The sequence below is a fragment of the Phyllobates terribilis genome, unplaced genomic scaffold, assembly GCF_046119375.1.
Source record: "Phyllobates terribilis strain yellow unplaced genomic scaffold, ASM4611937v1 Scaffold_3__8_contigs__length_932513732, whole genome shotgun sequence".
In the NCBI taxonomy this organism is placed as follows: domain Eukaryota; kingdom Metazoa; phylum Chordata; class Amphibia; order Anura; family Dendrobatidae; genus Phyllobates; species Phyllobates terribilis.
In genome coordinates this window covers 702,868,455-702,940,543 of record NW_027362763.1, presented here as the reverse complement: position 1 = coordinate 702,940,543, position 72,089 = coordinate 702,868,455, and the positions used below count along the sequence as shown (strand labels likewise).

General features: G+C 46.0%; 1 protein-coding gene across 1 annotated transcript; it reads left to right on the top strand.

Moving 5' to 3' along the window:
• Positions 1-33,658: 33,658 nt before the first annotated feature.
• SMYD2 (SET and MYND domain containing 2) lies at positions 33,659-70,663 on the top strand. The gene is made up of 12 exons (XM_073671959.1): positions 33,659-33,964; positions 44,703-44,766; positions 51,072-51,182; positions 55,369-55,429; positions 58,315-58,439; positions 59,766-59,833; positions 61,333-61,435; positions 64,557-64,667; positions 66,610-66,730; positions 67,437-67,611; positions 69,449-69,557; positions 69,825-70,663. Exons 1-12 carry the CDS (start codon positions 33,798-33,800, stop codon positions 69,900-69,902), a joined length of 1,293 nt encoding a protein of 430 aa, XP_073528060.1. The 5' UTR covers positions 33,659-33,797; the 3' UTR covers positions 69,903-70,663.
• Positions 70,664-72,089: the final 1,426 nt, after the last annotated feature.

The following is a 72,089-nucleotide window of genomic DNA, read 5'->3' as shown; positions in this document are numbered from 1 at the left end:
CCTGATTTGGTCTCGCCATAATCGTACGGGCTGCAGACAAAAAAAACCAGCAAAAACGCTGCATGAGTTGTTTTCACTATGCTTCTTGCAACAATTTTTGTAATCAAGGCAGAACCAAGTCATTTTTTTTTAAAAAACCTTGTCAGTATTGCAGCAATTATGGAAATTGTTGCAAAAACTGCTGCGAAAAAATTCAAAACCAAGAGTGAATCCAAATCGAAGAAAAAGCATTCAGGACGGACTGATACTTCTCTTTTTTTTTTTTGCAATCACTTCTACATTTGCCTCAAAAAACTGTGTTAAAAACTGCACGTGTGATTCCAGCCTAAGGATATGTGCACACAATGTTTGTTAAACTCAGGCAAATCCGCAGAGTTTTTGAAGAGGAAGACCATTCAGGAAACACCAGTGTTTTTTTTCCTAAGAGTATTTTTTAGCATTTTTTTTTTATTTCCTGAGCACTTTTTTTTAACATTTTTGAGTGTTTCTAGCTTTTTTTTGTTGCATCTTTTTACTGGTATTTTCTAGTCTTTTTTTTTTTTGCTCAATTCAACAATGAATAAAAGCACTGGCAAAAACCTTACAAAGATGCCCACGTGTCACCCTGGAGTCTTTTGAGACTTCCCATTAATTTCTTTATAAAGTATTGAGCATCTTCAGAGCAGAAAGCGCCTGAAAAATGGGCCGGTCCCTTCTTTTAACCAATTGGTGTATTTGGAAACCTGAAAAGGTTAAAAGATGCTGAAAAGACTGAACGTAGGAACAGTAAGTACATTTTACATAGAAAGGCGTATGATCAGTTTTTGAGCTATTTCAGGCGGGTTTCAGAGATAAATTCTGCTCCAAAATCCACACCTAGAAAACTATGTCAAATGCTCTTTGAGGCTATGTGTGCATTGTGAGTCTTTTTGCTTAGTTTTTGAAGCAGAAATTGAGCTGAAACACAAAGTTTTTGAGATTTGGAGAGTTTCCGCTCAGCTTCTGCTCCAGAAAACTCCTCGAAAAACTTTGTGTACATCTAGCCTGAATGAGCTTCCACCTGATTGATTGAAATAGGAGATCTTATTTCCAGGTGTATTTTTTACATTGAAAAGATTTAATTTTTTTTTGCATCTGTAGCTACTATAAGAGTCAGTCATTGTTAGTTCATGCTGTGGCCACCAGATGGCGGTAGGTGATAAGAGAACAGTCACAGCTCTCTGCACTAGGAGTCATACAAATCACTATTCTCATTCTTTAGGCTATGTGCCCACGTTGCGGAAATGAAGCAGAAAATTTCTGCTTCATTTCCGCATGTCCTCTCCCGGAAAAACGCATGCGGAATTCCGCACGCGTTTATTGCGCGTTTATCGCGCGCTTATCGCGTGTTTTCGACATGCGGAATTGCCTTGCGTTTTTAATGCATTGCACAAGGCAATTCCGCTTGCGGAAACGCAAAATTAATGAACATGCTGCGGATTTTTGAACGCAGCATAAACGCTGCGGAAAAATCCGCAGCATGGGCATAGAACTTGCGGAATCCCCTTGGGGACCATGGGGAGCGGATTACCTAGCGTTTAACAAGCGTTTACGCTGCGGAAATTCCGCAGCGTAAACGCTTGAAAAACGCTACGTGGGCACCCAGCCTTAGGTACAGAGCTGCTTATTTAACCCTTCCAGCACCCGACAATTTTATGCTTCCATTTTTTTTCCTTCTGTTCTTTCAAAAGCTATAACTTTTTATTTAGTTATTTTTTTCAGTCGATATCATATTGGTTTTTATAGGAACAAGTTATAGTTATAAATAACACCCATTCATTGCACCATATAATGTAATGAAAAATTGGGAAAAAAATTCCAGATGTGGGAGAAAAAAACTCCACAATTCCGCCATTGATTTTTGTTTTTACAGCATTCATTGTGCGGTAAAAATGTCATGGTAATCTAATTCACCAGGTCAGTTTAATTATGGTGATACAAAACAGCTAAGGTTTAGTTTTTATGTTCTAGCGGTTAAAAAAAAAATTCTGAACTTTAAAAAAAAAATAAATCTATTGTTTCGATTATTTTTAACTTTTAACCCCTTCACCACCTTGGGTTTTTCCATTTTTGCGTTTTCTGCTCCCCTTCTTCCCAGAGCCATAACTTTTTCTATCTTTCAATCAATATGGCCGTGTGAGGGCTTGTTTTTTGCGGGATGAGTTGTACTTTTGAACGACACCATTGGTTTTACCATATCGTGTACTGGAAAACGTGTGGTGAAATTGCAAAAAAATTGCAGTTCCACAATAATTGTTTTTTACCATGTTCACTAAATGCTAAAACTGACCTGCCATTATGATTCTCCAGGTCATTACCAGTTTGCAGATACCAAACATGTAGAAGTTCTTTTTTATTTAAGTGGTGAAAATAAAATCCAAAGTTTGTAAAAAAAAAAAAAAATAAATAAATAAAAAAAAAATAAGTGCCATTTTCCGAGACCTGTAGCGTCTCCTTTTTTTGGGATCTGGGGCCGGGTGAGGGCTTATTTTTTGTGCGCTGAGCTGACATTTTTATTGATACCATATTGGTGTAGATCCAATGTTTTGATCGCCCGTTATTGCATTTTATTGCAATGTTGCGGTGACCCAAAAAACCCCGTAATTCTGGCGTTTTGATTTTTTTCTCATTACGCCGTTTACTGATTGGAGTAATTTTTTTTATATTGATAGAGCGGGCGATTCTGAACGTGCCGATACCAAATATGTGTATTTTTGATTTTTTTTTTTATTGTTTTATTTTGAATGGGGTGATTTCAACTTTTATTCTTTTTTTATTATTTTTAAAAACTTTTTTTTTTCATTTTTCACATGTTTCAATAGTCTCTATGTGAGACTAGAAGCTGCGATCATCTGATCGCATGTGTGTTACACATGCCAGGGCTGGACAGAGTGTGGACATGTATACATGGCTCACAGAGAAATGTCTGGAATATTGGGTGAGATCAATCCTTTTTTATAAAGTTTCGGACAGTCGTATTCTTGCGTAGTATGACATCCATCTGTGGTTCACAGCATGATGTCCATATGAATTGGGGCTGAAGCAGGATGAAACTGTGAAACCCATTTGAACAGTCAGTATTTTTTGACTAGATACCCTGGAGGATCATCAAAACCTGTTTCTGTACCCAATATTTAGAATCACTTATTTGGCTTAGGTCATACAGAGTATCACGCATATTCTCCACTAATCCGTTGTACTAAAAAAGTGGGATGAAGGTGATACTTTTGTGCATTTAGGATCAGAATGGATCCATGCAAGGTTTATGTAAGGGTACCCTAGTTGGTCACCAATTCTGCATTTATCACCCACTCCTGGTTTTGTCTCCCACTCCTGAGAAAAAATACTGACCGAATACTGATAGTGGGGCCTTGTACTTTCCTGTAGTTCTTGACCAAGTTTGCACACACTGCAGCAGGGATTTTGGCCCACTCCTCCATACAGATCTTCTCCAGATCTTTCAGGTTTCGGGGCTGTCGCTGAGCAACATTGAGTTTCAGCTTCCTCCTAAGATTTTCTCTTTGGATCAGGTCTGGAGACTGGCTGGGCCACTCCAGGAGCTTAAAATGCTTCTTACAGAGCCACTCCTTAGTTGCCCTAGCTGTGTGTTTCCAGTCATTGTCATGTTGGAAGACCCAGCCACGACCCATCTTCAATGCTCTTACTGAGGAAAGTGTGACGCTAGTCACTACTCACGGACAGGTTACGAGACAGAGAAGTCAGACATTCTGGAGTCAGTACCAAGAGAGCATGTAGTAAACTAAGGGAAAAGACAAAGGCATAAGTCGGGTCACAGTCCAGCCAGGGTCAGAATACCAGAGAGATAGTGGATCTAAGCAAAGGGGAAATAACAAACGTGAAGTCACAATACGGTCCAAAGGTCAGGCAGCAGTAGATCAGAAGTCACTGCGCAGGAAACAGGCAAACACACAGGAGTGGCTCCGTAAGAAGCATTTCAAGGTCCTGGAGTGGCTTAGCCAGTCTCCAGACCTGAACCCAATAGAAAATCTTAGGAGGAAGCTGAAACTCAATGTTGCCCAGCGACAGCCCCGAAATCTGAAAAATCTGGAAAAAATCTGTATGGAGGAGTGGGCCAAAATCCCGGCTGCAGTGTGTGCAAACTTGGTCACGAACAACAGGAAACGTCTGACCTCTGTAATTGTAAACAAAGGTTTCTGTACCAAATATTAAGTTCTGTTTTTCTATTGTATCAAATACTTATTTCATGCAATAAAATGCAAATAAATTACTGTATTTTTCAGACTATAAGATGCACTTTTTTCCTCCAAAAATTTGGAGGAAAGTGGAGGGGTGTCTTATAGTCCGAATGTGGTGTGTGTATATATATATATATGTATATGTATATATATATAATTAAGAGACCACTGCAAAATTTTCATTTTCTCTGATTTTTCTCTTTATATGTATATTTTTGAGTAAAATGTACATTGTTATTTTATTCTATAAACTACTGACAACATGTCTCCGAAATTCAAAGCTAAAGATTTTGTATTTATTTGCAGCAAATGATAAAGCGTCAAAATACTAAAAAAGAAACAGTGCTTTCAGACCTCAAATTACTCAGGTTTTAACTGTGAAATCAATATTTGGCAATTTTTGGTGGACTAACCATGATTTTTAATCACAGCTTTCATGCATCTTGGCATGCTTTCCAATAGAAAACTGTTCAGTGGTCTCTTACTTTTTGCCAGAGCTGTGTATATATACAGTATGTACAGTACAGACCAAAAGTTTGGACACACCTTCTCATTGAAAGATTTTTCTGTATTTTCTTGACTATAAAAATTGTACATTCACACTGAAGGCATCAAAACTATGAATTAACACATGTGGAATTATATACTTAACAAAAAAGTGTGAAACAACTGAAAATATGTCTTATATTCTAGGTTCTTCAAAGTGGCCACCTTTTGCATTGATGACTGCTTTGCACACTCTTGGCATTCTCTTGATGAGCTTCAAGAGGTAGTCACCGGAAATGGTCTTCCAACAATCTTGAAGGAGTTCCCAGAGATGCTTTGCACTTGTTGGCCCTTTTGCCTTCACTCTGCGGTCCAGCTCACCCCAAACCATCTCGATTGGGTTCAGGTCTGGTGACTGTGGAGGCCAGGTCATCTGGCGTAGCACCCCATCACTCTCCTTCTTGGTCAAATAGCCCTTACACAGCCTGGAGGTGTGTTTGGGGTCATTGTCCTGTTGAAAAATAAATGATGGTCCAACTAAACGCAAACCGGATGGAATAGCAAGCCGCTGCAAGATGCTGTGGTAGCCATGCTGGTTCAGTATGCCTTCAATTTTGAATAAATCCCCAACAGTATCACCAGTAAAGCACCCCCACACCATCACACTTCCTCTTCCATGCTTCCCGGTGGGAACCAGGCATGTAGAGTCCATCCGTTCACCTTTTCTGCGTTGCCCAAAGACACTGTGGTTGGAACCAAGGATCTCAAATTTGGACTCATCAGACCAAAGCAGATTTCCACTGGTCTAATGTCCATTCCTTGTGTTCTTTAGCCCAAACAAGTCTCTTCTGCTTGTTGCCTGTCCTTAGCAGTGGTTTCCTAGCAGCTATTTTTCCATGAAGGCCTGCTGCACAAGGTCTCCTCTTAACAGTTGTTGAAGAGATGTGTCTGCTGCTAGAACTCTGTGTGGCATTGACCTGGTCTCTAATCTGAGCTGCTGTTAATTTGCGATTTCTGAGGCTGGTGACTCGGATAAACTTAGCCTCAGAAGCAGAGGTGACTCTTGGTCTTCCTTTCCTGGGGCGGTCCTCATGTGAGCCAGTTTCTTTGTAGGGCTTGATGGTTTTTGCAACTTCACTTGGGGACACTTTCAAAGTTTTCCCAATTTTTCACACTGGCTGACCTTCATTTCTTAAAGTAATGATGACCACTCGTTTTTCTTTACTTAGAATTTGTATTATGGCAAGAAAAAAGCAGCTAACAGTCTATTCAGTAGGACTATCAGCTGTGTTTCCACCAGACTTCTACACAACTGATGGTCCCAACCCTATTTATAAGGTAAGAAATCCCACTTATTAAACCTGACAGGGCACACCTGTGAAGTGAAAACAATTTCCGGTGACTACCTCTTGAAGCTCAACAAGAGAATGCCAAGAGTGTGCAAAGCAGTCATCAAAGCAAAAGGTGGCTACTTTGAAGAACCTAGAATATAAGACACATTTTCAGTTGTTTCACACTTTTTTGTTAAGTATATAATTCCACATGTGTTAATTCATAGTTTTGATGCCTTCAGTGTGAATGTACAATTTTCATAGTCATGAAAATGCAGAAAAATCTTTAAATGAGAAGGTGTGTCCAAACTTTTGGTCTGTACTGTATATATATATATATATATATATATATATACACACACACACCGGGGTGTGTGTGGGGGGAGCCGCAGCGGCGGAGGAGTGGGCACAGGAGGCAGGAGCCCTGCTGCAGCCCACACTGTGCCCGCTGCTAAAGAAAATTAATATTCACTGCTCCCCATGCCCATAGGCACACAGTCCCGGGGCGGGATGCAGTGACTATTCCGGTGGCTGATCTCACCTTGTGAGGGCGCATAGCAGTGACGTCATGCACGGCTCACACAGTGAGATCAGTGCTGGCAGCAGAGGGAAGAAAAGTGAATAGAAGTGTTGTTTTTTTGTGTGCAGCGTGATGGGGATTAGGGGTGCCATGCATACCAGGAAGAGGGATGAGGGGGGCCATGCATATCAGGAAGAGGGATTTTATTTATTTATTTTATTCACTTATATAGCACCATTAATTCCACAGCGCTTTACAGACATTATAAGCACTGTCCCCATTGGGGCTCACAATCTAAATTCCCTATCAGTATGTCTTTGGAATGTGGGAGGAAACCAGAGAACCCGGATGAGGAGTGCCATGCATACCAGGAAAGGCATGAGGGTTGCCATGCATACTAGGATAAGGACGAGGGGTGCCATGGATACCAGGATGGAGATCAAGGGTGCCATGCATACCAGGATGGGGAATGGGGTCATGTATAATAGGAAGAGGGGGGCCATATATACCAGGATGGGGGATATCAACAGAATTGGGGGACATTACCCCTATACCAGTGTCAGTAGAGGACCCCCTCCCCCATAACAGGGCATCATGACCACATTTTTTGCTTAATTTTTTTTCTATTTTCCTCCTCTAAAACCTAGGTGCGTCTTATGGTCCGGTGCGTCTTATAGTCTGAAAAACAGTATGTAAAAATCATACAATGTGATTTTCTGGATTTTTTTTAGATTGTCTCTCAGAAGTGAAGTGTACCTACGATAAAAATTACAGACCTCTCCATTCTTTGTAAGGGGGAAAACTTGCAAAATCTGCAGTGTATCAAATACTTATTTTCCCCACTGCCTGCATAAAAGTTTGAATTGCTCTTTTTCCCCTTCAAAAATTAAGCAAATGAATATATTTTATTAAACACTACTGTACTACAGTATTGCAGTATATAGTATAACTAATGTTCGCCTTACGGGCTGCACTTTGCTGTAGGATTAAGATGGTAGCCATGGGGTTCTATAGCAGGCATACGCCCTGGAGGGGCTGATGTGAGCTGGGAGCAATCAGGCCATTTAAATGCTGCTGTCAGTGATTGACAGCAGCATTTAAATGGTTAATTAGCAGCGATCAGAGCTAGCTCCAGTCACAGATGTATAAGGCCACGTACACACGTTCAGTATTCGGTCAGTATTTTACATCAGTATTTGTAAGCCGAAACCAGGAGTGGGCAATAAATAGAGAAGTCGTGACATGTTTCTAATATACTTTTCCTCTGATTGTTCCAATCCTGGTTTTGGCTTACAAATACTGATGTAAAATACTGACCAAATACTGAACGTGTGAACGTGGCCTGGAGTCTGGATAGTGGAGCGGGCTTAGCTCCTGAATACACTCCAACACTGACCATGTACATTAAACATCATTATGGGGTTAAACACATTTTTTCCATATCCTTTGGTTATCCCATAAATGTGTGATTACTTCCCTGGTACCTGAGAGGATTATAATAAGATGTCAATATTATAAGAGAGTGGACTGAGAGATAAAGGAGAGAAAGTGTCCGGTACGTGATCACAAGTACTCATTACGTGATGACCGCCGTGAGTGTGAATCCGATTGGAATCCTAACAGTGTGTATGGTACACTCTGTTAAGACTCCACATGGCCCAGACAACCCCTTTAAGGTCAAAGATTGTTTTACCAGTCTCCTGGGTTACTCCAGAGGAGGGCTTCTGGTTACTACTGCAGCCAATCAGCAGCCACTGATTGCCTGCACTGGTCACTTTCCATTCAAGAAAGACCTAATAGCTCTGATCGCAGCAGTTTAACTCCCTAGATGGCGTGGTGAGCAACGACCTTGGCATCAAAGTGGTTAGAACGGGAGGTTCCTTTTGCCACCCGCGAATTTGGGAACCCAATGGATTGTTTAATGGCAACCGGGACCCATGGGAGGGTGGTCCTTCACTTTAGAGCTGCCCATATATTCCTCTTTGTAAAGGAATTATATTGACCTCTTTACACTAAAGGATCTGTCTGATGAGCGTCTTAAAGGTGGTGACAGGTGCACTTTAAAGCTTTCAAAAAAATATCAGCAAAGGAAGTCAAAAATAAACGAATCATCTAATTAAAAATAAGCTGCTGTTTGAGGAAGATTGATAACTTTCTTCTAGTGCCAGCCCGGCAGGATTTCTGGATGGCGTCTCGGAGTTGTGTTCATCTCCGCTGAGAAGTAACAGTTGTTGCACCGGTAGTCACGGACAATTAAATCTTCTCCTCTTGTAGAAATAATTCTCACCAGCTGAAGACAACAGCCACAATCTGGTGTGGAGCTGTCTCTATTAAAGTCCCACACATGCTACTTACTGTGACACCGCTCTTAACCCCCGCTATGCCGAGGCAGCTGGCACGTCCATTGGCACAATGGAAGCCGCTCTACCATCCTTATATGCCTGGCAGAGGACGCTTCTTTCCTCGATTAAGGTTCTTACCCAGGAAAAACAAAGCTCGAAATTACCAAGGACCATCGATAACGGGATGAGTAACCAATGTAAATATTTTATTGCTCAACGGGCGATAAAATTAGAATGAGGCATAAATGCATAGGGGACGTTGTGATGGGTGAGGAGGTCAGGACTTGTAAGTGACGAGTCCTGTACATCTATGGCATATATCTCATAATTAGGGCCGTGCCGATGACCGTATTTTTGGTTCGAGTGCAATCTGACAAAACATTGAACCAATGGGGCCGTGCACATGTCCGATTTTTTTCCTCGGACCCAGTCCATCCAATAAAAAAATGCAGCATACTAGATTTGCAGCCGATATTCAGATTGCACTCGGCCATGCATGTCCGATTTTCATGGACTGACAGAATGGAGAAGATGGAGACATTTTTTTTCCCATCTTCTCCACATCCGAGAAAATTGGATCAGACTCCGATCAAAGTGTGATTCGCATAATTGGCCCAATTCTCTCGTATGAAAGAAAATACGGTCGTGTGACCCCAAACTTATGGTCACTGAGTAGACTCACTATACAACTACATACTACTATGAGTCTCATCAACATTTGACGTGAGATATTAAAAGCCCCAACACCTGTTTTTGCAACCCCCTGCATTTCTTTAGTGGCCCAATTTGCAGAAACCGCTCCCAAAATCGGTATGTTTTATGAAAAGTAATGGTTACCTGGGAGAACGAGGACCAGCTTTTTCATAAGTCAGGGATAAAAAAAATAAACACCTAGAGATAGAGAGTCAGAGATAGGAAGCAAGATGTAGAGCAACATCCCTTCTTCCGTCTACAACCTGATGAGGTGGATCCATCAAGCCCTTGGCCCAGATGAGCAGTCGTTATGCAGCACGGACAGGTGATGCTGGTGCAGCAGAGAGATGAAGATGGAACAACAGAAACAATGATGGCTGAGCGGCAATGTGAGGAGCAGACAGGAGCCGCAGAAGCAGAGTTGAGAAAATGGCAACAGGCGTGAAAGAGTTGTAATCTGTAAGATTTCAAAGTACACTGTGCGATGAAAAACTGTTAGAGCAGAGTTGAGTTGCACAACTCAGCAATATAACAGAGCTGAGTTTGTCACAGAGCTGACAGCAGAGTAGACGATGTAATATAGCAGAGCTAAGTTTGACACAGAGTCTAATGCAGAACTCACTATGACTTCAGTGTCTCCACAGTGGGGGTCCGACCTCTGGTTCTCCCACTATTGACTAGAACGAAGTGGCTGCAGCACCTTTTATTTTATCCCCTATACAACACTACAACCAACCTAAGCATTTGTTAGAAAATCTAACACCAAATTCAATTAGCCCCTTCATGCATAGATGCATGTGCCAAGGATCGGACCCAATCAGACAGACACGGAGGACTTATCTATAAAATATCAATCAGCGGGATCTGGATGTTTATAGAAGTATACCCCACCACAGAATGATACAAACCATGGGCTTACCACCAATTATGGGTTGACACGAAAGCATAATTTACCTAAAAAATAGCAATACCTCCTTAGGCAGAAAGTAGATGTGTATTGGATACACTGCAGCCAAAGTGTAACGGGTCTGGGAGGCGGAACCTCTGAGCTACTATACAAGGGGGCGGTCCTTGTAAGGGAGCGGGTGGCGACCAGGGAAGACGGGCAGGCAGTCACAGCAGGTGACCGGGACAGTCTCTGGGTGAACGGGCTGGAGGTCACGGCAAGTGACCGGGGCAGTCTCTGGATGAACGGGCAGGAGGTCACGGCAAGTGACCGGGGCAGTCTCTGGATGAACGGGCAGGAGGTCACGGCAAGTGACCGGGGCAATCTCTGGATGAACGGGCAGGAGGTCACGGCAAGTGACCGGGGCAGTCTCTGGATGAGCGGGCAGGAGGTCACGGCAAGTGACCGGGGCAGTCTCTGGGTAAAGGGTAGGTACGACCTGTGATGGCTGAGCCTCCAGGTAGGCTAGCAGGCAGATGGTAGATGTGTGCTCCCAGGTGAGCAAGCGAGAGTCTCTGGATAAACGGGTGGTCACAGCATGTGACGGCGGAGCCTCCAGGTAGGCCAACAGACAGGCAGCAGATGCGCGCTCCCAGGTGAGCGGGCAGGAGTCTCTGGAATGGCAGGTGGTCACAGCACGTGACAGCGGAGCCTCCAGGTAGGCCAACAGACAGGCAGCAGATGAGCGCTCCCAGGTGAGCGGGCAGGAGTCTCTGGAATGGCAGGTGGTCACAGCACGTGACGGCGGAGCCTCCAGGTAGGCCAACAGACAGGCAGCAGATGAGCGCTCCCAGGTGAGCGGGCAGGAGTCTCTGGAATGGCAGGTGGTCACAGCACGTGACGGCGGAGCCTCCAGGTAGGCTAGCAGGCAGGTAGCAGATGTCCGCTCCCAGGTGAGCGGGCAAGCTGGTCCATAGACAGACTGACAGGAGTAGGAAGGCAGACCGTCGGACCTCAGGCTAGCAAACAGGTAGGAGGAATGTCAGGCAGGAAACAGACAGCAAACTGGCAGGTTTCTGGCAGGTAACTGGCAACGGGACCTGAGGGCTGAAGCAGAGTAGTGAACAGTGCAACAAAATTGCTCGGGCACCTCCATTTTGGAGGAGGTGCCTTATATATGGTGAAGTCCTCCGGCCATTGGCCGGGGACTCCTTAGGACGGCGCGCACGGCCCCTTTAAGAGGGAGGGAGCGCGCCGGGCTCGGACCAGAGGGGTGAGGGGAACAGCGTCCCTGCCTAGCAGAGGGCAGGGACGCCGGCGCTACAGTACCCCCCCCTTTAGGCCCCCCCTTTTTTAGGCCAGAGAGAAATTTAGCTAGGATGAGAGGGGCATGGATGTTCTCCCGGGGCTCCCACATTCTCTCTTCAGGACCAAACCCCTTCCAATCTACTAGAAAAAAGGTCTTCCCTCTTACCCTTTTGGTGGCCAGAATGTTCTCTACCTCAAATTCGTTTTCAGCGGAAACCGGAGCAGGAGGCGTACCTGTAGACTTGGAAAAAGAGTTAAGTACCACAGGTTTGAGGAGAGATACATGGAAGAAGTTAGGGATCCGCAAGTTGGCCGGGAGTTTCAATTTATAGGCCACCGGGTTGATCTGACTGATGACCTCCAGAGGACCGATGAACCGAGGCCCTAACTTATAGGAAGGAATCTTGAGCCGGACATACTTGGACGAGAGCCAGACCTTATCCCCTGGACGGAATTGAGGAGGATCCAGACGTTTTTTGTCAGCATGTCTTTTCATACGCTCGGATGACAGAAGGAGTGCGGACCGGGTACTCTCCCATATGGAGGAAAATTTGTTAACAAGAGATTCCGCAGCCGAATTGTCCACCGAGGTGGAAACGGGAAATGGGATCCGAGGATGCTGACCGAAGACAACAAAAAACGGGGATTTGGAGGAAGATTCGCTCTCGTGCTTGTTGTAAGAAAATTCGGCCCATGGCAGGAGATCCACCCAGTCTGAATGGTGGGCATTAACGAAGTGCCGGAGGTAACTGGTCAGGTTCTGATTGATCCGCTCCACTTGACCATTAGACTGTGGGTGGTAAGCGGAGAAGTCCAGGGTGACGTCTAGCAGTTTACAAGTGGCTCTCCAGAAGCGTGAGGTGAACTGTACCCCACGATCCGACACGATGTGGAGGGGCAGGCCATGAAGACGGAAGATGTGGCGGATAAAGTCTTTAGCCAGCTCGGGTGCAGACGGGAGGCCTGGCAGGGGAACGAAATGAGCCATCTTGGAAAAGCGGTCAGCGACCACCCAAATGACCGTACAACCGGCAGAGACGGGGAGATCAGTTATAAAGTCCATTGCTATATGCTGCCAGGGGGCAGCAGGTACTGGGAGCAGAAGGAGGCGACCGGCTGGCAGATGTCTCGGAACCTTGTTGCGGGCGCAGGACACACAGGCAGAAACAAAGTCTATTACGTCCTTGTGCAGGGTAGGCCACCAGTAGTGCCGGGTAATAAGCTGGAGGGTCTTTTTCTGACCGGCGTGGCCAGCTAGTTTAGACAAGTGACCCCAGTGTAGGATCTTCTCCCGATCAGGTACTGATACGAACGTCTTACCGGGAGGGAGACGATTTAGACTCACGGGAGCCACCTGCATTACTCTGGCGGGATCGATGATGTGTTTCGGTTCTTCCTCGAGATCAGACACCAGAAAGGATCGGGACAAGGCGTCCGCCTTGATGTTTTTGTCAGCCGGGCGAAAATGAAGAATAAAATCAAAGCGAGCAAAAAACAAGGACCACCGAGCTTGGCGCGGGTTAAGTCTCTGGGCATGCTGGAGATAAGCCAAGTTCTTGTGGTCAGTGTAAATTATTACCGGGTGAAGAGCCCCTTCGAGCAGGTAACGCCACTCCTCCAATGCCAGCTTGATGGCCAATAACTCTCGATCTCCTATGGAATAGTTGCACTCAGAAGAGGAGAAGAGTTTGGAGAAGAAGCCACAAGTTACCATTCTCCCGGAAGATGATTTTTGGGTAAGTACCGCTCCGGCTCCAGAGGAGGAGGCGTCAACCTCCAGGAAGAACTGCTTGTTGCCATCTAGGCGATGCAGCACCGGGGCGGAAGAGAAGGCCTGTTTTAAGGAAAGAAAGGCCTCCTCTGCTTCGGGCGGCCAGTCTCTGGGATTAGTGCCCTTACGGGTGAGCGCGGAAATTGGGGCAGTCCGGGAAGAGAAGTGCGGTATGAAGAGGCGGTAGTAGTTGGCGAAGCCCAGGAACCGCTGAATGGCCTTCAACCCCTCCGGTCGGGGCCATTTCTCGATGGCAGACAGTTTTTCTGGATCCATTCGTAGGCCGGTCTGAGAAATAATGTAGCCCAAAAACGGAAGCGAGGTCTGCTCAAAGAGGCACTTCTCATATTTAGCGAAGAGGTGATTCTGCCTGAGCAGGACCTGACGAACGTCTCTCCGGTGAGTCTGGAGATCCGGAGAGAAGACCAAGATGTCGTCCAGGTACACCACTACGCAGGAGTAGAGAAGGTCCCGGAAGATGTCATTGACCAACTCTTGAAAGACGGCAGGAGCGTTACAGAGACCAAAGGGCATTACCAGATATTCATAGTGGCCGTCCCGGGTGTTGAATGCAGTCTTCCATTCATCCCCTTGACGGATACGGACCAGGTTGTGCGCCCCACGGAGGTCCAGTTTGATGAAGATTCTAGCCCCCCTCAGACGATCAAATAATTCTGGAATGAGCGGAAGGGGGTACTTATTCTTCACCGTGATCTGGTTAAGGCCTCTATAGTCTATACAGGGACGGAGAGAGCCGTCGTCCTTTTTTACGAAAAAGAAGCCTGCTCCCGCCGGGGAGGTAGATTTCCGGATGAATCCCCTGGCCAAATTCTCCTCAATATATTCGGACATCGACCGGGTCTCAGCAGCGGACAATGGGTAAATACGCCCACGGGGAGGCGTAGTACCGGGTAACAGGTCGATAGGACAGTCGTATGGTCTATGAGGGGGTAATGTCTCTGCCTCCTTTTTATTAAAGACATCAGCAAATGACCAATAGGGAATCGGAAGTCCAGGTAGATTAGTTGGGGTAGGAGAAGGACGGGCGGGATGAACAGGAACCAAACAAGTCTTATGACAGTCCTGTCCCCAGCGAAGAACTTCTCCGGTCTGCCAGTCAAGGACGGGTGCATGTCTCTGGAGCCAAGGTAGACCTAGTAAGAGGGCGTGAGAGAGTCCAGGCAGAACATGAAAAGAGATGCTCTCAGAATGCAGCATTCCCACCTGCAGAGTTATGGATTCGGTGATGAGTTGGATGGGACGTGGTAAGAGGCCCCCATCCACAGCAGCGACAGATAATGGTATAGCCAGAGGTTTGGTGGGAATGCGGTATTTTTCTACCAGGGCCTGTGAAATAAGATTCCCGGCCGCTCCAGAGTCAAGTTGGGCTAGTTCGAAATAACGATTCTCCCCGCAGATAATTGAGACTGACAGCAGCAGAGATGGAGAGGATTTATTCTGGTCTAGGTCGACCTCTCTGAGCGAACCTAGACACAGGCGTTTCCCGACCTCTCTGAGCAGGTACGGATCCGGTGCTCCTTACTGCCACAGTAGAAGCAACTCCCCTCGGCACGGCGTAAGTCCTGACGGGTTTTGACCATCTTGGTCTGGTCGACCTGCATAGGCTCAGGAGAGTGTACCTGGGGAGAAACGGAGGGAGTGACGGGTTTCTGAAAAGTAGGAGCTAGACGTGGAAACCTCCTCTCACGGGTGACTTCTTTGGCACGCTCCTGGAACCGTAGGTCAATCCGGGTGGCAAGAGTTATTAGGTCATCGAGAGTGGTAGGAATGTCTCGACCGGCGAGTTCATCTTTAATACGGCCGGACAGACTCTCCCAGAAGACAGATACCAGAGCGTCGTTATCCCAGGCCAGCTCCGAGGCAAGGGTACGGAACCGTATGGCATATTGGCCCACGGTGAGACTTCCCTGACGGAGGCGTAGCAGAGATGATGCGGATGAGGTCTTCCGTCCAGGTTCGTCGAAGACTTTCCGGAAAGCCGTGAGAAAGGCAGGCAAGTCGGACACCAGGGGGTCTCCTCTCTCCCATAGAGGATTTAGCCAGGCCAGGGCCTCCCCGGTGAGATGGGACATGATGAAGGCAATTTTGGCCCGGTCGGAGTTACACTGGTGGGACAGGAGTTCAAAGTGCAGGGTGCACTGATTTATAAAGCCCCGAGCCTTAGCGGAGTCGCCTCCGAAGCGAGGAGGTGCAGAAAGCCGGGGTCCGGGGTAGGATACCATAGTATTGGTGGGCAGCGGAGCTGCCGGATTGCGAGTCATGGCACTGGCGGTGGTTGCTGGTGGAGCAGAGTGTCCAGGCGAGAATTGACATTCCGCAGGTGACCCAGGATGGACTCCTGTTGGGACCTCTGACGGGACAGTTCATGACACAGGTCCGAGAGTGAGGGAGCTTGGGTGCCACCGGGTTCCATGGCCCGAGCAAACTGTAACGGGTCTGGGAGGCGGAACCTCTGAGCTACTATACAAGCGAGCAAGCGAGAGTCTCTGGATAAACGGGTGGTCACAGCATGTGACGGCGGAGCCTCCAGGTAGGCCAACAGACAGGCAGCAGATGCGCGCTCCCAGGTGAGCGGGCAGGAGTCTCTGGAATGGCAGGTGGTCACAGCACGTGACGGCGGAGCCTCCAGGTAGGCCAACAGACAGGCAGCAGATGAGCGCTCCCAGGTGAGCGGGCAGGAGTCTCTGGAATAGCAGGTGGTCACAGCACGTGACGGCGGAGCCTCCAGGTAGGCCAACAGACAGGCAGCAGATGAGCGCTCCCAGGTGAGCGGGCAGGAGTCTCTGGTCCATAGACAGACTGACAGGAGTAGGAAGGCAGACCGTCGGACCTCAGGCTAGCAAGCAGGTAGGAGGAATGTCAGGCAGGAAACAGACAGCAAACTGGCAGGTTTCTGGCAGGTAACTGGCAACGGGACCTGAGGGCTGAAGCAGAGTAGTGAACAGTGCAACAACATTGCTCGGGCACCTCCATTTTGGAGGAGGTGCCTTATATATGGTGAAGTACTCCGGCCATTGGCCGGGGACTCCTTAGGATGGCGCGCACGGCCCCTTTAAGAGGGAGGGAGCGCGCGCGCGCCCTAAGCACAGTGGCCGGGAAGGAGCGCACGCTGCCAGCAGAGCGGGAGGAGGACGCCGGGCTCGGAGCAGAGGGGTGAGGGGAACAGCGTCCCTGCCTAGCAGAGGGCAGGGACGCCGGCGCTACACAAAGTGAATGGGGTAATTTTTCATTCCCTCTACACAAGAAAATTGGCTTCAAAAGGTTGTATTTTTGCTACTTTTAGCCCTTTTGCATGAAAAAGTTGGTGCGGCTTAGCAAAATGGGGTCCATGCACCTCTTAATAAATTTGAAGCATTATACAAAATGCTAATCAGGATAAATTCCCCCCAGTGTGTCTAACCTGCAGTTTTTGGTTATTTTTCCTTATCTCTTCACTGGTTTTACATTTCTCCTTCCTTCCTTAGTAGGTGGGCTCTTCCTGGTATGATGAAATTGCTATTTTGTGCGCTTTGAGCCAGTCTGCTCACAGATACACTTTTTAGAAGCTGCAGCTGCATCTCCCTCTTTTCCCTCCAGCTTAGTATTTATTGTTTTTCATTAGATTGACATTTGGTATCTGAGGAGGTTCCTGAATAATTTCTTAGATATAACTATAAGACTGGTTTCAGATGGCTGTAATAAAAAATCGAACAGTCTCATCCACGAATTGCACATGTGGTTGGTACCATGTGCAGATCTGTGTGCTAATTTGCCTTCGCGGACTGTACAGGACCCGCTTTCTATTAAATGTACTTTGTAAAATGGAGCAGAATAGTGCATGCTGCAGTTGATGGTCCACAAGGGAAAATCACTCATGTGCACTAGCACATTGGCTTCAATTGACTGATGTACTGTCTGTTTGCAGTTTGTTGAGCACATGGACCAAAAATATGCTGAACTGAATGAGTCCTAAGGGTAGCCATTTCAACCGGTTTCCAAAAACTTGGGGGTAAATGGTCCCCCCCAACTACCTATAGGAAAGGACTACCAGGACTTCCATACGGACTGCATGAAAACTTAAGAAAACAATTTTTCACTTTTTAAAAAATATCTACAGCTACAACCAGCAGCCGAATCTAATGCACCTATTGGAATAATATGTTGCACAATTCCCCATCGAAACTAAACAGAATCAGTTTCTATTCGTTTCAACAATAGTGACAGATATCATAGAATCATAGAATGGTAGAGTTGGAGGGGACCTCCTGGGTCATCTGGTCCAACCCCCTGGTCAAAGCAGGATTCACTAAATCATCTCAGACAGATATCTGTCCAGCCTCTGTTTGAAGATGTCCATTGAAGGAGAACTCACCACCTCTCGTGGCAGCCTGTTCCACTCATTAATCACCCTGTCAAAAAGTTTTTTCTAATATCTAATCTGTGTCTCCTCCCATTCAGTTTCATCCCATTGCTTCTAGTCTTTCCTTGTGCAAATGAGAATAAAGATGATCATTCTACAATGTGACAGCCCTTGAGATATTTGTAGACAGCTATTAAGTCTCCTCTCAGTCTTCTTTTTTGCAAGCTAAACAATCCCAAATCCTGCAACCGTTCCTCATAGGACATGGTTTGCAGACCGGTCACCATTCTGGTCGCTCTTCTCTGAACTTGCTCCAGTTTGTCAATGTCTTTTTTAAAATGTGGTGCCCAAAACTTCACGCAGTATTCCAGATGAGGTCTGACCAAAGAGGAGTAAAGTCCGATAATGACTTCCCGTGATCTAGACTGTATGCTTCTGTTAATACATCCCAGAATTGTATTTGCCTTTTTTGCTGCTGCATCACACTCATGTTCAGTCTATGATCTATTAGTATACCTAAGTCTTTTTCACATGTACTGTTGCTTAGCTCTATTCCTCCCATTTTGTATATGCTTTTTTCATTTTTATTGCCCAGATGTAGTACTTTGCATTTTTCCCTGTTAAAAACCATTCTGTTAGTTGCTGCCCACTGCTCCAGTTTATTTAGGTCTTTTTGAATCCTCTCTCTCTCTTCTCTAGTATTAGCTATCCCTCCTAGCTTTGTGTCATCAGCAAATTTAATCAGTTTACCCTCAATTCCTTCATCTAAATCATTGATAAAGATGTTGAACAATACAGGTCCCAGGACAGAGCCCTGTGGTACCCCACTTCAGACATTCATCCAGCTGGATGTGAAACCATTTACAACCACCCTTTGAGTCCGATCACTAAGCCAGTTATGAATCCACCTAACAGTTGCCTTGTCCATTCCATACTTGGTCATTTTTTCAATAAGGATGGTGTGAGATACTTTGTCAAATGCTTTGCTAAAGTCAAGATATACTATATCTACAGCATTTCCTTGATCCACCCAGTCAGTGATTCTGTCATAGAAGGAAATTAAGTTAGTCTGACATGACTTGTTAGTTACAAACACATGCTGACTCTGATTAATCACTTCATTCGTATCCAGGTACTTACATACATGTTGTTTAATAATTTGTTCAGAAATCTTTCCTGGTATAGAAGTCAGACTCACCGGCCTATAGTTCCCTGGGTCCACCTTCTTCCCCTTTTTGAAGATAGCAACAACATTTGCTCTTCTCCAGTCTTCTGGGACTTCTCCTGTTCTCCAAGAATTTTCAAAGATAATGGAGAGTGGTTCTAAAATTTCTTCTACGATCTCCTTCAGTACTCTGGGGTGTAATTCATGTGGACGTGGAGACTTGAGCTCATTTATGTTAGCTAAATATTCCCTCACAATCTCTCTGTTTACAGATAAAGGAATAGAAGAATCCAAGTTAATAGGACAGTGAAGATCAGTTGTTACATTTTCTTTCTGAGAGAAAACAGATGCAAAACAGGAATTAAAAAGTTCGGCCTTCTCAATATCCTTTCTTACCACTTCACCATATTCATCCTGTAAAAATCCTATAGCATCTTTGACTTTTCTTTTACTTTTGACATACCCTCAAAATCCTTTTTTATTGCTTTTGACATCTCTTGCAAGCCTTAATTCATTGTCAGCTTTAGCTAACCTGATACGTGTCCTACAGGATCTGCAGACTGCATTATAATCTTCTTTAGATATGCCTCCCTCTTTCCATTTGATGAACATTTCTTTCTTTCTTTTTAGCATGTGTTTAAGTTCTGTGTTCATCCATCCTGGTTTCCTTAAATGCTTCCCATTCTTCCTACTTTTCGGGATTGTTAACGATTGCGGTTTGAGAATCTCATTTTTAAAAATTTCCCATCCTTCCTGGACATTTTTGTCCTTAAGGACATCCAGCCATTGGATCCCTCCTATTCTCTTTCTGAGTCGCTTAAAATCAGCCTTTCTGAAATCTAGTCCCAGCCACTTTTACCTCAACCATTTCATCCCTGTTTATAAGGATTAGATCCAAAGTAGCAGATCCCCTTGTTTTCTCCCCTACCTTTTGGAAGATAAAGTTGCCAGCAAGAGAGGATAAGAATTTGCTTGACCTGTTAGTTTTACTTGAGAGAGATTCCCAACAAATGTCTGGATAGTTGAAATCTCCCATGACCACTACGTCATATTTTTTGGAGAACTTGGTCATTTGATACATAAAGAGTTCATCCATATCTTCAGCTTGCCCAGGTGGCCTGTAGTAAATGCCTACTATGGTGTCCTTTCCGTTGTTCTCTCCTTGTATTCTCACCCAAACAGTTTCCACAGAACTCCCAGTCTCTAAAGCTTCAATCTTTGTGCAGATATACGCTTTTCTAACATACAATGCGACACCTCCTCCTCGTTTATCAAGTCTGTTTCTTGCAAATAAGTGTATCCCTTTAGCCTTGTATTCCAATCATATGTATCGTCCCACCAAGTTTCAGTGATTCCAATGACATCATATTCCTTTTCCTGCATTAGTAGTTCCAATTCTCCTTGTTTGCTGCCCATGCTTTGTGCATTTGTATAAAAACATTTTAGTTTGTGATTGGTTTCTCTTCCTCCCATATTTTTATTATTTAAATTTTTTTGCCTTTGTTCTTCCTTTCCACTTCCAGTAGCAGAGATCTCAATAGTATTTGTCAGCTGTATAGCTTTTTCTGGCCTTTTGCTTCCCTTCCCACATTGTTCTAGTTTAAAGCTCTCCTGATGAGTGTAGCAAGGCGACTTCCAAATACACGTTTTCCAGTCTTCGTAAGGTGCACCCCATCTCTGGCAAGTAGTCCATCATATAGGTAATTCATTCCGTGATCCAGAAATCCAAATCCTTGTTGACGGCACCATCGACGTAGCCAGTTGTTCACCTGTAGAATCTTATTCCACCTCATTGTTCCATGGCCATCCACTGGGAGGATGGATGAGAAGACCACCTGCGCGATATGTTTGAGTAAGTTCTGAGTTTTTCTTCTTCATGTCCCAGTGGAGCTTACAATCTCATTTTTCAACCCTAGAGGTGGAGAGGAGCAGAAACATTTCAGAGGAAGACAGAGCTGGAGACATCTGGAGCTCTTCGAGGAAGCATGTGTACAAGAGGTGACACGTGAACTCCATGGCCAGAATCAATCCAATGTGTCCCATGTACCATCCACATTACCATGACAAGTGGTTTATGTACTGCGATCACTTTCCTTAATAGACCAACTCATCCAATGACTGTACTGGATCCAGGCTTTACATAAAGAGAAAATAAGGAATGACCAAAATCTGGGAGATAAGAAGTGATGTATTAAATGGAATTTCTCCAACCTAAGGTATTGGAATGACAAGTAGTGCATATGTCCCCTTTAACCACACATCACAATTAATATAGTCCACAGATCTCTCTAAGCAATTGCAGACCCTAAAACACATACAGACCAACACAATCTGAAGAAATAAGAACCCCAGTCCTGCTAAGCAAATACCAGGACTGTGGAGTCGGTAAAGCCAAACCATCGACTAGGCAGAATCAGAACTCCATACTGTGGATTATATGACAGTGCCATAACAAAGCGTCTTTCAAGATATCTTCCTGTTTGTCTCCTAGAGAGTAGGAAAACAAGGAGCCGAGCGACGTCAATCATCGCGACCACCAAACGGATTTGCTTATATTTTTGATAACATTCCAATCAGCATTTATCACGGGTCACTGTGAATCACCTCTATCTCCTTCCTTCCACCGTTCCGTCATCTTGCTGGACCCATTTCACTTCACCTTTCCTCTCACGCAGAAAAAAATATATATTTTTTTAAAAAAGTAAAAACCCTCCATTGTCTTTGTCTCCTTTATCCGCTTCGATGTCTCATTTTCCAAAAATACCTGGCACTCTTATTCCCACAACATTGTTCCTTTTGTTTCAGGAAAGAGAATGTCAGGAGGCAGCAGAAAAGCTGCTGAAGAGGCCAGGAGGTGACTTCCTTGCTCACCTGATCTCCATTCATTTCGGGTGTTAATTGCATTTTATTTTATTTTTTTCAATTCCTCAAGCAACATGTTCCTCCCTTCCTCCAGCACAGGAAGGAGGATTTTATTGCCCTTGCTAAATCTTTTCCAGTGAACTTATTGTTCTTCAGATATCAGAGGATTTTATTTGCTGTCCTTTCCTTCCAGTCTATTCCTTATTTTGGGCTTTTCTAAAAAGTAACACGTCCCACAGATCCATAGATGAATCTAATGTCTATAAAAACAAACCTGCATGTTGCTCTATCCTTCCCCATGAGATTTCAACATGAGTGATCGTAAAGTTATGAGCCCCCATTAATTGTGTATCCCCTTGATCTCCAGATCTAGTTGGACAGCGTATAGAGTATGTAATAAGAGGCACCAAGAGCAGTGGCAGAGACTCAGCGCCAGACCTGGGGAGGTTGAGCAAAACCCAGTTTTTTAAAACAAATTATGTCTTGCGAAAGTCTTCTTTTCCTAAACCGGAAAACCCCTTTATTGGAAGGACTGGACATCCTTCTATAGTCTAAGGCCTCATTCAGACAAATGCTGGTGCATCTTAGTGTCTATATTGTGACGGACATACCCCATCCAACCGTAAGACCCAACTACCACCATCTATCACTATGTTAGCACAGATCATGAGACTCAAGGATATATGGCCATAGATATCAGTGTAACATCCCTAGCGGCGTGCTTGCATGGTGCACCACCTCCCACCATGCAAGACCGCAATCTTGTCAGTCTATGCTGCACTCTTTGCTCCAGTACCTGCTGTGTCCATGTCTCTTGTCTGATTGCTTAGGGCATCGGCCGGCTTTCTGCTTGTTTCTTATAGCTACTGTGTGCACAGTCCTAATGCGTCCCCAGCCTATTGCTGTGAGTCACTGGATACTTAAACCCCCTCCACCCAGTAGGAGGTGCCTGAGCAACACTTACCCTCAGTTTGTCTTTTGAAACTGAGTTGCCAGGTCCTGTCCTGTATCTAGTCTGTTCCCGCCACCCTGGGGGCTAAGTACCCAGGGCCGCTACTTGTACCTCTGACTTTTAGTCTGTTTCCGCCACCCTGAGGGCTGAGTTCCCAGGCTCGTTCCTGTATCTTGTTCCCGGTTAAGTTCCTGTCTGAACAGTGTACTAGCCCGTTACTTGTTTCTCTCTATGTCCTTACCTTCCCTTTTCCTGCTGTGTCTGAACCTACACCTAACTCCAACTCGTTGTCTCTGTACTTCTGTTTGTGAGATTTGTGTCCACTCGCTACTTCATTGTAAGTACCTTGTGTGTATCTGGTTCTGCTTGTCCCCTTTCCCTGCCTCCGCATCTACCTCCTGTGTTCTAACCATCTTCCTGTATTTTCCAGTCTGTTCCATGTGAACAGAGCCCTGTCCTGTCTGCCTTCACCTTCTGCTCTGTTCTGCTTGTTCACCACTCCGGCGGTTCTGCTCTTCCCGCTTGTTCACCGCACCTGCGGTTTTGCTCCGCTCTGCTTGTTCACCGCACATGCGGTTTTGCTCCGCTCTGCTTGTTCACCGCACCTGCGGATTTGCTCCGCTCTGCTTGTTCACCACACCTACGGTTTTGCTCCGCTCTGCTTGTTCACCGCACCTGCGGTTTTGCTCCGCTCTGCTTGTTCACCGCTCCTGCGGTTTTGCTCTGCTAGTCCATCGCACCTGCGGCTCTGTTCCTGTATCCCAGTCTGTACTGGTCCCTATCCAGCCTGCGTTCATACCTGCCAGTATCTGCCTGTCTTCATTCCAACCATGCCTGTCAGCACCCGCCTGTCTGCATACCAGCCGTGCCTGCCAGTAACCACCTGCCTTCATACCAGCCGTGCCTGCTACGTACCCACCTGCCGTCATACCAGCAGTGCCTGCCAGTACCCACCTGTCTGCATACCAGCTAACCTGCCTGTTCCTGCATTCCCCGGTGTGGGTCAACAGCTGTGACCGGGGTCTGACATGGAGTAGCACCTGGTCCCTCTGCTCAGTTCCTCCCTGGTTCACGGAGTCGACTGAGCCGCCATGCGACCTTGGTCGGACCGGGTTGATACTTAGTTACGCCCCTCCAGGCACTCCTCGGTTCATGGTCCAGTGGGATCACCAATCACGCTCATGCCAGTCAGTCCAGGCGTGTGCCTAACACTCAGATAGATGGATGGACAACTGGTAAGCGATTGAAATGCAGCCATATAAACCATAGTCCATATTGACCATTAGAGTCGCCGGGGCGAAGGAAAAACATTATTTTTGGTAACGTTCTTTTAATGGAAAAATCTTTCCTGGACCTTTGGAAGATAATTTTAAGCACACCAAACTTATTTCCAGATGACGTTCTCTCACCGGTCAGCTAAAATGATTGTTCCTCACTTCATCCAATGAATGATCGTCTTTTTTGACCAACCTAAGGCTAATGTGTAGGGTCACCTTAAAATGTTGCAGAGGAGTACAGAATTGTCACTTATCTCCAAAAAAAGACTGGAATAGTGAACTTCTAATCTTCTGAATTCCTTGAGCTCCTTGACAATGAGGACTGTCCACCAGTCCCTTAGACACTAAATTGTTAAAACTGTTAGGATCCAACACAAAAATTTAATATGTCTATGGCCAACTACAGTACAGACCAAAAGTTTGGACACCTTCTCATTTAAAGATTTTTCTGTATTTTCATGACTATGAAAATTGTACATTCACACTGAAGGCATCAAAACTATGAATTAACACATGTTGTAATATATACCTAACAAAAAAGTGTGAAACAACTGAAAATATGTCTTATATTCTAGGTTCTTCAAAGTAGCCACCTATTGCTTTGATGACCTCTTTGCACACTCTTGGCATTCTCTTGATGAGCTTCAAGAGGTAGTCACCGGAAATGGTTTTCACTTCACAGGTGTGCCCTGTCAAGTATAATAAGTGGGATTTCTTGCCTTATAGTGTGAATGTACAATTTTCATAGTAATGAAAATACAGAAAAATCTTTAAACGAGAAGGTGTGTCCAAACTTTTGGTCTGTACTGTATGTTCAGTAAATGCACTCAATACTTGGTAGGGGCTCCATTTTGCATCAATTACTGCATCAATGCGGCGTGGCATGGAGGCGATCAGCCTGTGGCCCTGCTGAGGTGTTTTGGAAGCCCAGGTTGCTTTGATAGCAGCCTTCAGCTCATCTGCATTGTTGGGTCTGGTGTCTCTCATCTTCCTCTTGACAATACCCCATAGATTCTCTATAATAGATTCTCTATGGGGTTAAGGTCAGGCGAGTTTGCTGGCCAATCAAGCACAGTGATACTGTTGTTTTTACACCAGGTATTGGTACTTTTGGCAGTGTGGACAGGGGCCAAGTCCTGCTGGAGAATGACATTTTCCAAAAAGCTTGTCAGCAGAGGGAAGCATGAAGTGCACTAAAATTACCTGGTAGACGGCTGTGCTGACTTTGGTCTTGATAAAACACAGTGGACCTACACCAGCAGATGACATGGCTGCCCAAACCATCGCTGATTGTGGAAACTTCACACTAGACCTCAAGCAGCTTGGATTGTGACCTCTCCACTCTTCCTCCATACTCTGGGACCTTGATTTTCAAATGAAAATTGGAACTCTGGGACCTTGTGGAGTGTGTCAATGACTGCCTTCTGGACATCTGTCAAGTCAGCAGTCTTCCCCATGATTGTGGAGCCTACTGAAACAGACTAAAGGATCTTTTTAAACACTTAGGAAGCCTTTGCAGGTGTTTTTGTTAATTATTTTCATTTACTGAGATAATGACTTTTGTGTTGTCATTGGCTGTAATTCATAATCATCAACATTAACAGAAATAAACATTTGAAATAGATCACTCTGTAATGACTCTATATAATATATAAGTTTCACTTTTTGTATTGAAGAACTGAAATAAATTAACTTTTTGATGATATTCTAATTTAGTGAGATGCACCTGTACATGGTTCCTGGATGACTTTTCAAAACATGTAATACTTCAGTGCTTCAGAGTAAAACATACACAACTGCAATAATGCAGCCAGTGTCTGATTCATGCCGCCTGCATGACATGAATCATATGACAGGTTTCCTTTAGTAGTAGTTGTGCTCGTGTCATCTGTAGTCAAAGATGGATATAATTTATAGTTGAGCTCCCTATGTAATTGTGGCGCCCCTGAGGGTTCGGTCGCCACAAGGGGGATACTGCAGCCTGTCAGCAGGTGTAGTGTCTCCTCACCCAGGTAAGGAAGGTGCACTGGTCAGGACCCTAATCTACATTCAACACTACACACTCCTGACCTATGGGAGGCAAGTATGCACCATAGTGCTGCCTCAGCAGGATCAGAAGTGAGGGGACCCAAAAGTAGGGGGGAACCATGTAGTGGGTGAAGCGTAGAACACAGTTTTAGTTTGCACACATAATTTGCTATATAATAGCCAGCCATCTTGAGCACTAGGTTCTTGGCTCCTGTTCTTGATTCGGAGTCCTATTGATGGAGTGTGATCTTCACAGCTGGCAGCGGCCATGTGTTAGAGCCTGCAGCATGTTGTAGATGCACGGTCCTCGTGCCCTGACCTTGACACGAGGAGCGGGTACGAGTTAACGAGTCTCTACCCCGGTCAAGTTCCCTTGCTCAAGAAGGTCGGGAGCTATAGTAAAACAGCTCCGCAAGCAAAAGGATCCCAGGGAGTACGGACGGAGCGGCGTATGCCACCTGTACTCTCCACTCTGGCCCAGCCAGAGGGATTCCCGCTGCAAGAGGGGTACCAGCCCCCGACATCTGACTTTGCCACTTCACGTCTGTCAGAGAAGCCCGGAAGGCTACAGTGGATCCCGTCGCGGGACGGACGGAACAGTAATTGCCGCCGTGCCCCAAATCTGTGCATAGTCCAGATGGGGACCCAGCCTTTGCACGCACGTGGACAGGAGAGGTCAAAAGGGACAGTTTAGGAACACTCATAGGGTCCTGATCGAAGTGCCTGAATATCCTGGGTGCGCAGAGCCCTCGTCTCTGGTGACCGCAGTAATCTGTGAGGAGCGGGCAGAAGCCTTGCTGCTGCTTACAATAACGTGAGTAAATGACCTGGAAGATTACCCCTAAGGCCTCCGGACTCTTTATTCTGCACCGCACCACACAGCACCAGAGTATTCCTATAACTACTCCTTCCATCCTCCTGCTCCCCCCTGCCCTGAGGCCCTGCTCCGCCTGTGGGGAGTCATAACATCTAAAGCTGCCTTAACATCCCGCCTCAGAGGACTGCTAGCAGCGCTGGTGGCGCATCACCAGACAGGTGGCGTAGTCTCAATTCCACCACTCGTCCTCACCAACACCGACAAGGCCCTTTATTTTTAATGTGACGGCCCTGGGCACGGAAAGGGTCCAGGCCACGGCTACATCCCCCTCATCATCTGACCCAGCTCCGAGTACCCCCCATCATCTTCCCAGGGCAGGGCTGCGAGCGTCACATAATTGCTGTGACTGGAACCAGGTGCCATCCAAAGACTTTTACTCCCTAGGGTATGTGCACACAACAGTCTAAAGGGGGCTACAACTTTGCAAGAAGTATAAGAATTGGACTGAAGGGGGTAAAGTTATTTTTTTCTGATGAAGCCCCTCATACAGGTTGGGACATCTGATTCTCCGGAGAAGAAAAGGTGAGCACTACCTTGAGTCCTGTGTCTGCCAACAGTAAAGCCTCCTGAGACCACTCACATGTGGGGGCTTTTTAGAAATGGAGGGGTCTCACCACAATTTTGCCTAAGTACACATCCATGAACAAAGAATGGGATCTAAACCTCCTCCAAGAGCAACTTCTCCTAGCGATCCAGGAGTAATTCCATGGTGAACAATGGTTTTTCCAGCATGAAGGAAGTGTCACAGTGAACAAAACATTGACATTTTGGATCCATGACCAGGAAACTCTACAGACCTCAATCCCATTGAGAACTAGAGTCAATCCTCAAAAATGCGGAGGACAAACAAGAACATTGTGATAAACTCCAAGCTTTCATTAGACTAGAATGGGTCATCAGTCAGGATTTGGACAGAAGCTGATATCCAGTTGCCAGGGTGAAGGGCAGCAGTCTGGAGAAATGAGGGTCAATGCTGTAAATATTGAGTCTTTACATAAACTTGATGTATTTGTCAATAAAAGTTTTAAAACTTCAGAAATGCTGAGAACTGTACGTCAGAATCCACAGATACATCCAACTGAAAGATCTAAAAACACTGAGGCAACAAACTGTGAAAACCAAAATTTGTGTTAGTCTCAAAACTTTTCGACACAACTGTAGACATGAGCAAATCGATTCACAGGACCCCAGTCCAGCAGCTAGGTCAGTATTCTGTGGTCGCTGCACAGGGGCCCTGCAGGGCACCTTCTATCTGTTGCCATCAGTGTCCTCTTTTGATTAGGTGACCTGGCACGATGCCATCATTGCGACGTGATACAGGACATTGCACCAGGCTAATCAAAAAAGGAGCCATGGATGGCGTCAGGTAAAAAGGTAGCTTGCAGAACTCTCGTCATGCGACCACAAAATACTGTCCTGTCCGCTGGACTGGGGTTCTGCAAATGTATTCACTAATCTTTAGTAAAAAGTTAAAAGTTCCCTCAAAACGATGTCAAAACTGATCCCGAAAACAAAAAGCTGTCATGTGGCAAAGTAAACTAAAAAGTTATGGCTCCTGTGACAAAACAATAAACAAGTGAATAAAAACAGGTTTGTTGTAAAGGCCAAAACTGGCTGCAACATCAATGTCCACCACAAAGCAACAAAAACTAAGGTATAGGCTGTTCATATTATGATGGGGGAAGGATCAGTGATGAGGAGTGCATATGTAGTGAACCCACAGAATTCCTTGTGTGGCTCTAACCTAAAAATAAAAGCTTGGGAATTTCAGAAATGTTTCTTTATCACTCTTGTAGTAGGCTGTGTCATGTAAGACGTAGGACATGATGGAAGGAATCTACAACTGGTGGTACATGGAAGTCTACAGAGGTCCTGGATGTACAGTACAGACCAAAAGTTTGGACACACCTTCTCATTTAAAGATTTTTCTGTATTTTCATGACTATGAAAATTGTACATTCACACTGAAGGCATCAAAACTATGAATTAACACATGTGGAATTATATACTTAACAAAAAAGTGTGAAACAACTGAAAATATGTCTTATATTCTAGGTTCTTCAAAGTAGCCACCTTTTGCTTTGATGACTGCTTTGCACACTCTTGGCATTCTCTTGATGAGCTTCAAGAGGTAGTCACCGGAGATGGTTTTCACTTCACAGGTGTCCCCTGTCAGGTTTAATAAGTGGGATTTCTTGCCTTATAAATTGGGTTGGGACCATCAGTTGTGTTGAGTCCAAATTTGAGATCTTTGGTGTTACATCCCTGGCGGCGTGCTTGCATAGTGCACCACCTCCCACTATGCAAGACCGCAATCTTACCTTTCAGTCCAGTCTGCAATCCCTGCTCCAGTTCATGCTATGTGCATTTCTCTTGACTGACTGCTTAGGGCGGCGGCCCGGTTACTTCCTGATTCTTATAGCTGCTGTGGGCGCACCCCTAATGCGTCTCCAGCCTATTGCTGTGAGTCACTGGATATTTAAACCCCCTCCACCTAGTAGGAGGTGCCTGAGCAACACCTTCACTCAGTTTGTCTTTGCAACTGTATTGCCAGGTCCTGCCCTGTTATCTCTGACTTCTATTCTGTTTCTGCCACTCTGGGGGCAGTATTCCCAGGCTCGTTCTTGTATCACATTGCAGTAGCAGTTCCTGTCTGAACTGTATCCTAGTCTGTTTTTATCTATGTCCGTACCTTCCCTTTTTCCTGCAGTATCTGAACCTGCACCTAACTCCAACTCGTTGTCTCTGTACTTCTGTTTGTGAGTTTTGTGTCCACTCGCTACTTCATTGTAAGTACCTTGTGTGTATCTGGTTCTGCTTGTCCCTTTGCCCTTCCTCCGTATCTTCCTGTATTTTCCAGTCTGTTCCATGTGAACAGAGCCCTGTCCTCTCTGCCTTGCCCACCGCTCCGGCGGTTTCTCTCTGCTCTGACTTGCCCACCGCTCCGGCGGTTTCTCTCTGCTCTGACTTGCCCACCGCTCCGGCGGTTTCTCTCTGCTCTGACTTGCCCACCGCTCCGGCGGTTTCTCTCTGCTCTGACTTGCCCACCACTCCGGCGGTTTCTCTCTGCTCTGCCTTGCCCACCACACCAGCAGTTCCTCTCTGCTCCGCTTTGTCCTCCACTCTGCTTGTCTACCGCATCTGTGGCTCTGTACCTGTCTCCCAGTCTGTACTGGACCCTATCCAGCCTGCGCTCCAACCTGCTAGTACCTCCCGGTCTGCACTCCAGCTGTGCTTGCCAGTGCCCACCTGACTGCATACCAGCCGTGCTTGCCAGTGCCCATCTGTCTGCATACCAGCCGTGCCCACCTGTCTGCATACCAGCTGTACTTGCCAATACCCACCTGCCTGTATGCCAGTCTAACCTGCCTGTTCCTGCATTCCCCGGTGTGGGTCAACAACTGTGACCGGGGTCTGACCTGGAGTCGCACCTGGTCCCTCTGCTTGGTTCCTCCTTGGTCCACGGAGTCGACTAAGCCACCATGCGACCTTGGTCGGATTGGGTTGATACTTAGTTACGCCCCTCCAGGCACTCCTCGGTTCATGGTACAGTGGGATCACTAATCACGCTCACGCCAGTCAGTCCGGGCGCGAGCGTAACATTTGGTTCCAACCACCGTGTCTTTGTGGACGCAGAAAAGGTGAACGGATGGACTCTACATGCCTGGTTCCCACCGTGAAGCATGGAGGAGGAGGTGTGATGGTGTGGGGGTGCTTTGCTGGTGACACTGTTGGGGATTTATTCAAAATTGAAGGCATACTGAACCAGCATGGCTACCACAGCATCTTGCAGCGGCATGCCATTCCATCCGGTTTGCGTTTAGTTGGACCATCGTTTATTTTTCAACAGGACAATGACCCCAAACACACCTCCAGGCTGTGTAAGGGCTATTTGACCAAGAGGGAGAGTGATGGGGGGCTACGCCAGATGACCTGGCCTCCACAGTCACCAGACCTGAACCCAATCGAGATGGTTTGGGGTGAGCTGGACCGCAGAGTGAAGGCAAAAGGGCCAACAAGTGCTAAGCATCTCTGGGAACTCCTTCAAGATTGTTGGAAGACCATTTCTGGTGACTACCTCTTGAAGCTCATCAAGAGAATGCCAAGAGTGTGCAAAGCAGTCATCAAAGCAAAAGGTGGCTACTTTGAAGAACCTAGAATAGACATATTTTCAGTTTCACTTTTTTGTTAAGTATATAATTCCACATGTGTTAATTCATAGTTTTGATGCCTTCAGTGTGAATGTATAATTTTCATAGTCATGAAAATACAGAAAAATCTTTAAATGAGGTGTGTCCAAACTTTTGGTCTGTACTGTACATCACAGACGTCATTGAGGCTGCTGTACACATCACATAAGAGACACAGACTGCTGTTTATATGTCACATAGGAGACAAGGAGACTGCTGTATACACATCACATAGGAAACACTGCGACTGCTGAAGACATCACATTAGAGACACTGAGACTATTGTATACATAACATAAAAAACACTGCAACTGCTGCAGATATCCCATAGGAGACACTGAGACTGCTATATATACATCGCATAGGAGACACTGAAATTGCTGTATACACATCACATAGGAGACAACGCGAGTGATCTATACATTCCAGAGGAGACAACATGACTGCATTACACAGCACATAGGTCTGAGCACACGGTGCGCTAACTCCACCCATAGAATGTCCTGGGAGTGGCCAGTGTCAAGATGTAATCCAGTATTCATTAGTGAATACTGCCTGCACTTACTCTGCGGAAAAATTAAAAGGTCGGCAGCCCAAGCACTGCAACCCACCGGGAATCTGCCCTAACTTAACCCATCAGGTGTCTGGCACTTGTAACAGTGATATAGATGTACTGTGCACCGTAGCAGGCGGGTGACTGCTCCGCACCGTGCACCGCAGCAGGCGGGTGACTGCTCCGCACCGTGCACCCCAGCAGGCGGGTGACTGCTCCGCACCGTGCACCCCAGCAGGCGGGAGACTGCTCCGCACCGTGCACCCCAGCAGGCGGGAGACTGCTCCGCACCGTGCACCCCAGCAGGCGGGAGACTGCTCCGCACCGTGCACCGCAGCAGGCGGGAGACTGCTCCGCACCGTGCACCGCAGCAGGCGGGAGACTGCTCCGCACCGTGCACCGCAGCAGGCGGGAGACTGCTCCGCAGCAGGCGGGAGACTGCTCCGCACCGTGCACCGCAGCAGGCGGGAGACTGCTCCGTACACCGCAGCAGGCGGGAGACTGCTCCGTACACCGCAGCAGGCGGGAGACTGCTCCGTACACCGCAGCAGGCGGGAGACTGCTCCGTACACCGCAGCAGGCGGGAGACTGCTCCGTACACCGCAGCAGGCGGGAGACTGCTCCGTACACCGCAGCAGGCGGGAGACTGCTCCGTACACCGCAGCAGGCGGAGACTGCTCCGTACACCGCAGCAGGCGGAGACTGCTCTGTACACTGCAGCAGGGGGTGACTGCTCTGTACACTGCAGCAGGGGGTGACTGCTCTGTACACTGCAGCAGGGGGTGACTGCTCTGTACACTGCAGCAGGGGGTGACTGCTCTGTACACTGCAGCAGGGGGTGACTGCTCTGTACACTGCAGCAGGGGGTGACTGCTCTGTACACTGCAGCAGGGGGAGACTGCTCTGTACACTGCAGCAGGGGGAGACTGCTCTGTACACTGCAGCAGGGGGAGACTGCTCTGTACACTGCAGCAGGGGGAGACTGCTCTGTACACTGCAGCAGGGGGAGACTGCTCTGTACACTGCAGCAGGGGGTGACTGCTCTGTACACTGCAGCAGGGGGAGACTGCTCTGTACACTGCAGCAGGGGGAGACTGCTCTGTACACTGCAGCAGGGGGAGACTGCTCTGTACACTGCAGCAGGGGGTGACTGCTCTGTACACTGCAGCAGGGGGTGACTGCTCTGTACACTGCAGCAGGGGGTGACTGCTCTGTATACACTGCAGCAGGGGGTGACTGCTCTGTACACTGCAGCAGGGGGTGACTGCTCTGTACACTGCAGCAGGGGGTGACTGCTCTGTACACTGCAGCAGGGGGTGACTGCTCTGTACACTGCAGCAGGGGGTGACTGCTCTGTACACTGCAGCAGGGGGTGACTGCTCTGTACACTGCAGCAGGGGGTGACTGCTCTGTACACTGCAGCAGGGGGTGACTGCTCTGTACACTGCAGCAGGGGGTGACTGCTCTGTACACTGCAGCAGGGGGAGACTGCTCTGTACACTGCAGCAGGGGGTGACTGCTCTGTACACTGCAGCAGGGGGTGACTGCTCTGTACACTGCAGCAGGGGGAGACTGCTCTGTACACTGCAGCAGGGGGAGACTGCTCTGTACACTGCAGCAGGGGGTGACTGCTCTGTACACTGCAGCAGGGGGAGACTGCTCTGTACACTGCAGCAGGGGGTGACTGCTCTGTACACTGCAGCAGGGGGTGACTGCTCTGTACACTGCAGCAGGGGGTGACTGCTCTGTACACTGCAGCAGGGGGTGACTGCTCTGTACACTGCAGCAGGGGGTGAACGCTCTCTCTTCTCTGCAGCAGGTGACGAGCCGGCACTAGGACCCGGCGGCTCCCGCAGCTGCACAGCTGTCCTCCCCTGTCTGCCTGTCCCGGGGAGACATTAATAGCTGCTCCCAGGCACGGCGGCCTCTCTCTCTCTGTCGAGCATCCCTGTGCGGACACCATGGGACCCCCTGATGCCATCGAGCGCTTCATAAGCCCTGGGAAGGGCAGAGGGATGAGGGCGTTACGTGACTTCAGGCTGGGCGAGCTGCTCTTCACCTGCCCGGCCTATACCTGGGTCCTGACTACCAATGAGCGGGGCAACCAGTGCGACCATTGCTTCTCCAGGTACCTCCGTCCTCTGCTGCCCGGACACAGGCTGCCGTGCACCCCGCCGCCCCCTGCCTGTGTCCCCAGGGGCGGAATAATTACCGCTGCGCTTGTATTACATGGAGTACGGTGGCGGCAGTCCAGCTGCACGTGGGCGGAAGCTCTCATTCCTGCAGGACTGCGCGGTCCTAGCGCCTCCGGATAGCTGTATTAATAATATGACATTTCTCTGCTATAATCCCGTATGTGAGGAGTCAGGAGTGTGCAGAGCAGGACTCTGCTGCTGCTGCAGTGTCTGCAGGGAAGATGCCGGAAAACACCGAGCTTTAGTGCACAGAGAGTTCTGCTTTAAATGCTTCATTCACTCCCAGCCTAAACCAGTAACAAGAAGCAGATCCCAGTCTGACAACTTCACTTGGTGTAAGAGAAAAATTATATAAGGCTGTTGTCCTGTTGTGGAATCGCACAACTGTTGTAGTCAGCAGCGAATGTCCTCCATGTGGCGTAGGCTCGATGGTAGAACGGAAAGTGTGGTGGTGACTCTGGCGATTGATCACCGGAGGGGTCAGGACTGTGCGGCTCGTCACCTGGTTATTACATATGTCACTATTCAAGTCATGGTCGCGTTATATGACTATGCCGGGTAGTCCAAGGGTTAAAGGAAATAACTGGCAAATTCTAGCGGCGCCCCCCCTGCTCTTCGTAAGGTCCCCGGCGGTGCCCCCCTGCTCTTCGTAAGGTCCCCGGCGGTGCCCCCCTGCTCTTCGTAAGGTCCCCGGCGGCGCCCCCCTGCTCTTCGTAAGGTCCCCGGCGGCGCCCCCCTGCTCTTCGTAAGGTCCCCGGCGGCGCCCCCCTGCTCTTCGTAAGGTCCCCGGCGGCGCCCCCCTTTTTTTTTTTTTGTCCCAGGGGCTCCCCTTTAAGGAAGCTGGCCTCTTGCTCAGACGATCATTAATAACTAGTGATGAGCGAGCATGCTCATTACTCGAGATTTACGAGCATGCTCGGGTGTTTTCAGAGTATCTTCAGCTGCTCGGTGTTTTGTTTTAGTCGCTCCGTGTGCATGATTTGCGACTGACAGCTTTAATACATGTGAGGAATGCTTGTTTCTTAGGCATTCCTCACATGTATTAAAGCTGTCAAACCGTGACAAATCATGAGCACGAAGTGACTAAAACATAACACCCGAGCATGCTCGCCGAAAGTGTTAACAAAACATACTCGCTCATCACTATTAATAACCTCCAAGGTTCCGCACGGTCCCACCCTGACCCCGTTCTCAGAGTTACAGCTGGCAGATCCCCTACAGTCAGTGCGTTCTCCCCTATCTTATGGGCAGGGAAAAATGTAATATTTTTTCAAATAACCCTTATAAACAAAAGTAGTGTGTAGGCCACTATGACAGTTCTGCCTGGCATTAAAGGGGTAGTCATGTCTCGGAAAATAAGCAAATTTCTTGCATTGAGACCTGTCGGGAATCTGCCTCCTGTGACCTCCACAACCCCCCCCCCCCCAAAAAAAAAAATGATTCAGGGCTGTGGCCCCTTCACGGTGTTCCCTGCACTACGGTGCGCCTCGTCCGGCTGCTATAAAGGGGCGGCTCTGTGGCCCCTGCATGCTCCTGATTTTTGGGGATACCCCAACGTTCCCGAGTGATGGAAGCAATTCCTGTATGAGATCAGATCTCCTGTAAGTGTCTCCAGCCGCACGCAGCTTCCCTCCAGGAGGATGTGTGACGTCTCGGCAGCCGCTATATTTAGGATGTGATTTTCCATGGGGCTTCGGAGCCTTGAAGTCTGATCACTCGGGTGGGGTAAGACGGTTCACATCTGCTCTGCGGTTCCCATGCAGCGCTGGGTTCTTGTGCCAGTGGGGCCCAATGGCTCCTGGAGGGGAAAAAATTGTGTTATGTACAGCACTAAAGAAGAATCCTACACATATGTGATGAAAGCTTAAAGGGGATGTCCAGCTGCAAAAATGGGTCTTTAAAAGGAGCTCATGCTGGATAAACCTAATACATGAAATGATCCCCTCCCTCACTGATTCCCGCCCCTCCTCCCCAGCTCCTATTCCAGTGCTGACCCGATCCCCGCCAGTCTGTGCTTCCTGGTTCTGTCATCATGTACCAGATATACTCAAGTGGCCAATCACAGGCCACATTGGTGACACGCCTTAGTCAGTGATTGGCTGAGCCAAGGATGGGACTAGGAGGCACAGATCGGCGGGGATCAGTAAGGCGTGATTATTAGTGTGCAGACCTCAGTGTCTGCTTGTTCGGGTTCGTCGTGTAGATCAGGAGAGAAGACTGTCAGTCATTACATGTCTCACACTGGTAACGCCTCCTTTCATGTTAAATAAGCTTTGGAGGCGGATTCTCAGGGAGATCTATGTCCGGCCCATAGATCTTAACAGCTCATTTACATATTAAGAAAAAATGTTGATTTTCTCTGGAATAAGACGTCGGATCGCAGATATCAAGGTGTCATTTTATTCAGCTTCCTATGACCTACATGCCCATATAGACTGCTTAGGAGGGCTGGTCCTACTGACAGTCCCTTTAAGACTAAGGTCGTGATCTTTGGGGCAGAACTATGGAAAAACTTAGGCCGATTTCACACATCCACTATTTACAGTTTTATGTGATATTCCGCTCCATTCACGAGTCTCCGCACATGAACTCGCAGCCTCGCGAGACCGCTGAGTTTGGTTCTGGAGGCCCCCAGCCAGTCCGGACTGACACCTTGAAAGTTGTACATGGAAAACCGGCCTTAGGATGTATTTTGACATTTTTCAAATTATATTTTTGATTTTGTGCAGATTCTTTCTTTCTTTCTTTCTTTCTTTCTTTCTTTCTTTCTTTCTTTCTTTCTTTCTTTCTTTCTTTCTTTCTTTCTTTCTTTCCTTCCTTCCTTCCTTCCTTCCTTCCTTCCTTCCTTCCTTCCTTCCATATTTGCATCAAATTCCATGGAGGGGAAAACACAAATCACCATTAAGGCTCGAAAAACGATAAAGGCTGGACTCACGGGAGTACGCCTGGAGAAATATACGTCAGTTGTAGAATTTAAAAAAAAAAAAGTGGCATACGTTGCAATACGTCTGTCTGAATTTGGAGGAAAATAAAATAACTAAAAAAAATTCTGGACTCTTACTGGTACAGGAAAGAAATAATGTCCAGAGAATGCTCCGTATAAGTGTGAACCTAGCCCGACTTTGCACCTGTAGAAGTCTTAAGGTTTTTTTGGATATTTTTTTTTTGTTTGTTTCTATCTTAATTTTATTTCTATGTATCTTTTGTTTATTCGTTCAAGTTTAGACACTTTTTTTTTTTTTATTCCTCTCCCCGGCCAAGTATGTTGTTGGCCATTAGTCCACCTGTCTTGACACGCTCGGTGTCGTACAATTAATAGATATTGCGTTCCTGCCATGTAAAGCACTTTAAGACCTCGGAGCAGTCAAGGTTCTCGGCTGGGGGTCACAACAGATGTTCACGTGAAATCCTCTTACATGTCTGAGATCTGTCGTGGGCAGGAGGGATGGAAAACGGCCAATAATAATCTGTGCCAGGGCCGCTGGGTGTCAGGAGGGGGACGGGTCACAGAAGACACGCTGGTGACAGGTACAATGGGCCGGGATTCCCGTGCTCTGTGAGATCGCGTTCTCCCCATATCCAGACTTTTTTCAGCTGTTGTTCCTTTTGACATTGTCACCTGTCGTCACTTACTTGTGTAATTACACTTCTCATGTCGGGGATTCTTTTTATAAACCGGCCCCTCAGCGTTAAGCCCTCCAGCTATTAGCAGCGTGCCTTTTAGGACTTGTCTTGACCCCCATAATTAATTGGCCTTATCCATCGTCACGGGGCGCATTATTCTAAAATGAGCTGTGTTCATTTGTGCCTTCATTACACGCCGGCCAACGAGTGCCGATCATAGCTCGGTCTATGACCCTCATGGGGATTTTCCTCTTTTTAGTCATCCAAAATTAAACATTTTTCCCATTGAGATAGGCTATTTTTGAGAATTTTTGGGTGACCTCTAATGCCCTCCATCCCAAGGGTTGGCGCTAAGCTTTTCCAGACTCCAGAATGGCAACTTTGCCTATGGGTGTCTGCACCTTCTCCTCTGGAAACTTGAAATGTTATCAGTCAAGGGGAAGGTGTAATGACGGCCAGATAGGTAAACTTTTTGGCAAGCTGGGTCAGGAGAAGAGAATAGGGTGCAAACGGGTGTGATCCCCAAAAAAGAAAAAAATACTGCTCTAGCCAAACCCTTTTTTAAGACAATGGCCTTTCTGTGCCCCCACGATACCTCTATTCTGCCCCTTCTGTGAAAGAATCCTTCCAGAAGCTTTGAAGGCATTTTCGGCATGTGCCTAGGAGATTTTTCCAAGTCCTTCAAGAGTTTTGGAAAGTCTCGACATTTTTTTTTTTTTCCTTCCAGGTAAGTACGAGCTATACCTGGGACTAGAGATGAACAATTTTTTTTTTAAATTAGTTTTGGGTTTGATTTATCTAAATTGACTGGAAAATTCAATTTGTGCCAAATCAAAGGTGGCCTGAAATTAAGTTTTTGTGCTCTGAAATTTCTCCAGACACCAAAGCCTAATAAATGGAGTAGAGGGAGGGGGTAGAAAAAAAGGTGCTCCTCCCTGTCTGATCCTCTAGTCTTCTTTGGAACTTTAAGGCTACGTTCCCACGATGAGTTTTTGGTGAGTTTTCTTTATTTTTTTTATTTTACGTTGCCTATTTCGAAAAAATACAAGTAACCTACAGTGGGGAAAATGAGGATTTTATACGCTGCCAATTTTTGCACGTTTTCCCACCTACAAAGAATGGAGAAGTCTGTATTTTTTTATTGTTGGTACACTTCACCTGTAAGAGACAGAATCTAACAATAAAACCAGAAAATAATTTTTACATATCTCTATTTTCTAGAGCAGTATTGCTATTCAAATTTCATATATTTCATGTTTGCATACTTCGCGTTACAGAGTGCTACTTTATTTGTTAGTTATGTATGGAGATGGCTACTCTTAGTAAGCACATGTACACACCTGTTTTCTGTTTGGAAGTGACTGTCAGGCTGCGTGCCCACGTTGCGTATTACAAGCGTATATGCTGCGGAATTTCCGCAGCGTAAACGCTTGTAAAAAGCATGTATATCCGCACCCCATGGTCCCCAATGGCATTCCGCAATGTCAATGCCCATGCTGCGGATTTTTCCGCAGCGTATATGACGCGCCCCCTGGGCCAGTGCTGTTTGGGGATACCCGGAACCGGATCAGATGGGGGTTGTAGTCTCCGAGTGGCGGCGACCCGGTCCGTGCCCAGGGTGTCAAACTCAGTGTGTGGCAGTCTTTACAGATGTTGGTAAAGGTCCTTAGTGTCGACTACGCCACCCGTTGATTTGCGGTCAAAAGGCCGCCGCTGCAGAAGGGTCCGCTGAGGCTGGTGGTATGTGTGCAGCTCGGGTAGTATAACCCCCAACGGGAGGGGTATAGCCTCAGGGGGTCAGATGTAGAGGATGGTGGTTGTGAAGGTGCAGGATGATCCAGCAAGAAGACTCAGAGTCAGGCTGTGCAGTTCAGGGGTTTTTACTTACGGGTGTTCTTATGGTCACTCTGGCCTGAAGCGACCACCCGAGCCGTGCTGCGTCCACCAGGTCCTGGACTCGGCCAACCCCCAAGTAATTCTGGAGCGTGGTCCTGAGCTCCTGTCTGACTTTCCCTCTCTTCTGGCCGTTCTCACCAGGGATCCACCTATGTCCGGCTCCCTCGGGTCTCTTGGTGGGTACACCTCTTCTGGGTTCCCTGACCCTATACCTGGTATGCCTTCCTAGTGGATTTAGTAAGGGTCGTGGCAGATCCTGCCCACGACCTCCGGTCTCTGGCTGAGGATTAGTGGCCTCCACCAGCTTGGGATCCGGTACCCTGGGTGCCAACCCTTCACCCTGTTGTTTGTATTCTGGGGTCTTGGGGTTCCTTCTCCTTCTCTCTGGGTCCTTCTGACTCCTCTCTCTCTCTCAGACTTGGCCTTGGAGCTGAGCCCAGCCGGAACCACAACTCCCTGTCAGCCCTTCTGGCTGAGCTTCTCTGCTCTGCTCTTCAGGCTAAAGACTCACTCTACAAAAGACTCTGTCCTAAGATGGTGCCCACCTTATATACTCCCTCTATGTGTGAGCTCAGGTGACCAGCACCCAATGAGCTCCTAGCTTTACCCAGACTGCTCCCCCTATCTGCCCCTACACTACTGGGATGTTCCACCCCCCTCCCACTCCAGCCAGGGACAGACACAGTCGTACCTGCACATAAACTGGTGGGAGTACCGTCGATCTGTCCCCCGGAAATGGGATGTATGTAGTGCATGCAGCCTACTAGCTCAGTTCCACACTCCATCCTTACCCGGGAGTGGAATACCACACCTCTGGCTTGAGGTGCAATACCCCTGTAGCAGCCGAATCCTCAGGGTGCTACATATATGCTGCGGTCAAAAATCCGCAGCATGTTCTTTAATTTTGCGTTTCCGCATGCGGATGGTACCAAAGTCTGGAAGAGAGGAGACTCTCATCCAGACCTGGGTACCAAAGAACCTGTAAAAAAAAAGAATAAAATAAAGTTTATACTTATCTTCTGATGTCTTCCCGGTGTTTTCCCGCCGTCGCGAGGTGTGTGAAGGACCTGCCACGTCATTGAGTCATGTGACCCATGACATGACTCAATGACGTCACCGAAGGTCCTGCACACAACAGCGTGAGCCGCTCAAGACTCCGGACGGGGCACAGAATGCATCGGTAGGTGAGTATAAACTTTATTTTTTTATTTTTTACCATTCTGAGTCTTTTTTTTTTTTTTAACTATTACTTGGTCACACTATATAAATCCATGCCGGTTGCATGGATTTATATAGTGTGAACAAGTTGTCAAGCACTTTTCCAAGTGATGCTTGAATCACTTGGAGAAGTGCTTGATAACCCGCATGCGGAAATGCATGCAATGACGCTGCAAAGACGCCTCACATATGCTTCTACCTGGCGGGAAAACCGCATGTAAAATCCGCATGCGATTTTCCCGCCAGGTAGAAGCGTAAAAAATATGCTTCAGTTCCGCAACGTGGGCACATAGCCTTAGTCTTTTGATATTTGTATACATAGGCTCTCTGACCAAGCACTCCACCCCTAAGCCCCAGGCGGTTTTAAAGAAGATGTCCACTACTTTTTATTATCCCCCCCAATGTATTCCCCCAAGGCCCATAAGTATTTTTGTAATTGCTTGCTGTTGTCCTTCTTGCCTGTGAGCGGCGCTATAGCTGGCCGCTCACAGGCATCACGTGACCTGCTACTAATGTCAAGTGAGGCGTGACATCAGTGACTTAGCATCCACCACGCGCTTTCCCAATGAATGAGGAGAGGGAGAGCGCGCGGTGGATGCAGGGTGTGACGCGCCCACAACCCATCACTCACAGTGGAACGCAGAAGTGAGTCACCCCCGGCTGCAGCCGGAACTTGATGTGACATCAGCGGATGTCAGAGCCGGCGGCAGCCGGGAGTCACGTGATGCCTGTGAGCGGCCAGTGATAGCGCCGCTCACAGGCAGTAACTGCAACGCACAGGTCTGTGGAGTCGGTAAGCCAAACCTCCGACTCTTTTTCCATGCCACCGACTCCCTCATACATGGCTCATGTTTAAGTGATAAATTTACTGTAGCACATATTCATCTCAGCTAAAAGTCTAAACCCTTAGATCAGGAATAGGACAGACATTTATAGGACATTTCATAACTTTCCCAAATTCTTATGAAGAAATATTCCCCACAAACTGCATTGAACTACTGTACCCAATTTATTATATATTTTAGGAGTCGGAGTTGGTCCATTTTATACCGGCTCCGACTCCTCAGCCCTGGCAACACAAGGTATTTACAAAAACCCTTATGGGCCCTGGGGGAATACATTAGGGGGATAATAAAAAGTAGTGGACAACTCTTTTAATTACAGCAGGATCCTACCTTCCCATATACATGTAGGCTTCAGTCTAAGAGAGGATTCACACTAGGTAGGTTCCCAACAATAAGAATCGCCTTACCGTGGCTACCGGGTACACATGAATTGGCCAATTTATATAAGTATTCTCAATTATTCCTAATTTCTAGAGCAGTAATGCAATTCTAATTTCATATATTTCATGTTTGCATGCTATAGCGTTAGAGTGCTACTTTATTTGTTAGCTACTCCCTTTAGTTTGGTTGCACATTTCCGTTACATTTCAAACCAAATAAAAGCCTGAGACTGCACTACTGAGAGGTGCTAATGACATCCACAACTAGGAGTCCAAAAACTGACAAATAACACAATCATTTTTATTTATTAATTTTTTTTTTGTGATTTAGATCCACAGTGGGTATTATCAATATTTAGGGTTTGTCCACTTTTTTTGAGCACTTTTCTTTTATTTTTGCTCTTGGATGCGTGTATTTAGGAATTAAAAAAAAATAAATCATTTTTCAGTAGTTGGGTTTCATTAAAAATGTTGCACTGTTTGTGCAACACAGAGGCTGTAGAAGGCTATCTATTATCTATTGCTGGCTGGAGAATGAGTTAACTATGAATCCGTCAGTGAGATGGTTGTGATAGTCTTATGAGAGTTCTTGTAGTTCTTTTCTGTTTTTTTTTTCTAAGCTGATTTATGACCCGACAAGCTTAAATTTGAATGTGTAAGGAAAGAAAGAGCCTGTAAAAGCCAAACAACGCTATCTTTTTAATAGAGCTCAATTGCAAAAAAAAAAAAAGGCTCCAAATAAAATTCATGATAATATAACTGTCACGCAAGGTGTAGGAAAGGCTAAGTGCAACACAAAGTGAAAGGGGGAAGAGATCCCATACTCTACGGAAAGGGGGGAGTGGAGACCTCCTAGGCTGATCTGATATCACCTTCTCTCCACTAACATCCCTATATTGGTTCCTCACCAATCACAGCACGCGAACCTAAACCCTGTATTTCCCTAGCGCTTGGCCCTGGATAGGGAAGGGTGGGATGAGAACTAGTCGATCCCCACTAACAACTAAAGACAACAAGGGAGACACACATGAGGGAAAATAGCTTAGCTTTAGCCGACTTCAGAGAGATAGCTCCAAGCATCCTCCTAGCACCACAGAGGAAGATAGAAGTCTGAGAGCTCTAAGCATTCACAAGGAAACATGTGAGTATCACCGGCACCTTCCTGCTGCAAAGTGAAACTATTTAAACACCCAGGCCAAGGTGTCAATTAGCAGGAAGGAGGTAGCCGCTGGGTCCTAGAGTGAAACCGCTAAGAAGTCTCTAATGCCAAACGAAGAGATCTTCTGCAACCAACTGCAGGGCGACTGTCACATCTGACACACCCATGACAATAACGTAGCTACATTGGATGGCAATACTGATTAAATACGTATATTGTGTGGGGACTACAGAAAGGTTCCTCTTGTTCTAGGGAGCTACTCAAAAAAGTTATTTGCTTGTTGTTGGCTGTTTTGGGTTGGTGTTGGGTTGTTGGCTGTTTTGAGTTGTTTTGGGTTGGTGTTTTTGTGTTGGGTTGTTGGTGGTGTTGGGCTGTTTTTTTTTTTTTTTTTTTTCTAAATTCTTGCTCCTAGAAGGAAGGTTTTTGAATGGGCTGTAGTCAACCTATGATTGTCTACTGTATGAGCGATGCTTCTCACCACCCCTCCCCCTTCTCTACCACAACAGTATTTTCACCTGTTTAAGAAATTTTCAGCCCAGGCATGTATGCAGAAACTTTAATAAAAAGTTGGCTATTTTTTATGCGTGCAATTTTTGTTCAGATTTGGTCCCATAATGCGGTTCAATACGTAGATTCTTCTGGACAAGGGCCATTGGGCACTGCCTCCGCTTCTCCATTACCATCCCATATATTTATTTTTTTCATATTTATCTTGGATCTAATGATCAAACCGAGCAGATTTTCCTTTTCCGGCCAAGTGTTTATAATCTTCAAGCCAACTTAAGATAGCCGGTGTTATTTGCTGCGGAGAGGCGTCCGACACTAACCAGATCCCTCTTGCTGTGTCTCAGATGCCTTCTTTGGATGCAGAACAATGACTGATAATGATATGTGGATAGGAACATTGGAAGCCCTTGGTGTGGGAACGTTTCTGTGTCGTAGTAAACCTTTTAGTTATTTTTCTTTTTTTTTTAATTTGTTTTTAGATTTATTTTTTTAACTTATTTATACACTGGAAAATTCCTTTTATATTAAAGGAGCTTAATTATATCGACTTGTTTATAATTGTATGATTTTTTAAAAGTAATTAAAACTTCTAAACTTACAATAACAACACATGAATAAATCTAGCCTCTTTGCATTATTAGAAGTATCCTCATCCCCTTAAAGGGGTTTTCCGTCGCTGCCTTTTTTTTTTCTGCATTTATTTGAAGCTAAAAATATTTTTTGCAATTGGGCTTCATTAAACATTTTGTACCATTTGCTTTCTACTGCTTCTGTGGTGCACTGTCCATTGCAGGCTGCAGAGTGAGTAAACTGAGAATCCATCAGTGAGCTTGTTCTGGCAGAGTTTATAAACTCTTATCTTTTTCTGAGCTCTTCTTAGCTGATTTATGACCACAGACCACATCAAAGTTGAATGTTGAGGAACAGAAAGAGCCTGTAAAAGCCAAATGGTGTGAAATTTTTTTTTGCAAAAGCTCCCCTCCGAAATAAAAATTTCTAATAAACATTAGTCTCTAATTGCTGTTTTTTTTTCCTTTTTAAGGAAAGAAGGGCTTTCAAAATGTGGCAAATGCAAGCAGGCCTTTTATTGCAATGTAGATTGTCAGGTAAGACATTTTTTTTTCTTTATTTTCATGTATTGAAAGAGCATCCCGTCTCCTTAAGAATTCCAGTAAAAATCATGTTCATAATTGGGAATCTCTCCCCTTAATCCCTATTCTGCATTCTAAAAATTGACACAAAACGGTCTTACTAAAGTCCTATGTCCTATGGTATCTCTGTTGCTGCCTATGCAGAGTGCAAAAGTACAGATGACTTTGTCATCCTGCTGCACTCTGCACAAGCAGTGATAGACTAAGATGACAAACCATTCAGTTTAATCCTCATACTGTTCACTTTGTCATCTCTGTCACTGCTTATGCAGAGCGCAGCTATATGACAAAGACATCTCTACTGTTGTGCTCTGTATAGGTACTGCAGTTGGTAGCCAGTGTGCCGTTTTACTCTGAATGAAGTTTCTGCTTGCTGGGCCATCACTGATCACGTGCGCTGCTAGTAGAAGTGGTGCTTGCCGGCCACTTAGTGAAGATTTCCAAGGGGTTTGGTCCTGGATCTTATGGACCATACAGGGAACCTGAAATTTTGCACCTTTATAGAATTTTGTATCTGGGGCAACCACCTCTGTAACCACTGGATAACAGAAACTCCTCCAACCCCTTTGATTTTAATGGGAGTTGTGTAGACGACACTTCTGCTGCAGTGCTGGACCTCTGTGATCAGCTCCTCGGGGGTGGTGCCGGCTGTAAGAGGGGGTTGTCTCTAGATGCTGTCTAATTTGCATAATGTGGGCACCGCTTATAAATATGATGGATGTCTGATAAAATACACCTTTTATTTCAGATAAACTGAGAAGACCACTGATTTCGAGTGTTGGAAATTTTTTTTCCTATTGCTTTAGAAGCCCACTTTTCAGTAGTTTTGGATGGTCTATTAATCATCCGAAATTTAAAATGCCGGTCACTTTTTCTTCAACTCTGTGTGATCCTGCCTGAGGATAGATTTTAATTAGAAATGGCTACAGGGGAAAAACCTAATTCAGTAATAAATTCATTTTAGATTTTTTTTTTTTTTTTTTTTTTTTTACCTTTTCGAAAAGTGAGATACAAAAGGAAGTGAATTTAAGTTCTGTCCGAAGCATTAGTTGATTTATTTTTACCTGACATTTTATTGTGTATTAATCAGTGGGACTCCGACCTATGGAGCCCAAAAACGATCAGCAGAACGACAGCTTTTGTCCACTTTAGATTGGAGGGGCATTCATTCCTTATAAGGCTGCCAAGCGCTGCACTCGCCTCTTTCCAGCCGCCCCATAGTCAATGAAAGGAGCGGCGGACAGCCTCTCACGTCTTGTAAAACAGTTAAAACTTCCCCTATCTGAGATTTCAAAAAATCTCTCCATGTTTGGCCGCAGTTGTGGCAGATAACCAGGCAGCGAGTAGCAAACCATAGAATTTTTTAAAAGTCTTTGTTTTCTTAAGAACAGATTATTTTTAACTTTAAATTGTAAAGTTCTTTTTACAAGAAATTTGTAATTTTACCCATTTCAGATCATGAGAATAACACTTTAATTTCAATTGATATTGTGCAATGCTTAATTTTTCCTGTGGAGGCGCTGCCAGGAAAACTTTTAATTTTGCTGCCAGGTTCCCCCACAGATTAAACAATGGAAGCCCTAATATTTCATTTTATTAGGACCATTCTTTTGAAAAAGAATTGTTCAAAGCGGAAAATGCTTTTCTTGTCAAGAAATCAAGATTGTCCTCCACAAAATATTAATGCATTGCTTATAAGCAGAGGCATAGCTAGGAGTTCATCTCACAGTGGGCCCCTAACCGATAACCCTGATTACAACTATGGTGGCACACTAATATTACCGCCATATGGCGACATATAGTGGTAGATACCAGTCCTGCAGATCATATAGCAGATTACAGTACAGTTACAGATAGTGACTTACAGCTGACGCTCTTTCTGATGGAGTCGTCGTCTTTTCCATCTGGCCCAGACCGACATGACAACTTCTCCAGCCAGGACTCGTCTGCAAAGATTACAACAAAGACACATTAGACCTCTTACATTTCCAGCCCCGTCCCCATCTATCCCCAACCTACACAAACTCCCCATTCTGCTGATGATACCTCAGTGCTGTGCCGCTGCTGCCATATGTATCCCTATTACTGCACCTGCTGTGTGGCACAATAACACATAATACTGCCCCACATAATAATGCCACCACTGTGCCCCTTGCATAATCATAATCCCTCCTTTGTGCCCTCTAGATGGTAAAATTGCCCCCTAGAAAATATTAATGCCCTAGAAAAGTGTCCACGTTTTGCCCCTTTGACGGGCACAGTACTCTGAGTGCCCCTATAACAATAATGCTTCTTAAGTGCCCAATTAACATTTAATAATATCAACGGAGTCCCCCAATGTACAGCTCCTCTATACATAGTATGATGCCCTCGCTGCTCCCCTAAAACAGGACATTGTATAATGCTGGGCCGGCTCCAGGTTTTTCTGGGCCCCGGGCAAAAGAGTCTCAGTGGGCCCCTTTAACACATACAACGATTCATGATGCAGAGATACGGCGGAGAAATATATATATATATATATATACATATATATATATATATATATATATATATATATATATATATATATATATATATATATATATATATATATATATATATATATATATATATATATTACATATACAGGGTGGTCCAAAAGTAGATGGACAGAAAGTGTAATAAGGTTATGAAGGGGGAGATTTATCAAACAAAATCCAGTAATTTTAGATAACATTATGTGGAGTGATGAAGCTTCTTTCACATTATCCGGCCATATTAACAGACATAATTGTATTTACTGGTATAATGAGAACATGCATTTAACATTAGAGCAACAACTAAATGAGCCTGGTGTCAATGTTTGGGGTGGTATTTCAAGTTTTGGTGTTTTAGGACCAATATATTTTGATGGAACAGTCACAGGAGATAAGTATCTCGAAATTCTAATGAATCAAGTTGTTCCCCAGTTACAGCAACAGCCTAATTCACATGACCTTTATTTCCAACAAGATGGGACCCCTCCACATTATTCAAGAGTGGCCCGCGAGTATCTTGATGAAACATTTCCTAATAAATGGATTGGCCGAAGAGGCCCACTTGATTTGCCGGCACATTCACCAGACTTGACCCCAATGGATTTTTTCTTTTGGGGGAGAGTACTCAAGGACAAAGTTTGTAGTCGAAAACCAAATCAAAATAAATGTTATTATTTTCTGTCCACCTACTTTTGGACCACCCTGTGTATGTATGTATGTATGTGTGTATGTGTGTGTGTATATATATATAAGGCTCCATACGGAATACTGGCCCCCATATAAGGCTCCATACGGAATACTGGCCCCCATATAACGCTTCATACGGAATACTGGCCCCCCATATAAGGCTCCATACGGAATACTGGCCCCCATATAACGCTTCATACGGAATACTGGCCCCCATATAAGGCCCCATACGGAATACTGGCCCCCATATAAGGCTCCATACGGAATACTGGCCCCCATATAACGCTTCATACGGAATACTGGCCCCCATATAAGGCTCCATACGGAATACTGGCCCCCATATAACGCTTCATACGGAATACTGGCCCCCATATAAGGCCCCATACGGAATACTGGCCCCCATATAAGGCTCCATACGGAATACTGGCCCCCATATAAGGCTCCATACGGAATACTGGCCCCCATATAACGCTCCATACAGGATACTGGTCCCCTTATAAAGCTCCATACAGGATACTGGTCCCCTTATAAAACTCCATACAGGATACTGGCCCCCATATAATGCTGCATGCAGGCTGTTACCCCCCACATAATGCCCCATACAGGCTGTCCCCCCCCCCCCCTTATAATGCTCCATGCAGGCTGTTACCCCCCACATAATGCCCCATACAGGCTGTCCCCCCCCCCCCTTATAATGCTCCATGCAGGCTGTTACCCCCCACATAATGCCCCATACAGGCTGTCCCCCCCCCTTTTAATGCTCCATGCAGGCTGTTACCCCCCACATAATGCCCCATACAGGCTGTCCCCCCCCTTTTAATGCTCCATGCAGGCTGTTACCCCCCACATAATGCCCCATACAGGCTGCCCCCCCCCTTATAATGCTCCATGCAGGCTGCTCCCCCCACATAATGCACCATGCAGGCTGTCACCCCCTCTCTCTATAATGCCCCATGCAGGATGTCACCCACTCTCTCTATAATGCCCCATGCAGGATGTCACCCACTCTCTCTATAATGCCCCATGCAGGATGTCACCCCCTCTCTTTATAATGCTCCATGCAGGCTGTTCCCCCCACATAATGCACTATGCAGGCTGTCCCCCCCCCCCCCCCTTTATAATGCCCCATGCAGGATGTCACCCCCTCTCTTTATAGTGCCCCGTGCAGGATGTCACCCCCCCCTTTATAATGCCCCATGCAGGATGTCACCCCCTCTCTTTATAATGCTCCATGCAGGCTGTTCCCCCCACATAATGCACTATGCAGGCTGTCCCCCCCCCCCCTTTATAATGCCCCATGCATGCTGTTCCCCACCTTATAATGCCCAATGCAGGATGCCACCCCCCCTCTTTATAATGCCCCATGCAGGATGCCACCCCCCCCCCCCCTCTTTATAATGCCCCATGCCTCCATACATTAAAAAAAAAAATCAAATATTCACCTCCCTCCTCCTCACCTGCTGCCCGCTGCTCGGCTCCGAACTCCAGCGTTGTCGGCGTCTTCCCGCTCAGCGCTCCCTATGACGGCTCAGGGGAGGGCGCGGTGTAAAGACGTCACCGCACCCTCTGACCTGAGACGTCACAGGGAGCGCGCACCAGGAAGACAGCGGATCTGCGGAGGCACGGGGAGAGGTAAGTATCCGGCTGCCGGGGCCCTGAGCAAGCGGCGGAGAAGGGCGGGCGCTGACACCGCTCTCCTCCGCCCATAGCCCAGCGGGGTGCGCGACCGCCAGTGGGCCCCTCTGCCTGCTCAGGGCCCCAGCACTTGCCCGGGTGCGCCGGGTGCTGACGCCGGCCCTGGTATAATGGCCACTACATTGGCTCCCACACTGTATAATAGCCCCCAAGCTCTGTAATTGCTCCCACGCTGTATAATGGGCCCCACATTAGCTCCCACGCTGTATAATGGGCCCCACATTAGCTCCCATGCTGTATAATGGGCCCCACATTGGCTCCTATACTGTAAAATGGGCCCCGCATTAGCTCCTACACTGTACAATGGACCTCACACTTTATAAGGGCGCCCACGGTAGTCCCTATGATGTATGAGGGCCCCCCTCACTGTTTCAGGGTCCACCATTGTTTATAATGGCCCCACATCACCACCACCACCACTGAGGCTCTGGCAGACCAACGCGCTTTCATAGCGCCGATGCGTGCACAGGATGTCAGAGACCTAGTGTGACACGATGACGTCACCGCACCGGGACTTTGATGTTTTTCACGTGCGTCAGCGCCTCGCCCGTTCTATAGACTGCAGGCTTAAAGCGACCTGCGATCTACAGAACAGAGAGCAGTGGTGCAGGCCTACTCTACGGTGGGGACTAACTGTATTGATGCGTGCAGCACAGTTAAGGTTAGCGTAGCTCCGGGTGGGGACCTCTGAGCGCGAGGCCTGGGGTGACCGCACCCTCTCCCTCCCAGTATCTACACTCCTGCTTATAAGGGTTGTTTGCTTTGGACAATCCCTACATGTTAGAAGAGTTCATTCACAGTGAAATGATCAGTGTCCCCCTTGCTGAGACCCCTAGTGATCCACTGTAACCTGAGGGAAAATTTTGTAGTAAGTGTTTCATTTTCCTGCAGCGCCCCTACTGGGGAAATAGATCATTACACATTCACATCAACGGGTTATCTGTATAATATAGGACTGGTCCTCCTGATGGTCAGAGATTCTGACCTAGAGATGAGGATCCTAAACAGAGGACAAGTCAAAATTTGTAGGGTACAGTGAACTGCGTGATACACCCATGTGGTTTAAATAGTCATTTTTTTTCTTAAAATTTTTTTTGTAAGTGTTACCCTCTGAGTTTTACTATGGGACCCCATGTTGGGGGGATATAAGGTCACTGGCGTCCGACACTTCGCATCCATTCTCCTAAATAAAGCCGTGTTTGTCGTTTTATGGATGATCTGAAGATTTTTCCCTCCTGGTTATTTGAGATTTTTTTTGTTTTGTAGAATCTCATCCTTTATTTGTAAAGGAAACATATTTCCCTTAACCTTTTGTCTATGGAGGGGATAACTATATCCTTGTTTTGTTTTCTTCTGATGTAGAAAGGCGACTGGCCCATGCACAAGCTGGAATGCTCCTCCATGTGCACGTACGGACAGAACTGGAACCCCTCGGAAACCGTAAGACTTACTGCAAGGATACTGGCCAAACAGGTGAGGCCGCCGAGAAAGTCCCCGCGTGTCCTGCTTTGGAAAGATTTACCGCGTATCTGTCGTGGGGCGGGGAGACTCGTACAGCTTAGATCCAGAATCATAGCGGACTTTTTGGGCATACGCCTTGCCTGTATATCTTTAGACTGAACCCCCCCCCCCCCAGAAAAGCAAAATGAAAAGGCTGTGATGGCCTCTTGGATCTGGGCTTCCTTGTACGACCGACTTCATAGATCAGATTAAAGGGGTATTCCCATCTGCAGGATCCTATATGTAGTAGGTGTAATAATAATATTAGCAAATACCTTCAATTAGAAATATAGTATAGTTCTTCTGATTCTCTGTCACTTACCCTATGTGCAGGGCATTGCAGTAGCTTAGGTATCAATTGTTATGACCACTAACTGTCACTAGATGAGTGGTTGTGACCATGGATACCTAAGCTACTTCAATGCCCTGCACATGGGGTAAGTGACATAGTGAATTAGAAGAACTATACTACATTTCTAATTGGAGGTATTTGCTAAAATTATTACACCTACTACATCTTAGAGATGGGAATACCCCTTTAAGGTATTGGTGATATTCATAGAGAATAACTAATCTCTAGTTACTAAAACAGACCGGATGGGTGATGGATCCTTAGGAGAGGCAATTAAAGTGTATTCCCTTTTTAAAATCTCATGTACATTGCAATTCCATACAGCCAAAGCCTTTTTTTTTTTTAAATAAAAATTGTTGCACCATTTGACTGTTTCCTTGCATATTGTTAGGTGCAGAGTGCATTAACTGAGAACCTGTCAGTGTGTTGGTTCTGATGAGGAGTTTGGGAGTTTTATCGGAGTTAATGAATCTGCTGTAAGAAAAAAAAAATTGTCTTTTGTTTTTCTTAACTTCTATGTGTTCATAAATCAGATGAATGGAGCTCAGAGACACATAACAGAGTTACTAACTCCTCATCAGCGCACGCGCTCCCTGACAGATTCTCAGCTGATTTATTCTGCAGCTAACAGTGGCCAATGTGACACAGAGCCTATTGAAGACAAACTCTGCGAAAATATTTAATGAAAATGACAAAAACGTATTTTTAGTCTAAAATGCATGCATTTAAGCTGCGGCCACTTTGGGTTCGACTCCAGTCATGCAATGAAAGTCCTCCAGGTGCTGCAAAATACAAGGGAGTCTGTAATCGCAACAAGCAAGTTGCAAGAAATCTAACTTTTGGATTTTTTGACTTGCTTGTTGCGGTACCCTAATGGTCACGATGCCCTCCCCCCATTTACTTGTATGGCGCTGCAATGTAGCAGCGACACCTAGCAAACTTTGGACTGATGACACATGTCACTGTGTGAACCTAGTCTTAACATACCTAAAAATAAAAAGAAACATTGAATCTACCTCCAATTTATAGTTTATTTTTATATATTTTTCTTTTTAAAATTCTATAAAAATCTATATAAATGTGGCGCCCCTGAGGGTTCAGTCGCCACAGGGGTACTGCACCTCAGAAGAGGTGTGGTATCTCCTCTTCCAGGTAAGGATGGAGCACTTCTCAGGACCCCACTTCACACTCAACACTACACCACTCCTGTCCTGTAGGGGGCCTAGATGCACCAGGGTGCTGCCCCGGCCCGGGATAGAGGAGATGGGAGGAACCAAAGATAGGGGGGACCATGTAGTGGGTGAGGGTGGAGGACACACTTTTAGGATGCACTAATAGCATCATATTTAATCTTCAGCCATCTTAAGTTCAAGGTCTTTGATTGTGATCTTCATCACTGAACGTGGCTTTCTGTTAGAACCTGCAGCTGATTGGAGATACACGGTCCTCGTGCTCTGGCCTTGAGACGAGGAGCGGGCAAGAGTTAACGGCTGTCTCTACCCGGTCAAGGTCCCTACTTAAGAAGGCCTGGAGGGGAGCGGAGGAGTAAAGCTCCACAGGCAAAAGGATCCCAGGGGATACGGACGGAGCGGCATACGCCACCTGTATTCTTCACTCTGGCCAAGCCAGAGGGACTCCTGCTGCAAGAGGGGTGACCGGCCCCCGGTATCTGACTGTGTACTTCACGTCACTGTTGGAAAAGCCCGGCAGCTTAGTGGATCCCGGAGGGGGACACAAGCGGGAGGAGGAGAAAGTGAGGGAGAAGGAGAGGAACACACCAACGGGGTCTTGACAGGTGCTCCTGATCTATCTGGAAAGTGCTGGACCCCCTTCCTGGTGGCCGCAGCACGCCTCGAGGAGCAGAGGGAAGCTTTGCGGCTAAAGTTCAACTTAACGTGAGTAAAAACCCTGGATGACTTCACACCCCGCTTCAGCCTGTTATTTTCTGCGCGGCACTGCACCCACCATTCCTCCTCACACTGCCCTGAGGCCTGCTCCGCCTGCGGGGAGCTGTCCCATCTTAGCTGTCAGCAAGACCGGCCTCAGTGGACTGAGACAGTGCTGGTGCCCATCACCGGAAACCGTAGGTGGCGTAGTCGAAATACCACTCAACCCTGAAAGCCCATTACATCTTTTATGTGACCGCCCTGGGCACGGAACCGGTCTAGGCCACGACTGCATCCCCTCAACATCCGCAAGACCCGGCTCCGAATAACCCCACTTCCCAGGGTGAGGGCTGTGAGCGTCACATATAGATAGATGGATAGATAGATAGATACAGGGTGGTCCAAAAGTAGGTGAACAGAAAGTGTAATAAGGTTATGAAGGGGGAAATTTATCAAACATGGTGTAAAGTGAAACTGGCTCAGTTGCCCTTAGCAACCAATCAGATTCCACTTTTCATTCCTCACAGACTCTTTGGAAAATGAAAGGTGGAATCTGATTGGTTGCTAATGGCAACTGCTCCAGTTTCACAGATCTAGTTTTCACAGATAGATCTCCCCCCAAATCTGTTTTCTTTTCAGATAATTCAGATAACACATAATGGAAAATAATTTAAACACAGATCAAAGAAAATGGATTTTAACAGAGTATTGGAAATCTCAAAATGCTGAGACCGTTAGAGCAAATTGGGTTGAAACATTTGGTACTCAAGCCCCAAAGAGACAAACCATTTACCGCATTCGTGACAAATTCAATGCCACCGGCTCAATCCTTAATGCTCCAAAAACTGGTCGACCCCAAAACCGTCTGTACAGAAGATAATAAACAACCTGTTGCTGAAACATTTGTTCAGAGTCCAGAAAAGTCACCAGAAGAGCCTCTGTGGAATTGGGAATTTCACGAGCTTCTATCATGCGAATCCTGAAATCTATTGGGTGGAAAGCTTATCGTCCACGTCTAATTCATGGTTTATTGGAGGATGATCCAGACAGGCGGCTGCAATTTAGTGTTTGATAAATCTCCCCCTTCATAACCTTATTACACTTTCTGTCCACTTACTTTTGGACCACCCTGTATATATATATATTTTTTAGATTTAATTTTCGCTTATTATTTCCAAGGTTACAGTAAAAGACAAAGTTGGCGTGCCGCAGCCGCTATGTGCAGGGACATTTTAATATCCGTTTCTAAAGCGCTGCTGGAGAGTGTCGGAGCCGTAAAGATTTTTTTTATTTTAATATCATTTAAAGTCTTTCTACAAAAGAAAACTGATGTGGCAAGAGTGGTGTCTCTGCCCGGAGCGCTGTGTCATGAAGGGAAAGTCTTACGGTGCACAAACAAATGATCTTTTCTAGGGTAAAACTGACGGGCAGGACTCTGTGACGGCGAGTTTGTAGGGATAGAAAAACACCGTAGACTTTGTCAAAGCGGAATATGCAAAATCCCGTCCTCTTAACCTCCGCTGCCGAGCCACCTGCAAACCTATATTTAATGGGCAAGATTACAAAGTAGTGGCCTTAGGCCAACAGCTGAACGGCGCGTTTCAACTCTGTCAACAGCGAGCGGATTCACTTACCTCAAAGTCCAACCTGCCGGTCGCACTTATTTGGATGCATCGGAAACAAAGGGAAATTACATATTTAAATAAACCCTGCTACTTTTCAGATCGTCATCCATGCAGATGGAAGAAGATCATAATACGGCCTCGTGGCAATATAGTCTAGAAAAAATATAGAGAGAGAATGCAGGAACTTGGGGTGGGAGGGAAGATCTTCAAACTATGATCGATTCCTCTTTACCACCCCCTCCCCCCCAAAAAAAGTACAAGTATTTAAAAAAAAATTATTTTTCTTTAAATCGTAGAAATTGCATCCAGAAAGAACATCATCGGAGAGTTACCTGTCGGTCAAGGAGTTTGAATCACGTAAGAATCGTTTTCAAATTTGAAAATATAATTAAGACTCTCCTGAGGATGGGACGGACACCCCAAGATTTAAATAAGTGAAAGTCACCCTCGCCAGCTCTAGGAGGGGAGGGATGATACGGGGGTGGGTGAGCGGTGCACCCACTGGCTCTAGGGGGAGGAGGGGGGAGAGCGGCACCCTCATCGGCCCTAGGGGGAAGGGGGGAGAGCGCCGTCCTCGTCGGCACTAGGAGGGATGGGAGAGAGCGACGCCCTTGCCGGCTCTAGGATGGATGGGAGAGGGGGAGTGGTGCCCTCACCGGCTATAGGGGGGAAGGGGGGCGGTGCCCTTGCTCGCTATAGGGGGAAGGGGAGCGGCGCCCTTGCCGGCTATAGGAGGGTGGGGGAAGGGAAGCGGCGCCCTTGCCAGCTATAGGAGGGTGTGGGAGGCGGGAGCTGTGCCCTTGCCGGCTATAGGAGGGTGTGGGAGGGGGGAGCTGCGCCCTTGCCGGCTATAGGAGGGTGGGGGAGGGAGAGCGGCGCCCTTGCCGGCTGAAGGAGTGGGGGGAGGGAGAGTGGCGCCCTTGCCGGCTATAGGAGGGGGGGGAGGGGGAGCGACGCCCTTGCCGGCTATAGGAGGGTGGGGGAGGGGGAGCGGCACCCTTGCCGGCTATAGGAGGGTGGGGGAGGGGGAGCGGCGCCCTTGCCGGCTATAGGAGGGTGGGGGAGGGAGAGCGTTGCCCTTGCCGGCTATAGGAGGGTGGGAGAGGGGGAGCGACGCCCTTGCCGGCTATAGGAGGGTGGGAGAGGGGGAGCGACGCCCTTGCCGGCTATAGGAGGGTGGAGGAGGGGGAGCGACGCCCTTGCCGGCTATAGGAGGGTGGGGGAGGGGGAGCGACGCCCTTGCCGGCTATAGGAGGGTGGGGGAGGGGGAGCGGCACCCTTGCTCGCTATAGGGGGAAGGGGAGCGGTGCCCTTGCCGGCTATAGGAGGGTGGGGGAAGGGAAGCGGCGCCCTTGCCAGCTATAGGAGGGTGTGGGAGGCGGGAGCTGTGCCCTTGCCGGCTATAGGAGGGTGTGGGAGGGGGGAGCTGCGCCCTTGCCGGCTATAGGAGGGTGGGGGGGGGAGCGACGCCCTTGCCGGCTATAGGAGGGTGGGGGAGGGAGAGCGGCGCCCTTGCCGGCTATAGGAGGGTGGGGGAGGGAGAGCGGCGCCCTTGCCGGCTATAGGAGGGTGGGGGAGGGAAAGCGGCGCCCTTGCCGGCTATAGGAGGGTGGGAGAGGGGGAGCGACGCCCTTGCCGGCTATAGGAGGGTGGGAGAGGGGGAGCGGCACCCTTGCCGGCTATAGGAGGGTGGGGGAGGGAGAGCGGCGCCCTTGCCGGCTATAGGAGGGTGGGGGAGGGAAAGCGGCGCCCTTGCCGGCTGTATGCTCTGGCTGCTCAGGGTCTGTACTAACGAGATTTAGAACAGCCCAAACACCAAGCTGTCAGCAGTTGTGCACAGAGGGAGATGTCATCAGAACATGACTAACACCATTGACGGTTGCATAACTGATCTGCACTCTGACCCTTCGCTGTGTAACCTTGCAGCCTGTCTGCTCCATGTGATGACAGCTCTGCGCTCTGACCGGTCCGGGCTGATGACACAGTATCACCATTGTGCTATTGATCCGGCCCGGACTCTCCTCAATGCCGACCTAGTCCCGGTGACGGCACAGAGCGCGGGGCAGCTGGAGGAAGCATTTATGAAGAGCGTAATGATCGGACCAAGTATTTCTTGACCAGTTCCCTTGAACATTCTGGTCGCTTGTTAATGTCACAAAATGCTATTATCCTACAGATACGGGGTTAATCTGCAGGTTAGGACTACATTAACACGAAGAGTATTTAGTGCGTTTTTGCTGTTGCAGATTTTCTGCTCCTATTATATAAATTGGGTTAATTTTTTTTTTTATTGCATTTTAATGTGTTACTTGTGTTTTTGGCGCTGCAGTTTATCTTTTTGGTATTTGATATTTTAAATAAAGCTGTTTTTGATACTTCTATGTATTTGGCTTGGACAAAACTTCACGTATGGACTAAATGCATTTTTTTTTTTACCTGCGGATTTTCCATTTCTAATGCAATTCTATGTGGAAAACCCACTCCTAACACAGCGTATTTGCAAGAGAAATTAACAGGTTGCGGATTTGAAACCCGTACCGCAGGTCAGCTTACCCGGTGTTTTTTTTTAAATAATCATTTGCACGAGAGTTCTATAAATCCCATCCACTTTGTTGGAACTGTAAGACGCTGCATTTTTGACACAGTGAGAATATACAGTGTTAAAAACTCATCTAAAACTCATTATGGGCAAAAATCCTAATCCAAAGTCGTGTGGCCGCTGGACTGAGAGCCCCACCGCCGGCTTTCAGTCATGGAGGCGAAGCCGCAGAAAACTGCCAGCTTTCAGTCATGGAGGCATGACTTAAGTCACCGCTCAGTACATAGTGAGCGGCAGCTTTCACCACATCCCGGCACTGACTGACAGCTCGTAGTGTATTTGTACAGAGCTGGCTGTCAGTCAGTGCCGGGGTGCTGTTTAAGCCGCTGCTCGCTATGTACTGAGCAGTGACTGAAGCTGCGCCGGTCGCCCCCCCCTATGACTGAAAGCCTGAGGATTAAAGTTTATTTCCTCCCGGTAGTCGGGCTGTTGGTTCTCACAGCTTACCTGCTAACCTGCAGATTAACCCTATGTCTGTAGGTTAATACTTAAAGGGAACCGATCATGTCCCCAAACGCTAAGTGGTGATTGCTGGGATCCCCTGTCTACGTACTAGAACACCAAGGCTCTTTTTAGCAAGATATTTTTTTAGGAGATTTTATATTTAATATTAATCTCATACAATATTTATTTATTTTTTTAGACCTGGACAAGCTAGACAATGAAAAGAAAGAACTTATTGAGACGGATATAGCTGCCTTGCATCATTTCTACTCCAAGAATCTGCCCTATGCTGACAATGCCGCACTTGAGGTCCTCTTTGCACAGGTAATTGCTCCCTATTCACTTTGCTCCTACTGTTTGCAAATACTTCTCTTATACAGACACTCTAGTCACTTCCAGAGCTGCAGTCCAAATTTCCAGTTGCTTTCTGCAAAATTTTAAAACTGAATGAGCTCTCGTTTCTGTGCCACCTCCTGCTGGTTCAGTGTCTGTACTGAGAATGTCCTGTTGTATTGCATTTTTTTTTTTTTTTTTTTTTAGAAAATGTACTAATTGTAGCATAAAAAAAACAAAAACTTCAATACATTGTATTGTGGAGATGTGGCCAAATTATTAGGAGTGCTTCTCTTGGCATCATACAGAAAAAAAGTGTGTACGCAGCTTTGGATATGACTGGAGGGGAGGACGTTAACAATAAGATGCTCAGTCAGATAATGGGCATAGATTTTCTGAAATAACACACAGATTATGGGTTCACATACTTTTGTATACTAGGCGGGCAATAGGATATGTTTCCTAAGGGGACATTCACATGGTCAGTTTGCCACATAATGATGATGGCGGTGACAGCCGTCCCTACCTGTCGGCATCGGCTGCTTCTCCTGTTCTGGCCCTTTAATTTGTAGTGAGGGGGTTGGCTGTCACCTGACTGGTGGTGTGCAGAAGCTGCGGCTTCCCGGATGACTGAGGAGCGGCTTCATGATCTACATGGACTGGCAGGGCTATTGCCCTGTGATGGTGCTGCCCCTTTGTGGCACTGACCGGTGGCGGCTTTTTGGTTGGTTGGATACCTGCCGATTTTGCCTAAGGATGGGCCTGTAATCTAGTATCCAGAAAAGTTTTGCTAGATATTTTCTACACATCAGAACTTGGATTATTAGGAAAATTTTCTGACCGGATTGGATTTATCAAAAGGGTCACAATCATGGAGGAACTAAGTCTTGGTGTTGGGGAATTGAATAACTACGTGGACATCTCTCCGTTAAAATCAATGGGACGAATAGAAACTTACACGTTTTCTCCAGTACTATGAGTGCTGGGACTTCCTGTACATCACCAATGTCCCTTTATATAAACCTTCTTGTAAGGGATTAGGGAAAAAAAAAGCGCCTGTCCTGTATTTGGTCCTGCAACTCTGTCCCATTAAAGTGAATGAGACTAGACTGCAATACCATATATGACCTGTGGACAGGTGTGGTGCAGTTTTGGAGGACAGAGCAGCCATGTTTTAAAAATGAAAAAGAAAAAAACTTTATTTGTAGAGGGAGGTGATTTCTAAGGAGATCGGTGTAAAGATGTTTTAGGAAATATTAAGATAACGAGCATTATGGAGAGCATGGATCCCTTCTAATTCCTTTCTTCTTCTTGTAGGTTAACTGCAATGGCTTCACCATTGAAGACGAGGAGCTGTCTCACCTAGGATCAGCGATATTCCCTGAGTATGAGATTCTCATGTCAATTATACAGCACATGGAAATGACCACCTTGCATGTAAAAGTTTGGGCACCCCTGGTCAAACATGTGCAGCCCCATAGGATTATAATGTGTGTGTGTGTGTGTGTGTGTGTGTACGTGAAAACTGACGTCATACATACCGGAAATGCGTAAAGGGGGCCTTGGGCTGGTGTCACGGTCCTAGGACTGGCTGGGGGTTTATTTTCTGAATTCTGCAGCCTCATAGGCCTCTCCCACATGAACTAGTCTCATAGATTGTAGCTTGCGAGCAGCAGGGTCCTCGCTCCTCCTGGTATCTGTTGATTTATGTGATTATTGTTATAGGTCTTTTATGGTCTGTACAAGTCCCCTCTAAAATGTAAAGTGCTGTGGAATATGTTGGCGCTATAGAAATAAAAAATTATTAACTAGCCCCTTAAGTAGATTGTCACCATTGTATTAGGGAACTCTGATTTAAAGGACTTGGCTCTTAGGCTCATGCACAAAAATATAACTACCGCCTGTTCTGCACGGGGTCGATTTCTGCTGCTTCAATTCATCACTTGTCAACAGATCAGCGCCCTTCCTTCTCTGTTGACTGGACGTCATGCTGATTGACGACCACCTCCCCGCGGGGAGCAGGCGGTCTATCAACCTGACATCGGCAAAGACCCCCTATCAGCAGAAGAGAAGACTCTGCTCTATCTACGGGAGGTCCATAGAGATCGGCACCGGGCAGATCAGGCAGGTAGTTAGCGACTTTGTTACGTGGAGAACTAATAAGTCCAGGATAACCCCCTTTTAATAGACGGGGGTCATCTGTTTGGGATCCTCCCCTCTTGGCTAAAGTAGTGACTGGTTATGAAGAGCGTCTCTCTACTGGAGGACCTGTCCTGTCCTGTATTATTACACATTGATATAAATAGGCACTGTGTAATACTTTGTTTCTCCTGTGGTCGCGCTGCAGGGAACTAGAATACATTACTATTGGTGATGAGTGAGCATGCTTCATGTGCATGATTTGCGACTGTTTGACAGCTTTAATACATGTGAGGAATGCTTGTTTCTTAGGCATTCCTCACATGTATTAAAGCTGTCAAACAGTTGCAAATCATGGACACAGAGAGACTGAAACAGAACAACCGAGCACGCTGAAGATACTCGGTGTTCGCCCGAGCATGCTCGTGGAAAGGGTTAACAGAACATACTCGCTCATCACTAGTTACTAGAACATTGCATTGGTATAGGAATGAGTTCACACAGACAGATGCCATTCAAGGTTAAAGGCAAGAAATGTCTGGTGGGGGGGAAATGCCGAGGTGGACGGATGAGCTCTCAACTGCTGGAATAATTCTTGGATGTCGGCATATTTATTTTCCTGATTCTGGGTTGTATCAGGTCTCTGCTTCATTCACAGCGAAAATAAGAAAAATCTAGGCTTTAATATTGTAATTTAACCCTTCTTCTAATACAACATTTTCTTCTTTTTTTTTTTTTTTTGCAGCGTTGCATTAATGAATCACAGCTGCTGCCCCAACGTGATCGTGACCTACAAGGGCACCGTGGCCGAGATCCGGGCCGTGCAGGAGATTAGTGCTGGAGACGAGGTGAGACGCTTTATTATTTCTCATCCGTTTAGTAGACGCTTCATTACCAAACCACCGCCACCCTTATAGGCAATGGTGCAATTCTAATAATCCGATACAAAAAAAAAGTAAAATCCTACTATGATTAATGTCTGATGATCTGGTAGCTGTCAGGTCCCATTGATCTGGATTAAAGAAATTTAACATTAATTTGAAGATGCTGATGTGTTAGAATCCGGTAAAATGGGGAAGTGATGGGTTCTTGAAGATCGACAAGGGCCAAATTATAATTTCTGGACAACTGGGTCAGAGCATCCCCAAACCTTTAGGTCTTGTGGGTGTTTCCAGGGAGGTGGTCCCAGCAGGAAGTGGATCTTGTGGCGGGAAGGGGGTTCCAGCATGCGATGGATCATGTTGTTGATAGGGGGTTCTCAGCATGTGGCCAATCTAGTAGGGTGTTCACCGCTCTACTGTAGGGTTTTTTAGGGGGTTAACTGCATACATTGGGTCTTATGGGGGGTTCCGGCATGTGATTGATCATGTTGTGAATGAGGGAGGGGTCCCAGCATGTGGCTGGTCTAGTAGGGTCTTCGGCATTATACAATAGTTTTTTTAGGGGCTAAACTGCATGCATTATGAGGGGTTCCGGCATGCGATCGGTCATATGGGGAGGGGGTCCCAGCATGTGGCTGGTCTAGTAGGGTCTTCGGCATTATACAATATTTTTTTTTAGGGGGTAAACTGCATGCATTATGAGGGGTTCCGGCATGCAATCGGTCATATGGGGAGGGGGTCCCAGCATGTGGCTGGTTTTGTGCAATGCTCCCAATATATAAGGTGGGTATTGTGGAGTGTTCCTGGTATATGGTGGCTCTTGTGCGGTGGTTCACAGCATAAGGTAGGTCTTGTATTGAGGGGTCACAGCATGTGGTGGGTTTTTAAGGGAGGGGTCCCCATCATATGTCAAAGTGGTCCAAGGAAGGACAGCAGGTGAACTTGTGATGGGGGTCATAGATGCCCAAGGCTCAGTGATTCATGTAGGCAGTGATGTTGGACCCATCTGGTCCCACAGAAGAGCTATGATACAAAGGTGTCGGAGCATCGAGGCATGCTATGTATCTGGAAACAAGGTGACCATTGCCAGAAGTGGGTTCATGAGCATCAGACCTGGACCATAGACAAGTGGGAGAAGGTGGTCTGGTCTGAGGAATTACGTTTTCCATATGGACGTGCGGGTGCATCACTTTCTTGGGGAAGTGGCTGCCCCAGAATGAAAACAATCTGGTGGAGGTAGTGTGATGGGGCAATGACCTGCGGGGAAACCCTGGGTCCTGGCATCATGGATGTGATGCCGACCACCTACTTAAACATTGTACAGACCAAATATCCCCTTTATAGCAGCGGTAATCTCTAATGGCCGTACCTATCCAAAAAACAAAATGTAGACACCATGTGAATCACTGCATGTGAATGACGTGTAGCAGTCGCCCTCCTCCCCAAACTGTAGTGTATATTGCCGGGCCGGGGCAGGGTTTATCTTTCCATAGCCGAAATATATCCTGACGTTATGCCGGAGGTATTTGTAGGGAGCCCTGGGAAATTCTTTAAGTTTGAGGACACTTGAGTACCAGCTGCTATATAAAGCCTTGACCTATATGGGGCAGAGTTCTACCTCGTGGTATAGCCTCCTGGAGAGTAGCCATTCTGTGTAAGAGGGTAGCGGAGGGTCCGGCTATGAGGACGTGGTAGCAGCAGGCTTATCCGGATAAACATGGCGGCATGGGACGGCTATACTTTGGCAGCCGCCTGATCCTGTCTTCCTGGAAGTCCAGTTAATGTTTGGAATCTCGATAAGCTCTACAAGACGACTATGAACATGTGATGAAAATGGCCCCCACCCGCTGCTGCAGTGTAATGTTGCCTTGTCCTGTGGGTCCATCTTGTGGCCAATAGTAGTAACTGCACCAGGCTTTTTCCAAAGATGTTACCTTCTATTTTGTTATAGATCCAATATCCGCATAAAAAATTACTTTTAAATGCATATGGTTTTAGTTTGTGACCATTTTTGTTTTTTCTCTTGTTGCTGCAGAAAAATGTAGTATTACATGCTGCTCCTTAAAATGACGTGTGGTGACACCAAAATCCAGTTTTTGCAATTTGATAATACCCCGTGTTCCCATGATGTCCAGTGATTCCCAATCTCTGCTGCAAACATGCATCTGCTAACGTGCACCCTTCGCCAGGAGTTGTCTAGAAGGGGTCCTCCCACTCTATTAGCCACCAACAAAGAGCAAATTTGGCTATGTTATCTGTCACCTAGTCGGCCCTTCATTTAAAGGGGTTGTCCGGGACTTTAACATTGATGGCCTATACTTAGGATAGGTCATCAATGTCTGATCGGTGGGGGTGAAACACCCGGCACCTCCGCCGATCAGCTGTTCCTGGTGTCGGGAACTGCTCAATTACGAAGCTGCGCAGTTCCATCGACTGAGTAGTGGCCGCAGCCAGGTACTGCACATCCACTCCTTTTTGATTTGAATAGTACCTGTGCTGTGCAACTCCGTAACTGCGCCATACCAGCTGCCGCCGACACATGGAACAACTGATTGCCAGGTGTCGCACTCCCACCAGTCAGACATTGATGACCTATCCTGAGGATAGGCCATCAATGTCTGATGTCCTGGCCAACCTATTATAATGGAGATTTGTTACCAGATTTCACAATACAATTTCAGTACATTATTAAATGCATCTCCTAGACCTGATGAGACTGGTGTACTTACTTTGAGAATCCACATAACAATGGCTCATTAATCCTGATATTAAAATGAGCATTGAGTACAGTTACAACGCCAGTGACATTTTCAAAAACAATTGTACATATTTTCAAAGCAAATACACCAGCCTCATCAGGTTCAAACCATGTTTTTTAAACAATATAAGCAGTTTGCATGGTGAAATTTGGTGACCGGTTTGCATGCCATGTAATATTCCGTTTTGCAGGTAGTGGCAGATTTGCTGGAGTTCCGGAAGCCGAAACCATGGTGATAAACTGTTTAAATGGATGACTGATCTGTGGACCACCTTCCGAGATGTCGCTCGTTCCTTATGAACCTTTCTTCATTATCTTCTCTAATTCCAGGTGTTCACCAGCTACATCGATTTGCTGTACCCTACAGAAGATCGAAATGACCGACTTAAGGATTCTTATTTTTTCACCTGTGACTGTAAGGAGTGCACCACCAAGCAGAAGGTAGAGGGGGCATTTTCTCAGGCGGGGTTCTTTCTATTGGGTGGTGACTCCAGACCCTGATTGCCATATTGTACGGACAGATGCTGAGCACATGCTCCGATGTCTGTCCTAGCTCTGGCATCTGCATTCAGTGCACTTGGCAATTGTACAGATGGCAAGCTACAAAAATGGTGAGCGTTCTTGACACATGTAAAACTTTTGATCATGTGATTAAGGTTTAAATCTGGTCAAGGAAAGTATAGAAAGTATATGCTGAAAGTGTCGTAGAAGCATGGTTGGAAAATCTACAGTAAGTGAATGCAAATCTATCTGAATAACGGAAGGAAAAGGCGATACTAGAAGGGCAGACAAGATGGGTCAGATGGGCATTTTTCTACTCCCAATCTAGGCTTCTATGTAACCCTCCTAACCTTTCTCCGTGACCTAATGGGGGGACCCCATCGATTTTGCGCACTCTAGAAAAAAATCTATATTTAGATATTGCTGCATTCACAATGACCCATATATAATAAGGCTTCTATATTCATTTTATCATAAGTTGAATTATGCAAAAAAAAAAAAAAAAAAAAAGATTCCTTTTGTCACACCCACCCCAAATAAATAATTTAAGGGGAGTTGTCCTGCCTCTATAGCCCTCACCACTTTTTGTGCATAGGGAGACCTGCCAATCAACCGGATCCCGATGAGGTGAAGGCGAAGGGAGCTGCACTTAGGGCGCAGTCAGACAGCCGTATAAATTGGAACGCAGTGCATGGACTGGCCGGCGACTCTCCGGACCCGAGCGCGACGGCTGCATAGAAATACATGAAGCTGTTACGCTCTAGTTTGGAGAGCCGCCGGCCAGTCCGTGCACTGTTCCGATCTCTGTCCAATTTATACGGCCGTCTGACTGCATCCTTGTTAGAAATATAATTTCGCTGAAGCGTCACCGCACAATAGAATAGAATAGAACAGTTTAGTGCATTTGGGACCCCTGTCCCATGTTTAATGCTACGTCAACTCACTGAGGTTAAATGGTGAGGGGGGGATAAAAACAAAACACAATTCCACCATAGGTTTTATATATATATATATATATATATATATATATATATATATATATATATATATATATATATATATATATATATATATATATATATATATATATATATGTATATATATATATATATATATATATATGTATGTGTGTTTCAGATCAGTATGATTACAGCCACACAAAACTTGTGTTTATTATTTTAGTGGTTTAAAAAAAAAAACAGATTTTTTTTTTTGTAAAGAGCATTAAAAAAAGTGGTTTGTCTCACCATTTTTGGAGACCCAGAACTTAAAGACCACTCCAGCAGCAGAGAGTGGTCTTGTTTTTTTGTTTGTTTTTTTAACTTTATTATTGCTTTTAAATATTTACTTGGACTTTTGCAGACATGGTGATACCAAATATGCATTTTTTTCAAATTTCTTTTGCTTTGGCGCTAGCTCCGATCACTGCTTTGTGATACGGGTTCACCCCATACGTCCGCTCCCTTGCTTTAGGACGCACAAGTTATAAGTATCTGAAAAGGGTGCCACAAAAAAAATACAATTCTCCCCACAAAATTAATAAATGCGCTCACGTGGGCAAAAATAAAACTATAGCTCTTGGAATGCAAAAATGATAAATCAAAAAAGGTGCACTTTTAACTCGAAAATGGGTTGTCTTGTTAGAGGGAGGAGGAAGTATTTCCAGAAAGTCTCAGAAACTGATTACCAGCAAGAAATAATGATTATTGGCCCCATTTCTCAACGCTTTATATAAGGCTATATTCACATATGACTGGACGATTAATGGCAAACTGAGACCACAACTGAACCTGACAACGTGCCCTGGTCTTGTTGAGAGGGAGCCAAACAATATAAGACAAGGGGAAGGGAGATTTAATATTTTATTTCTTTTTCTCTACAGGATTTGTCAAAAATGGAGCTCAGGAAACTTAATGACCCCCAGAATCCTCAGACCATACGTGACATGATCAGATATGCCCGTAATGTGGTGGAGGAGTTCCGTAGGGCGAAACATTACAAAAATATCCTTTTATAAAAGCATATAGTCCTAGGACAACAGAAAATACTGGATCTCCGACCTACAAAACTCAGCAGGCTTTCAGGACATACTGAGAGTTAGTCTCCTTAGAATAGGGTCACACAACCATTTTCTCTCCATCCCAGAAAATCATTTTTCCGATTATGCTAATAGGAGTTTGATCAGAGTGGGATCCATTTTTTTCTCCGAGGTGGAGAAGAAGAAACAAAAAGCTTCTCCATTGTTGAACATTATGTCAGTCTGTGAAAAGTGGACCGCACTTGGATGTCATCAGAGTGCGATCCAATGTTTTCCATGTACCCATAGACTAGCATTGCTGATTTTGATCCGACACTCGAATGATAATCGAACATGTCACCGATATTAGATTTTTTTTTTGCACAGCCCCATAGCATAACATGGGTGCAGGTGCTGTCAAAACCACAGATGGCACTCGTCCGATTTTAAACGGCCATGTGCACGAGCCCTTAGGATAGGGAAATAACGTGCCTATCACTAGGGTTTGGACCACTGAACCCCCAGCAATTCCCAAGATCGGGACTCTGTAACCTTGTCCTGAATGGAGCGCAGATGCAAATGCTCAGCCTGGGCTCCATTATTTGTCTGTGAGGCAGTCAAGTACCGCGCTCAGCTGGTAGGTAGAAGGAAGCCAATCTACAACATTGCCTTTCTCTCCTTAACTGTGCCACCTCCTAGTGAGCTGCTGGAAATGTGTGAGCTGAGTATGGAGAAGATGGGAGCTGTGTTTGATGAGAGCAATGTTTACGTCTTACATATGATGTACCAAGCCATGGGAGTCTGCCTGTACCTGCAAGACTGGGATGGAGCCTTGAAATATGGTCAAAAAATTATCAAACCCTACAGGTAAATGATTTTGAATCGCTGAATTAACATGGATGTCTGGTTATTAGGAAAAAAAACACTGTTTGAAAGATGAGCCTTATTTTATTCCATAGCAACCAATCACAGCGCAGCTTTCATTCTCCCAGAGCAAGATATAAAATGAAAGCTGTGCTCTGATTGGTTGCTATGAGTTTTAATAAATCGGCCCCATAGTGTTTACATTCAGAAACTGCGCCACACCTGGGTTGTGTCTAGTACTCTAGCTTGACTTCATTAAAGGGGCATTCCCATCTCCATGATCCTATCCCAGTATATAGTAGGGTGTAATAATAATAATAATAGCAAATACTTCCAATTTGCAGGACCTTGGGTATCCATGGCTACGACCACTGATATAGTGAGTTAGCTAGTGGTCATAACCATGGATACCTAAGGTCCTGCAATGCCTGCACATGAGGAAAGAGACATAGCGAATCTGGAAAAACTATACGACATTTCTAATTGGAGATATTTGCTAATATTACTATTATTACACCTACTACTTATATATTGGATCTTGGAGATGGCTTTTGGCGCCGTAATGAAGAGTGCCATCACTATACGGAACGGGTTCAAGAGTCTGTCTTGTGTTATATTGCTAATAACACATCAAGGTGCTAGCACCCCTTTAGGGAAAACCTGATACCCAAAGGGTAAAAGGACCCTATTTAAGGGATATGATAAAAAATAACTTTTATTAATTTTTCCATAAAAAGTGGTCAATACAATTTAAAACTACTATAGTGGACTCTTATTCCTCCAGCGTGTAGGGTGGTCTCCTAATATTGGAGTCCCTCTTATACCAGCTACAATTCTTTTAAGCTTTTCTATATACATGTATTTTCACATCCAGATCATGGCTGCAGTCCATATATCTGCGTAGCACTCTTTTTTTTATTATATAATTTCTCCTTCCTACAGGTTCCACTAAAGAAACTAAAAAGCACACACATAGCTCCACTGACTAGTTTCACCTATACAGGCTTCCTCAGGGGGCCAGAGTTATAAAGCTATTATAAAGAGACCGGAAAAAACCCAGCGGCAAAAATTCATGAAAAGAAAAAAAAACGCAGTAAGACTTTGCAAAAAATCTGCAACCTCAAAAGCTCATCATGGGAACGTAGCCTAAAAAAAAAAAAACTTTTCTGTAGAACTGCATCCATGACAGTATTAAATTATTTAATGAAGTAATCGCTGTATAGAGAGGGAAAAAGTAAAAAAAAAAAAAAAAAAAGCAGCTCCATTGATGAGTGGTATATAGTGATGAGCGAGTATGTTTTGTTAACCCTTTCGCCAAGTATGCTCAGGCGAGCTCCGAGTAGTTACAGCTGCTCGGTGTTATGTTTAAATCCGTGTGCATGATTTGCGACTGTTTGACAGTTTTATTACATGTGAGGAATGTCTATTTCTTACACATTCCTCCCATGTAATAAAGCTGTCAAACAGTCGCAAATCATGCACACGGGAGCAATTCAACCATATCACCGAGCAGCTGTAAATACTCGGAGCTCGGCCTGAGCATACTCTGCGAAAGGGTTAACAGAACATACTCGCTCATCACTAGTGGGATATTTTAAAAAAAAAAAAGGAGAGGTTTCAGAAGATGATGCTTCATATGCTGCCTTATTGTGAATAGCTGTATATTCCAACTGAAATGGAATTATTAGATCTGCTTGGCCTGTAAAGTGGAAGTTTATTGGCCTGTATTTTCGTGCCTAATTTAATGTGACGGTCGGTTCAAGGGGACACTTGTGGGTGATGCCAGTGGGAAAGGTTTGGTTAGAGATGGTCTCAATGTTGTGGTGGCTTTGTCTTCCAGTAAGCACTACCCTCCATACTCTCTGAATGTCGCCTCCATGTGGTTGAAGCTCGGACGACTTTATATGGGACTGGAAAAGAAATCGGCCGGTATAAAAGCCCTGAAAAAGGTATCTGCAGTTTTCATGCACTTAACAGTATAAACGGGAAAAGCTTCCATTGTACACTTTTAGCTAACATTCCCATAGGCCAACACTTAATAAGGATTTGGCCTCCGGCTGGTCAGGATGGCTCTGCGTACCAGAACTTATTTTTTTTTCTTAATTATATTTTAGTTAAGAGTTGTTAATTCCTACAGGGGTCACTACAAAAAATAGACCCTATCGCCGCCAGACCCTATCATCGCCAGACCCAAAAAAGTTTGCTTTCCCTTCCAGGCCATTGCTATAATGGAGATCGCTCATGGCGTTGATCATCACTACATAGCAGAAGTCAAGAAGGAGCTAGAACAGTGAAGTCTGAGATCTATGCAACGCACTTCTCCCTAAATGTTTGTTGGAATGCACATGTGTATGTCTGGATGGACCTGCTAAGCAAAGTGCTGCTTTACCCCGTGTGTTGGAGCTGAAACACCTGAAATCTATTTATTGTCTGTCCTGTCTTGGCATGTAAGATGTTTGGCGATCGATCACCTGTAGCACTCAGGGGCTTCTTAACTAAAATCGGACGATGCTTGTTCATGCCTCGAGATTTCACTAGGGGGCAGTCTTGGAACACTCATCCTATGGTAAAGTGTAGCCTCTGTAAGGCTTGTAGCATGTTAAAGGGCTACATGTCTAATGCCTGTGTAGCAAAAAAAAAAAAAAAAATTTGCAGGAATAAAAAGTTTTTGACTATTTTTTACTTTGAATAAAATTTTGAAATTAACTCAATTCACGAATTTCTAAAAAAAATAAAAGATGAGGTATTGATTTCTGACCGATTTACATCCTGCACAGACTCCAATCTGTTCATTTGATGGCGGCCCTGTAATACACCTAGATTTCACTTCTGCATCATATGCTGTATTTGATAATATTGGCATTTTGTTTTATGCTTTGGATACATTTTTTTTTTATCATTTTGGCTAATTTCTTTTTAAAAATGTAAAATGCTATTTTTTTTTTCTTCCTGCAAGCAGTTGCCTGAAACCAAAGTTTGCCTGTGAGTTTTATTACGAAATTGCTGTTTCACACTGCAAAGTAATAAAAATAAAAAAAAAATACAAATAACGAAAGTGTGTGTTTCTCTTTTTTTTTATATTTACTCGTTTATCACTTTGGATATAGCTAAACCCCTATTTACAATGGGCATCCTACAAATAATATTGTAATGAGAAATCATTGTAGCTTGAAACATGGCCCCAATTTATTATTTGCGGGGGGGGGGGTTGGTTTGGTTTGGTTTGGTTTTGCTTGATTTTTTTTTTCTTTGTTTGTGGTGCAAAAAGACAAAGTAAAAATATTGGTCTTAATTTTTGTCTTTAATCTTTTTTGCATCTTTTAGCTCAAAGTCACACAAGTTTAACTAGTGGAGAAAGGTTGAACTTGATGGACCTATGTAGCGCAAAATGCCCCAAAAATTGCGCCAAAATATGTGATGTACAAAAGACCCAAACGGGCACCCAAAATCAGATGGTAGTTGAAGATTATGGAGTCTTACAAGCATTGATCCATAGAGCAAAACAGTGCAAACTAGCTGCCCCCCAGAATGAAGGAAAACTCTCGGCATAAGTGAGGTGGCTACCCTACAAGTCTATGTCTGACACATGAAGGGCTTGTCCACTGAAAACAAGTTATCATTTACCGAGACCCACGCCGATCAGCAGAACAGGGAATTTTTACACTGATTTACAAGTCAGATTTCTCTATGGAGTTGATGGGAAAAAAAATCATTGCACAGCTCTCATCAGCCCCATAGGGAATGAATGGAGCGGCAGTCGAGCGTTTGCCCCTTTCTGCCAATCTATGTGGGTCCCAGTGACCCAAACCCCCTTTAAGCAAGCCTTGCCACATGGCCAGGGATGACAGCTAGGGCGTCTTGCTCAACCAGCCAGACTGATGAGGGGCAAACACCCTGAAACAGTTGTCTGTAGGGGAGTTTCTGGCTTAGCAAGTAGCCATGGCCAAGTGGCTCGTTAGAGTTACACATCCAACATTCATGGTCTATGATGTAAGCCCGGGCCTTGGGTCTCTTGACTCGAAATAGATTGTTTTATAGCCCAGCCCTATAACCACGCAATGCCTAGTGGTTGGGTCCTCCAGTCCATCACGTGTTGTATTAACCCTCAGGCCACCGGACGTTTACGGACCATTAAATATAATGCTGGTAATTACACAATTAGAAGTGACCCTATTTACCAGCCATCCAAAACTTGGACAATGATTGGTAAAGCGGCTTACAATTAAGATATCTGTTGGCCTTGTATTGTCCTAGACGGTATCTTCTGAAAAGCTTAGCAGGTCATGTGCTGGTGTCCAAATGTGCAGTATTTTTATGCACCATGTTGTACACGTACATCATGGTGATTGACAGTTCTGCTGTTACAGGACTTATTGCAGAGTCTTAGGGGTATAACCTCGTATGTACCCGATGACCATAGTCATTAGAAAATCCTGTTGTGGATTTTTCTGTGTGTCACATTGCTCAGAAACCCACTATTT

Coding starts and splice junctions, on each gene's coding strand:
- SMYD2 (XM_073671959.1), top strand. CDS start 33,798: ATGGGACCCCCTGATGCCATCGAGCGCTTCATAAGCCCTGGGAAGGGC. Junction 61,436..64,556: donor AGATTAGTGCTGGAGACGAG/GTGAGACGCTTT, acceptor CTCTAATTCCAG/GTGTTCACCAGCTACATCGA. Junction 69,558..69,824: donor GTATAAAAGCCCTGAAAAAG/GTATCTGCAGTT, acceptor TTTCCCTTCCAG/GCCATTGCTATAATGGAGAT.